General features: G+C 37.7%; 3 protein-coding genes across 8 annotated transcripts; 1 reads left to right on the forward strand and 2 right to left on the reverse strand.

The window, feature by feature from the left end:
• The first annotated feature begins 15038 nt into the window (after positions 1-15038).
• LOC136206709 (8-hydroxygeraniol oxidoreductase-like) lies at positions 15039-17542 on the forward strand. Its single transcript, XM_065997854.1, has 7 exons — positions 15039-15212; positions 15279-15421; positions 15519-15556; positions 16262-16664; positions 16737-16973; positions 17055-17207; positions 17294-17542. The coding sequence occupies exons 1-7, from the start codon at positions 15164-15166 to the stop codon at positions 17402-17404; spliced, it is 1134 nt and encodes a 377-aa protein (XP_065853926.1). The 5' UTR covers positions 15039-15163; the 3' UTR covers positions 17405-17542.
• A 135-nt stretch (positions 17543-17677) lies between these two features.
• On the reverse strand, positions 17678-22077 carry LOC136206710 (uncharacterized). Its single transcript, XM_065997855.1, has 5 exons — positions 21925-22077; positions 20686-20821; positions 18975-19068; positions 18183-18263; positions 17678-18061 (listed from the first exon to the last, which is right to left on the reverse strand). The coding sequence occupies exons 1-5, from the start codon at positions 21956-21958 to the stop codon at positions 17921-17923; spliced, it is 486 nt and encodes a 161-aa protein (XP_065853927.1). The 5' UTR covers positions 21959-22077; the 3' UTR covers positions 17678-17920.
• Positions 22078-30198: 8121 nt separating this feature from the next.
• On the reverse strand, positions 30199-43672 carry LOC136205813 (protein PARALOG OF AIPP2). Of its 6 annotated transcripts, XM_065996609.1 has the most exons (13): positions 42990-43670; positions 42722-42789; positions 40104-41081; positions 39513-39598; positions 39297-39391; positions 38896-39198; positions 37986-38495; positions 37098-37851; positions 36758-36988; positions 36521-36645; positions 33901-34187; positions 31114-31739; positions 30199-30490 (listed from the first exon to the last, which is right to left on the reverse strand). In XM_065996609.1, exons 1-13 carry the CDS (start codon positions 43021-43023, stop codon positions 30478-30480), a joined length of 4110 nt encoding a protein of 1369 aa, XP_065852681.1. In that variant the 5' UTR covers positions 43024-43670; the 3' UTR covers positions 30199-30477. The 6 variants fall into 6 exon arrangements, with proteins under 6 accessions (XP_065852681.1, XP_065852676.1, XP_065852678.1 ...); XM_065996604.1 differs by having other exon boundaries at positions 30199-31739; positions 42990-43669; XM_065996606.1 differs by having other exon boundaries at positions 30199-31739; positions 42722-42797; positions 42990-43669.
• Between the last annotated feature and the right edge of the window lie 28417 nt (positions 43673-72089).

Consider the following 72089-nt stretch of genomic DNA (forward strand, 5'->3'; position numbering starts at 1 on the left):
GTGCCATATGAAGCACTGCTCGAAGTTGGATTCGGAGGATTGGGAGTTGACCTTAGGGAATAAGAAATTTGTCAGGACATAGTGGGCCATTTTCTGAATTTGACCCATACAGGTGCTAGCAATTTCTCCTTTATGATCCTTCGGTTTACAGAACTCAACGGGGTAGTTAATTTTACCGGAATCGTTTGTGGTTCGGAGTTCGGTTCCTTCATTCTTCAGTTTGAGCAGTGTAGCGAGATAGGGAGGATTGACAAAGATTTTCTTTCCCTTGACCTTGGTCACCATGTAGTCACTGTCATCATCAGGAGCTTTTAGGTTAGCGTAGAATTCCCTTACCAACTCAGGATAGGTGGCTTCACGGATAGAAAATAGCTCGGTCCAGCCATTTTTGAAGATCCATTCACAAAAGGGTTGTTCAACTTCTACAAACCCCTTAGAAAACCAGCGAGAACGATTGATCTTCCAACCCCTTACGCTATTAAAGACTGGAGAATAGGTTCTTTCCCTTTGTTTCTTTTCCTTCTTTTTCTTCGCCTGTTTGGACGGTGTCGCTTGGTCAGCTTGGGTATATTGGCCGGAGGTACTGACCTTAGCCTGGTCATCCTGACCATGACCTTGAGACTTGGTGGGAGTCTCGACGTAATCCTGGCGAGCAGGAGATGGAGGGTTTTCGTCGGAGCGATTTTGGTCGTAATCGGCACCGGAGATGTTCTGAGAGTCCGACATGATTTTCTCAGGGATTTTTTTTGAGAGAATTTGAAGCTTTAGGGATTTAGAGAGAGAGAGAGAGAGATGGAAATCGATTGCCAGAGATTTCAGATGTAAAGAGATATGAGTGGGAATTCGTCCACTATTTATAGGGGTGTCAAGTTAATCTGAATGTTGGAGTAGTCATTTTACCTCGAGATGATCAAACGACAATAGTCTGGCATTTATGACATGTTCGGCGCATTTGTTTTCTAATTATTGTTCTTACGTCATCCTAGGTGGCTATTTAATGCGCGTGTGCTAGCATTTATTGTGCAATAGGATTTTACTCAGCATTTGGAATTCCGAACGTTTGAGATGCCGAGGACTTAGTTTTACGTAGAAGAAATTTTCATACATAGTAAATTAACCTATAGTAATCACACAGCATGTATGTCAAGTCAGCATAAGGTGATTCTATGTTTATTCGAGTTGGCTCAGTTTAAATAAGTTACTTAGCATGCAATAACTACTCAGCATATAGTATAATCACTCAATATTGATTTGGCAAACATTATTGAAGAGGATTACACATACCGATAGCTTCCCTTAGTATGCTGAATTGCTCATGAGCCAAAGGCTTAGTGAAGATATCCGCAAGCTGTTCATCTGTTGGTACGTAGGTCAGCTTGATGACAAGAAAGTAACAAGATGACAAGAAAGCTCGACCCTTGAGTGTTCAAGGGTCAAAATGATCTTCAACCACTTTTAGCAATTTTTAGATTTCTGAACTTTTGATTTTGTTTTGTAATATATTTTGTGCGGATACTTTTCTAGTACGTTTTTTTAGACTCTGACCTTTCCTTTAAATAGAGGTGGTAAGGAAGGAAAGGGGATTGCACTTTTTTAGAGAACTTTGCAAGAAACTTTTGTGGAAGAACAGAAGATAGTTTTTTGTAGATGGAGTTTAAGAGCTCTGAATTATCTGATTGCTCACTTGCCTGTATGAGTGAGTAATCCTTTTGAATGGGCTCGGCCAGTAGGGCCCGGTAATGTAAGTCTCTATCCTAGTAATGAACGAACGATGTTTATGCATGAAGTGTTTGTTGAGGTTATATATTTGATTGCGTATGCATGTATGCTTGTGTTAGATGAATGATAGGACACTGCTTTCATCTTCACTGAACTCTCTATCAAGCATCCAACCCCGAAGCAGAAATGTTAGGTGGTTTTATCAAGGGTTTTCTTTTTTGAAATGTTGCTTCAGTCTTAATGCAAGAAAGAACAAGCCTTTAGGACGCTATTGGTTTTAGTAAGTCTTAGAATCTTAAGAACACATGAGAGTTGACTTAAGTGAGAGTTAAAGCAGAAACCTTGGCTTCAGTTGCATTGTTCATGAATTATTAGGGTAGAGCTTACGGCAACCTGTTCCGCTGTACAAAGCCTGTTCACCTTGTTATCATCTTCAACTAATCATTTTTAACACGTAAAGTAATATGTTTAATCTCCAGTTTTCACGACTACCAACATCTGTCAATATAAAAGAATCACACACTACGAGCACCCTGTTCACAAAGTATTTCTCATAAACTTTGGTCATCAATCCCTGTGGATACGATACTTGACTTATCACTTTATTACTTGTATCTAGTGCACTTGCTAGAGTCCATTCAGGAGACAACATGTATCCAATGAGTGTGAAGTCATTTGAGGTTGGATACCACAATCCTGCATTAACTGAGCTCTGCAAATATCTAAAAATTCTTTTCACAGCTATAAGGTGTGATTCTCTGGGGCCAGCTTGATATCTAGCGCAATAGCATACTGAGTACTGAATATCAGGTCTACTAGCAGTAAGATAAAGTAGAGAGCCAATCATACCTCGATATAACTTGCTATCTACTGACTTACCTTTCTCATCCGTGCACAGGACAGTGTCAGTACCTATTGGGGTTGATATGGGCTTACAATCTTCCATATCGAATTTCTTTAACATTTCTTTGACGTACTTAGACTGACTAATGAAGATGTCGTTCTTCCCTTGCTTGATTTGAAGTCCAAGGAAGAAGTTGAGTTCGCCCATCATAGACATCTCGAACTCAGTTTGCATCTGTTTACTAAATTCTTTGCACATAGATTCATCAGTGGCACCAAAGATTATATCATCTACGTAAATTTGTGCCAACAGGGTATTTTTACCCCTTTTCTTAATGAACAAGGTTGTGTCAGCTTTACCTCTGACATAGTTCCTGATCAGCAAGAAATTGGTCAACCTCTTATACCAAGCACGTGGTGCTTGTTTCAGGCCGTATAGGGCCTTCTTGAGTTTATAAACGTGGTTTGGAAGTTTTGGATCTTCAAACCCAGGAGGCTGACTAACATATACCTCTTCGTTTATAAAGCCATTAAGAAATGCACTTTTAACATCCATTTGATATAGCTTGAAATTCATGAAACTAGCATATGCACATAATATACGTATAGCCTCTAACCTAACTACGGGTGCAAAGGTCTCACCATAGTCAATGCCCTCTTGCTGACTATAGCCTTGGGCTACAAGTCGAGCTTTGTTCCTGACTACATAGCCTTGCTCATCTAGTTTATTTCTAAAGACCCACTTAGTTCCTATGGTCTTTTGATTCCTAGGTTTTGGTACTAAATCTCATACCTCGTTTCTTTTGAACTGATCAAGCTCCTCTTGCATAGCATTGATCCAATGTTCGTCGTGCTCAGCTTCCGAGAAGTTCTTTGGTTCATGTACTAAAACGAATGCAACATTGCTGAGATATTTTCTAAGTTGATCTCTCGTCATCAGCTTGTTTTCAACAGCATCAAGAATGGACTTCTCCGAATGTCCTCTTGGAATTTTGATTTCTTTGGGCAATGTTGAGTTGTCTGGAATAGGTGTTTCTACAATATCTACAGGAGTAGATTGGTCAGCAAAGGTTATTTCGGTTTCGTGTTTACCTTTGGTTAGTCCTTGTACTGATGACTCAGTGGCTACATTTTGGTCAACGGAAGCTGAGCTTGGGTCATCTTCGGCGGACTGAGTTGTCTTTCCTGCAGGGTCAGTTTCATCGAACTCAATATGTACAGACTCTTCTACAACCCGAGTTCACTTATTGTACACCCTATATGCTTTACTATTAGTTGAGTACTCGAGAAAGATCGCTTCGTCAGCTTTAGCATCGAATTTAGCAAGGTTTTCTTTTGTATTGAGTATAAAGCATTTACACCCAAAGGCACGAAAGTAGCCAGTGTTGGGCTTTCGTCCTTTCCAAAGTTCATAGGGGGTTTTCTTAAGAATAGGTCTAACTAAAGCCCTATTAAGTATATAGCATGTTGTGTGGACAGCTTCACCCCAAAAATACTTTGGAAGCCTATTTTCGCTCAGCATTGTCCTAGCAATTTCAACTACTGTTCTATTCTTCCTTTCAACAACCCCATTTTGTTGAGGCGTTCTAGGTGCAGAAAAATTATGGTCAATGCCACTGACTTCACAGAATTCGTCAAACTGTTGGTTTTTTAATTCTCCGCCATTATCACTCCTTATATGAGCTACTCTTAGGTCTTTGTCATTTTCAAGCCTTTTAATCAATGTTGTGAACATCTCAAATGTTTCATCCTTGCTACTCAGCAAGATGATCCAAGTATACCGAGAGAAATCATCTACAATGACTAAGGAAAATTTCTTACCTCCCAAGCTGAGTGGCTGGACAGGTCCGAAAAGATCCAAATGTAGTAATTCCAATGGTCGCTTGGTTGAGACAATGTTTTTACTTTGAAAAGACTTTTTCGTTTGTTTACCTTGCTGACAAGCATTACATAGTTGATCTTTTTCAAATTTAAGTTTCGGCAATCCCTCAACTAATTGCTTTCTTGCTAATTTGGCAAGGAGGTCCATGCTTACATGACCAAGTCTCCTATGCCATAGCCAAGAGTTATCCTCCTTTGACACTAAGCATATATTTTTAGAAAACTGTTTTTCTAAACTCAACATGTATACATTATCAACACGAGGGGCAGTTAGAATTAAATCGTTTGTTTTTCCCTCGAGTATCCGACACTGAGTGGCATCAAATACAACCTTTCTACCGCTGTCACACAGCTGAGCTACGCTCAATAGGTTATATTTGAGACCTTTAACTAGGGAGACTGACTCAATAGTAGGGTTACCTCCGATAGTACCTGATCCAACTATCTTACCCTTTTTATTGTCTCCAAAGCTTACATTACCACCTTGTTTAAGCTCAAGTGTGATGAACTGAGTTTCATCACCAGTCATATGCCTCGAGCACGCGCTGTCAATATACCAAAGCTTTGACTTCTCCACGCACCTCAGGCTCACCTGCATTTTGAATCATTCATCTTTAGGTACCCAATTCTTTTTGGGTCCTCGTTGGTTAGCATAGACAGGTGCTACATCATGTTTTAATTTGTGACGGCATATATTTATGGTGTGGCCTTGTTTACCATAGAAGTCACAATGAGTTACTCTTTTAGGGTGACTTTGTCTTTGGTCAGCACCATTGTGCTGAGCATGCCAACATACCTTAGTGGTATGACCTTTCTTTCCGCAGAAGTCACATTGGACAATCCGCCGATTATACCAACACACATCTATTATGTGTCCTCTTTTCCCACAACAGTCACACTGAGTGGACCGTTTATGCTGAGTGTACTGTTTATGCTGATCAGTACCTTGAAACTCAGCATTGGGATAGAACCCTTTCTTTGCCGATTTACTCAGCTGGTTCTGTATAGTTGTGATGTCCTTCCTAAGCTTCTTTGACTCAGTTTGGACTTCTGAGACAAAACCATGCATGATTTTCAGATTTTCATCTTGCCTGGTGTTGTCTTGGAGAAGATATCGGAGATCACTTAGTTTGATCTCCTCGATCTCATCACATCGCCTGCTGAGTGCCTTTATTTTCTTGTTACACTTTTTAGTCAGCGTATATAGATCACTCAGGGCGTTAACCATTTCATTTCTAAGCAAGAGTAGAGATGTTACCTCATTGGAATGTTCCTCTTGGTCAGAACCGTCAGAGAGGTCAGCTTGCTCAGATTGACTTTGGTCAGCAGTGTCGTCGGCCATGAAGCATATATTTGCTGTCTCATTTGCATCAGCTTCTGATGAGGTTGACTCATCACTGTCACTCCATGTGGCCACCATTGCCTTTTTTCTCCCCCTCTTTTCTTTCTTTAAGTTAGGGCAGCTTGACTTAATGTGCCCAGTTTGATTGCATTCAAAGCACGTGACAGGCTTGGAGCTGTCCTTTTTATATTTGTCACTAGACTCAGCTTTGTACCTATCGCCTCTTTTGTATGGCCTCTTGATGTTCTTATCATTCTTTCTGAACAGCTTCTTCATCTTTCTTGTGAACATGGCCATCTCCTCATCATCTGATGAGTCAGCTTTCATGACAAGTGATTTCTGCTTCTTGTCTTCTGACCTTTCTTTAGCTTCAAAGTTTTTCATATAGATATCATGGGTCAGCAGAGATCCGATCAGCTCGTCGTATTTGTATGTTGTCAAGTCCTGAGCTTCCTCCACAGCTGTCTTCTTAGCTTGCCAGCTCTTAGGGAGACTTCTTAGGATTTTCTTCACATGCTCCTCTTCTGTGAAGATCTTTCCAAGTCTCTTAAGTTCATTTATAATATTGGTGAACCTTGAGTTCATCTCCGAGATGTCTTCATTTTCATTCATCTCGAACAGTTCGTATAATCTCATGTGTTGGTTCACTTTGGACTCCTTGACCTTGCTTGTGCCTTCATAGGTCACTTCGAGCTTCTTCCATATTTCATGTGCTGACTCGCAACCTGAAATCTTATTGTATTCTGCAGCATCTAGCGCACAATGAAGCATATTGATAGCTGAAGCATTGTTTTGTAATTTTTTAAGGTCATCTTCTGACCACTCAGTTTCACTCTTGACAACCTTTTCGTTGTCAACAGTTTTGTAAGGCACATATGGGCCTTGAACTATTGCAAGCCACGCACTCATGTTTGTAGCTTGAATAAAGTTCTTCATCCTGTTTTTCCAAAATGTATAATTTGATCCGAAAAACAAGGGAGGCCGACTAATTGATAATCCCTCAGGGAGTATCTGTGTTGTTTGATTTCCTAGAAGGAAACGAGTGCTGTTCTCAGCCATTTATCAGGATCAGCTCAAGATAGTTATATCTTTGAGTAGTGAGCTACTTTGCTCTGATACCACTTGTTGGTCCCGTGTGATTAGTTCCAAAGGGGGGGGGGTTAGGAACTAATGTAACTTTTTCGCTTAATTATGCTGACTTAATAAATTCCTTAAGTTATTTAACTTTGTTTTGGTCAGCTACTTTAGTCAGATGCTGACTAATACTGTTTTACTTATGAGTTGGGAATTGACACTTGAGGTCAGCTTCCAACTCAGCACCACAATTACTCAGTATCAGCTTTTACAGTTTATATCCTGAGTGATTTAATCAAGCAACACATATATGGATATATTGAGAGAGAGTTAGAAATTACTCAGCACGACTTATCCTGGTTCGGCCTCTCCGCCTACGTCCAGTCCCCAGAGTCCCTCCGGGCTTTTTCAATCCAATACTGAGCTCTTTAAAGGTAGAGCACAAACCGTTTACAAGGCAGTTGAATATGCAAGAGTACCGTCCTCTATTCGTCTACTCAACTCCACTAAGCGCTACAACCCAGCACTTAGATTTTCTCTACCACTGAGTACTTAAAAACCGAGTACTCAGCACCACCCTCTCAATTTTACAATCGATAACAATTTGTTCTTTTCTCAGACAAAGAACATTTTAGATGATTACAAAATCAATCTAGGTTTTACACAGAAATGGAAATTTGGTGTAAGATCTCTTTCTTGTTTTGATGTGCTTTTGTATGTATGTTGTTTTTCTCTTGCCATTTCGGCAAAAGATCCAAGAATGGACTTGTCCTTTTATAGTTGAAATCTGAAGACTAAATTATTTGAATCTGGATCTATCCGTTGGATTCAAACGGCTCTTCATGCGACATTGTTCTGGTCAGCTTCAGATTTGTAGGCCAATCATGTCGTCTGAATTTGGCAGGCGTCAGGCTTATCTTCTTCCCGTAGGTTCGTCTTCTAGCGCCAGTTTCGTCTTTTAGCTCGAGGACAGTTGACCCATGCGTCTCAAAACTATATCCTTGCATGATTCCAAAGCTTCTGAATTGGTGCAGATTACTGTCGGATTTTGTCTTTTAGCAAACGGATCATTGGTGCTGTCCTGAAGAGCACTCAGCTTTACTTTGATAGCCGTTGTCTTTGATCGTTGCTATTTACGATACTGAGTCGCTTTTTACTCAGCTTCTATGGTCCGCTTCGTTGTGCAAGATATTGTTTCAAAGAAGACTTTTCTGAGTTAAGTTCTTCTCACTTTCTGTGGTCAGCTTCATCTGCAAGTTTCAGTTCTGAAGAAGACTTTCCTTCTTTCATACTGAGTTATACTTTACTCAGCTCGTGCTATGTTATCATGCTGACTACGTTCTGTCTTACTTTGATTCTTGTTCTTATATGTATATATTTTTATTCTCAACATTGAACAAACGCATTAGTACAATTAAATCAAAGCACATAAATTTAATTGTCTTAATCATGGATTAACTTAAATAATTTTGTCAAATCAAAATCATGTGGAAAGGTGTTTCAACAGGGTTTCCTCCGATAGTACCTGAACCGACTATCTTACCCTTTTTATTGTCTCCGAAGCTTACACTTCCACCTCGTTTACGCTCAAGTGTGATGAACTGAGTTTCATCACCAGTCATATGCCTCGAGCATGCGCTGTCAATATACCAAAGCTTTGACTTCTCCGCGCACCTCAGGCTCACCTGCATTTTAAACTATTCATCTTTAGGTACCCAATTCTTTTTGGGTCCTCGTTGGTTAGCATGAACAGGTGAAGCATCATATTTTATTTTGTGACGGCATACATTTATGGTGTGGCCATCTTTACCACAGAAGTCACAAAAAATTACCCTTTGAGGGTATTTCCTCTTTTGGTCAGCACGATGGTGCTGAGCATACCAACACACCTTTATAGTGTGTCCTCTTTTTCCACAACAGTCACACTGACTGTTCTGCTGAGTGTACCGGCTATGCTGACCAGTACCTTGATACTCAGCATTAGGATAGAACCTTTTCTTAGCCGATGTACTCAGCTGGTTCTGTATAGTTGTGACGTCCTTTCTCAGCTTCTTAGAGTCTGATTGGACTTCAGAGACAAATCTATGCATTATTTTTAAATTTTCATCTTGCCTAGTGTTGTCCTAAAGCAGATGTCGGAGATCATTTAGTTTGACCTCCTCAATCTCATCACATCATCTGCTGAGTGCCTTTATTTTCTTGTTACACTTTTTGGTCAGTGTATATAGATCACTCAGGGCGTTAACCATTTCATTTCTAAGCAAGAGAAGAGATGTTACCTCATTAGAGTGTTCCTCTTGGTCAGATTCATCTGAGAGGTCAGCTTGCTCAAATCGGCATTGGTCAGCAGATTCATCAGCAATAAAACATATGTTTGCTGACTCTGTGGCATCAGCTTCTGATGAGGTTGACTCATTATTGTCACTCCATGTTGCCACCATTGCTTTTCTGCTGCCTTTTTTTTCTTTCTTCAAAGTGGGACAACTTGATTTAATATGCCCAGTTTGATGACATTCAAAGCATGTGACAGGCTTTGAGCTGTCCTTTTTGTATCTGCTGTCGCTGGGCTCATCGTTGTATTTATCGCTTCTTCTAAATGACCTTTTGCTGTTCTTGTCGTTCTTTCTGAATAGCTTCTTCATCTTTCTTGTGAACATGGCCATCTCCTCATCATCTGATGAGTCAGCTTCTGTTGAGTCAGTTTTCATGACAAGAGATTTTTGCTTCTTGCCCTCTGACTTTTCCTTAGCTTCAAAGTTCTTCATTGATATTTCGTGGGTCAGCAGAGATCCGATCAGCTCATCGTATTTGTATGTGGTCAAGTCCTGAGCCTCTTCCACAGCTGTCTTCTTAGCTTGCCAACTCTTGGGTAGACTTCTCAAGATTTTCTCCACCTGCTCTTCTTTTGTGAAGTTCTTGCCGAGTCTTTTCAGCTCATTTATGATGTTGGTGAATCTTGCGTTCATTTCAGAGATGTCTTCATTGTCATTCATCTCGAACAGCTCGTATAGTCTCATGTGTTGGTTCACCTTTGACTCCTTGACCTTGCTGGTACCTTCATAGGTCACTTCCAGCTTCTTCCATATTTCCTGTGCTGACTCACGACCTGAAATTTTGTTGTACTCTGCAGCATCTAACGCACAGTGAAGCATATTGATAGCCGAAGCATTATTTTGCAGTTTTCTAAGGTCATCCTCTGACCACTCAGTTTCACTCTTAACAATTTTCTCGTTGTCTACCGTTTTGTAAGGCACATATGGGCCTTGAACTATTGTAAGCCACGCACTCATGTTTGTAGCCTGAATAAAGTTTTTCATCCTGTTCTTCCAAAATGTATAATTTGATCCGAAGAACAAGGGAGGCCGACTAATAGATAATCCCTCAGGGAGTATCTGTGTTGTTTGATTTCCAGGAAGGAAACGAGTGCTGTTCTCAGCCATTTACAGGGATCAGCTCAAGATAGTTTTATCTTTGAGTAGTGAGCTACTGAGCTCTGATACCACTTGTTGGTCCCGTGTAATTAGTTCCAAAGAGGGGGTTAGGAACTAATGTAACTTTTTCGCTTAATTATGCTGACTTAATTTAATTCTTTGAATAACTTTACTCAGTTTTGGTCAGCAAGGCTGAGCAGGATGTAAGACAGCTTTAGTCAGAGGCTGACTAGAACCGTTTTACATGTGAGTTGGGAATTAACACTTAAGGTCAGCTTCCAACTCAGCACTCTGATTACTCAGTGTCAGCTCAAACAATTTATATCCTGAGTAATTTAAGCAAGCAACACATACATATATATATTGAGAGAAAGAGTTAGAAATTACTCAGCAGACTTATCCTGGTTCGGCCTCATTGCCTACGTCCAGTCCCCAGATTCCTTCCGGGCTTTTTCAATCCACTACTGAGCTCTTTAAAGGTAGAGCACAAACCGTTTACAAGCAATTGAGTATGCAAGAGTACCGTCCTCTATTCGTCTACTCAACCCCACTGAGCGCTATAACCAAACACTCAGATTTTCTCTACCACTGAGTACTAAAAACCGAGTACTCAGCACCACTCTCTCAATCTTTACAATTGATACAAATTTGTTCTTTCTAGATGAAGAACACTTTAGATGAATACAAATTCACTCTAGACTTTTACACAGAAATAGGATTTGGGTGTAAGTATTTGCTTTTTCTTGTTTGTATGTGCTTGTATGTATGTTTTTCTCTTTTGTACTTCGGCAAAGGATCCAAGAGATGAACTTGTCCTTTTATAGTGAAATCTGATGCCTCAATCATTTGAATTCGGATCTATCCGTTGAATTCAAACGGTCTTCTTGCGTCATTCACTGGTCAGTATACAGTTTTACAGGCCAATCCTGTCATCTGAATTTAGCAGGCGTCAGGCTTGTCCTCTTCCGCCAGGTTCGTCTTCTAGCGCCAGTTTCGTCTTTTAGCTAAATGCCAGTTGACCCATGCATCTCGAAACTGTCTCCTTGCATAATTCCAAAGCTTTTGAATTGGCGCAGATCTCTGTCGGGTCTTGTCTTTTAGTCAACGGATCATTGGCGCCATCCTGATGAACACTCAACTTGACTCAATAGACGTTGCCTTCGATTTTCATCTTTGGCGAGACTTAGTCATGTTCTACTCAGCTTCTTCGGTCAGCTTCGTCTTTAAGCGTTTGTTCTGAAGAAGATTTTTCTTCTATTATGCTGAGTCGTGTTCTACTCAGCTTATTCGGTCAGCTTCATCTGCAAGCATTAGCTCTGAAGAAAACTTTTCTTCTATTATACTGAGTTGTGTTCTACTCAGCTTCTCTGGCTCATGTTGACTTCGTTCTGTCTTACTTTTTATATTTATACTCAACATTGAACAAACACATTAGTACAATTAAATCAAAGCACTTAAATTTAATTGTCTTAATCATGAGATTAGCTTAGATAATTTTGTCAAATCAAAATCATGTGGAAAGGTGTTTCAACAGGCTCCTTTAAAGAGCCGATGAAAATGCTTCAACCATTTGCATCAGCCGACGGCCGATGCAAATGCATTTGCGTTGAGAGATTTTGCATCGCCTAAAAACCGATGCAAATGGTCTTTTTTCCACTAGTGTAATGGAATAGAGGTCATGAACTGTTTGGTTAACTCATTGGCCATTTGTCAAAGGACCTAATGGATCTGAGGAGCAGTTGCTCATATCAATATGATGCCACCTCTCAGAATAGTTGGGAAGAGATGACACCTGGCCGCATTAGTAGGATTGGTAGTTTCTAGAGCTCTTAAGCAATACTTAACATGAGTTGTAAGGTCACTGGCTCATCCTATTTCTCTAGATATGGCTTTTTGATTCTTTGAAGAAGTATCGCCTTCTAGAGGCATGTATAGAGTGGGGGAAGTAGTGTCTGTCACCTCCATCATCAAAGAACCTAGTGTCAAACCTCATAAAGTGTTATATATGTCTCTTTGGATGAGCTTCGGCATGGGTTCCTTTTCTTTGGGCTCTATGCTACTTATGGATGCCCTTCGGGGTTATGCATGTCGATCATTATGGCATATGGGAGATGATATTTTCTTTTCCTAGCTAGGTCGTTCAATGGAATCATATCTTTTCATTAGAGTTTTTACGGTGGTGAAGAGATTCTGAGTCACTCGAAGTCCTTCAGATCATGCGCTTGCACTCCAACGCAACAGGAGAAGGAGATAGTTCCTCGCGCTTTCCATCCGGATGAAGGGTTTTGCGTATTCTCCTCTTTTCCCATGCAAATGGTAGGAGGGTGATCATCCCCGAAGGGTTCCTTCTAGCTTCTCTCACCGTATGAATATGAGAATGACAAATATCGTTTTCTTTGGGATTTTGGAGTAGGTGGGCATGCATTTTTCGATCTCCCTCTCACACCACCCCTAACATACTTCAGAGATATATTTCTTCTTAGTAGGTGGCCAAGGTCCGTGTTCTTTCTAGTAGAATAAGCGGTGGAGTTCTGGCTTTTTCGTAGTCAGATGGGCTCTTCGATCGCAGCCAGTTTGTCCTTCAGCTCAACCATCGTATGGCTTGCTCATTGGTGGCTCGCTACACAGTGCCTATAATGTAGAAGAGTTGCTTGGTGATTCTGTCCATAACATCTGCAGGTTCAAGAGAACCTAAGGCAGTATCGATTCACCAATTGATCCCTGTTGTGATTTGGATGAAAGGCATGGGATCGTTGTTGGCCTCACGATGGAATTGTTTTATTGTTGTTGAGAAATGGTTGTTTTGTATTTCAATCCACGCTCATCACACCAATTTGATATCAAAGATTTTTTGAAGTAATACTTCGGTGATCGATGTGATCTTTCGGATGTCTGATATAAGATGGAAAGATATTGAGAGAGAGGTTGTTGAATGACAACCCCACTCTTATGTCTAAGGTAGTGATGTATAGACTGAAGTATTAAACAATTTGAGAGTAATTGTAGAGAATGTGAGTATGTACTTTGACTATGTGATATTTAGGCATATTAATAGGGAATTACCATCCTAGGAGTCATCGAAAGATAATTTAGACAAGTTGGATCTGAAGATCTTCCTATTGATTCACGTATGAGAGGAAAAGTGGGATCCCTATTGGCTCAGATGCTAAAGGAAATGGGTATACAATAGATGATCCTAACTCCTATATGAGGTAGTTGAGATCTTGCATGGTCTTGCTCACCATCGTAATAGAGGTAATGAACTGTTAGGTTAACTCATTGGCCATTTGTCAAATGACCTAATGGATCCGAGGAGTAGTTGCTCATATCAATATGATGCCACCTCTTTTAGAATAATTGGAAAGAGATGACACATGATTGCATCAGTAGCATTGGTAGTTTCTAGAGCTCTTAAGTAATTCTTAACATGGGTTGTGGGGTCACTGGCTTATCGTATTTCTCTAGATAGGGGTATTTGATTCCTTGAAGAAGTATCATCTTCTGGAGGCATGTACAAAGTGGAGGAGATAGTGTCTGTCACCTCCACCATTAAAGAACCTAGTGTCAAACCTCCTAAAGTGTTCTATATGTCTCTTCGAATGAGCTCTGATATGGATTCATTTTCTTTGGGCTCTATGCTACTAAAGGATGCCCTTCTGGGTTTTGTATGTCGATCATTATGGGATCTGGGAGTTGATATTTTCTTTCCCGACTAGGTCGTTCAATGGAATCAAATCTTTCCATTGGAGTTTTTACGATGGTGAAGAGATTCAAAGTCACTCAAAGTCCTTCAGAATTTTGGAGTAGGAGGGCATGTATTTTTGGGCCTCCCTCTCAATCCATCCCTAACATAATTTGGAGATATATTTCTTCTTACTGGGCGGCAAGGGTCTGTGTTCTTCTGGTAGAACAAGTGGTGGAGTTCTGGTTTTTTGGTAGTCAGATGGGCTCTTTGATCGCGGCCAGTTTGTCCTTCAGCTCAACCATCGGTGTGGCTTGCTTATTGGTGGCTTGCTACACAATGCCTATAGCGTAGAAGAGTTGCTTGGTGATTCTGTCCATAAAATCCGCAGGTTCAAGAGAACCTAGTGCAGTACCCTGGTGTGATTTGGATGAAAGGCGTGGGATCGTTTCTGGCCTCACGAAAAGGGTCAAGTTGTTGGGAGGAATAGTGATGGAATTGCTTTATTGCTGTTGAGAAATGGTTATTTTGTATTTCAATCCATGCTCACCGCACCAATTAGATATCAAAGATTCTTTGAAGTAATACTTTGTTGATCGATGTGATCTTTCGGATGCGTGATATAAGATAGATGTGATCTTTCGAATGCTTGATATAAGATAGAAAGATAGTTAGAGAGAGGTTGTTGGATGACAACCTAACTCCGATGTCTATGTTAGTGATGTATAGGATGAAGTATTAAACAATTGAGAGTAATTGCAGAGAATGTGAATATATACCTTAACTGTGTGATATTTAGACATATTTATACTACCGTCATATGAGTCATCGAAAGACAGTTTAGACAAGTTGGATCTGACCCATATTGAACTTCCTTGATTTTAGGTGAATCTGGTGGGATATAGTCTGGATAGGATGTGAAGATATTTCTATTGATTCACGTATGAGAGGAAAAGCGGTATCCCTGTTGGATCAGATGCTAAAGGAAATGGGTATAACAGATGATCCAAACTATTTGTCAAAATTATAAATTTACTGTAACATTGTGGTATTGTAGAAAATGTGTTGATAAGCAAACAGAAAAAAGGATGATAGGTAGGTAGCTATTGTCGTATACTTGTTTATAGATATAAACATGTGACTAGTAGAATCCAATGAATCAATCATCATAGTGAAGCTCTCTCCTCGGCCATGGAAAAGGAAAACAGCAGCAGCTCACAACAAGTCATAACATGCAAAGGTAAAATTTCTTAATATTTGTTGAGAAATTGAGTGAAATTTTACTAATAAATTAGGGATGTTGAAGGTGCTGTGGTTTGGGGAATTGGGGAGGCATTGAAGATTGAAGAGATACAAGTAGATCCACCTAAATCTGGTGAAGTTAGAGTGAAGATGCTATATGCTAGTATTTGTCACACTGATATCACACGTGTCAATGGATTTCCATTTGTGGGTCATAATTCCATCATTTTAATTACTTCCTTTTTTTTTTTTTTTAATGTTCCCTTGTTTCTAATCTGTTCTTTTTTTTTTGGTTTGTCATCAGCCAATATTTCCTCGAGTTATGGGACATGAAGGGGTCGGGTAAGCTCTCTCTTTCGTTGAAAAAGAGGTCCTTATCCTCACATCCCACCTTCTGGAAAAATACAAGACATTCATCATTGCTCACAAATACTGATTTTTTCTCATTTCCAATCCTACTCTCTCGCTCTTCTTTTCTTTCTTTTCTTAAAATTTTAGGTAAAATATATTTTAACTCCATCCCTCATGTTCAAACTTGTTCTATTAGTCCCTTCAATTTTACAATTAAACTATAAAGAAAATTTCTCATAAAAGAATATTGTAGAAATAAGAGACTAAGTGAATTTTAATTATTTATAAGTAGAAGAATGTAATATTTTTTTTATTGAGAAAGAAACCATGTATTTTATATTGTCAACAATAGAAGAAATTGGACTAACATCGTTTAAAATCGGCCTTCTTAAATGTAGATTCTTGGCTCCACTATTGCTAACATCATTAGTTGAATTTCCTATTTTACTAGTGGTATAAAACACAAGATTTATTTGGCAACAAAAAAAAATATTATATGCTTCTAGTTTTTTTTTTTTTTTTTTTTTTTTTTTTTTTTTTTTTTTTTTTTTTTTTTTTTTTTTTTTATATGCTTCTACTTATAAATGCATCAAACCACGTTTTTTTAGCTAAAATATATTAAGCCTTTTAACCCAATACATGTGCATCATAATTGAGAAATCACATAAAGAAAAATGTATTAATGTGCAAGTGAAGATTGGTGGAGAGCATTGGGGAGAAAGTAAAAGGAGTAAAAGAAGGAGATATCGTAATACCAACGTTTATAGCAGAATGTGAAGAATGTGAGAATTGCTTATCATCAGAGACCAATTTGTGCCTAAATCATCCCATAAATCGCAATGGTCTAATGCCAGATGGTACTTCAAGAATGTCAATTAAAGGGCAGAAATTGTACCACTTGTTTACTTGCTCAACATGGTGTGAGTACATGGTTATTCATTCCAATTATGTTGTCAAAGTTGACCCATCAATACCTCTTCCACATGCAAGTTTTATTTCTTGTGGCTTTACTACTGGGTTCGGTGCTGCTTGGAAGGAAGCTAAGGTTAAACAAGGCTCAACTGTGGCTGTTTTTGGCCTTGGTGCTGTTGGACTAGGGGTAGGCATGTCTGGTTTCATTTCATTTATAACCAATCTGTTTGGGTTGTTGTGTGATAAAATATAGTTGCAGGTTATAGAAGGAGCTCGAATGCAAGGAGCAGCTAAAATAATTGGTGTGGATATTAATGGAAGCAAGGAGGAAAAAGGAGCAATTTTTGGAATGAATAACTTTGTAAACCCAAATGAATTTGATAAACCCATTTCAGAGGTGGTCAAAGACTTGACTAATGGAATTGGAGTAGATTATAGCTTCGAGTGTTGTGGTGCTGCCCACTTACTCAATCAAGCTCTCCAAGCCACAAAGCTGGTATCCTTATCTTTTTCTATTCATCTTCAACTAGCAGTTAAAGCTATATAGATGCTGATGGCTGATGTTATGTTGTTGCAGGGTACAGGCAAAGTAATTGCGATAGGTTCAGGAAGAGAGCGCGTAATAGAAACTTTCCATTTATTGGCAGGCAGAAGTTTAAAGGGGTCTATTTTTGGAGGACTCAAAATTAAATCTGATCTTCCTATCATTCTGGAAAAATGCAAGAATAAGGTGATGCATAATATCTACCGATCCCACTGGTTACCTATTTTTTATGAATAAAACTAAATGTTTAGCAATGCTGTACCTTTGCACAGGAACTCCACCTGGATGATCTTTTGACACATGAAGTTGCATTCCAAGACATGGACAAGGCTTTTGAGCTATTGAAGCAACCTGATTGTGTCAAGGTGCTTATCAAGATTTGACCTCCAACTGCATTCCTGCCCTGGAGCTTATAAACAGAACGAGTCTATACTTTCCAATATTGTTAGCAAAATAAAGTTTGAATTCCAGGAGTCAAATTAACCCTTCATCCTTTTTTTTTCCATCTTCATCCTTCAAGTACCTGGAAGAAAAGACCTTTAAAAAGACTTGTACAGTGCATTTCTCTGGCAAATAACTTGGCTGCGCCTTATCAAATCCAAGTACTTTCTACATGAATTCGCAGATTTAAAATGCACGTTTGGCACAAAAGAACATATCGCCTTCACAATCCGATTAAAAGTACAATCCAATAACATTCAAGGAACCAGGGTATATAAACAATTTATAAAAGAAATTTGCCATTGGAGGAAACGAATCCATCCCAGTATACAATCTCAGATGCTGCGGTAAACAAGTAAAGTGTTGATTGCTGTGATTATATTAACCAATACATTTGTAATGTTCTGTGGTTTAAAACATAAAAAACGAAACCTCCAACTAGCAATCCTGTTCAAAGATTATATGGTGGCTTCCACCTCAGGATCAGTTTCAACAGGCACTGTGGGTGGTGAATTATTCCCACCTCTCAAACGTGAAGATACCTTGTCAATAGCATTGTTCAGTTGGCTGATTTTTGCATTTAGTGTCTGCCTTGTCTTCTGTTTTTCAGGAAAGTAAACAATCAAAAAAAAAAAAAAAAATTTGAACCTCTGTCACAGTTAATTCTACTAGCCAGCAAAAAATGTATCAAATGTAAATCGAAACAAAATTATGTACTACCTCTAAACCTTCATCATAATATATCGGTCGCTTTGCCCTGCGGAATCCGTATTCATCTTCATTAAGCAGGGATCTTCTGATCTGAAACAATTCATAACAAACAAATAAAATCAGCCTTTGCTGCACAACACAGCCTCTGTAGGGTTGCAGAAGATAGATAAACAATATAAACAAAGAAAAATATCAACGCGCAATGATACTACAAACAGGCATTCCGATTATTTATACATGAAAGAAGCTTTAGCTCATATGATAATGGCATTAAGATAATGCTTGTGCTCATCTGGAAATACAGGGGAAATATGTTGTGCATTGCAGGAATACATAGGATTCATAGTAAAGATATAGATTAATCACTCTAATCATGGCCAATGAAAGCCAGTTTATTTTTACCATAGTCAAAATGAAAATAACAAAAATTTTAAGGGTTGTCTAAAATGGATAATGATGCTATCAAACAACATTTCAGCATCAAGAAAATTTCATAGCAGTAAGATATTATAAGAGGCATCCAGTGCTTCATTCTGCACGATTCAGACACGTTTAAAGAATCACCGACATCAATTTGCACGATTCAGACATGCAAGGCTAGACGTGATGTGTTGGAGATAGTTGCTCTGTAAGTCAGTGTTGGAAGAGCTATTCTTTTAGAATGGCATTTAAATGAAGCTATTCTCTGCTTCAAACATCTAATTGGCTGTCAAGACATTTTGATTGTTTGACAGGACATTGAAGTAATAATTGACAAAAAGAAAATACATTTATATGGTTACAGAAAGATATCTAGATCACCTGCGGAGCAAATATATAAGCCAAAGTGCCACACACAGCGCCTCCTAAAAGAAAACCAGCAACAAAATCACCGCCGCCACCCCTACTGCCGTCACTGCATAAAACAGAGGATACGATAAGAAAAACCTCTAGAAACTAAACAAAAGAGGGCATACTTAGGGAGCAGAAATCAGTTTTCTTTCAAACTTCAAAACAACAAAACTTAGATGACAGAACCCTTTCAGAATCACTAAGGAACAGAGGAGCCCTTACAAATCAATATGGGTGACCCGCATGAATAATACACACAGTAAAACGTCAAAAAAGGTTCATCTGATGGCTGGAAACACAGGAACCAAGCAATAATAGAAATCACATGTCCTCACTGATGGCTGGAAAGACAACCTTTTATGCCATTAAAGGGCATCTCTAAAATTCAACTTAAAAGGTTCAAATGTAATATTATTCATTTCTCAATAATTGTTACCTATTATAAAAAGCAACCTTCCTGACCACAGATGTCCTAAACTCTTCCCTATCCTTGACCAATGTCACCATCAGCGAGTAAATTTGGCCAGCAACAGCCTTAGTCGAACACTGATCAAAACCTAGTTGTTTGCAATATTTACAAATTTAAAAGGGAGAAAAAAACAGATGATGCTATCAAAAAAGAGGAACAAGGAAGCATAAGATGGACTAGGAACATTAAGCTGCTTATTTCTTTTTCTCAATCATATGTGCAACTAAATATAAATTACAACTTGGTAAAAATTAACAAGCTTTGCGTCTATGTTTCTGTGCCTCTCAAAAGACAAATCTCATACAACTTTTCTCGAAAGATCCAATTCTTTTTTTTATTGAATTTCTTAATTTAATTGGAAATAATTAAAATGAAAGAATTGATTTTAAACTATACACATATTTGACGGATGTCAATTCAATTTGAATAACCATTATGAAATTCCAAAACACCAACTCTCTTTTTCTCCCTCATCATGATGCCCTTGGCAAAATCTTTTACACAATTCAATATACAAGACTCACATCAGATAATTCAGATGATGCAAATTTACCCATGAAGACGCGGATTAGGAGTTAGGACTTAACTTCAGGTTAGCATTAAGACCACCATCTAACATGAAAGGCAGTTTAAAACAGTATATCCTGGCTCTAACTCTAAGAAGACAAAAAAAGCATTTACGAATGAGAAATGAGAAAGCTTCCTTTTTTTGTTTAGATTATTGAAAGGGAATTATGGATACTGGTTTAAGAAAGATGGGAAGAGAGTTAGAAGAAAACTATTCCATATGGGTGGGTGAATAGAATTTGATGGCACAAAATTGAATGGGTACTATTCTGGCATATAATGGCTAAAAAAATGTGATATTGTTGCTTTATAAGATAGCTAACCTAAGCAAATAAACAGTTGATGGTTTACTTCTACGACCTTGCTTATATGTAAAAGACTTTCTTAGCTTACAAAAACAAGATACTATTTAGCATCAATGAACATCAAGGGTAGAAAATAACATATCTACCGTATATGCCTTCATGATTTATGTAAACCATCAAATAGAATTGAATTCTTTCATTTTGAAATATATTGCGAACAAAATAATTCAACAATTAAATAAAATATTACTGGAAATAAGTTCATTCTTGGTTATAATTTATTCCAAACAAAGGATATAGTTGTTTTATTTGTACTTCAAACCAAAAAAACGTATGATACCTATAATCTGCACGAACCAACAAATTGCGGTTGGTTCCCACCTTTGTTGACCTCCTTTGCACTGCCAGTTGTGGAGACTTTCGAAATGAATTGGACTTCGGGGACCAAAGATCATGTGTCTTCAAATTGGATCCACCTACAACCATAGACAAAAATTACTATACTCAATCAAAAAAATAAAAAAAACACTCAATGGTAGATTTCAAACTCAATTGTCTAAACCACACAAATACTAAGAGTAGAAGTGATTTTCAGCTCCAAAGACAAGAAACATGCACCAATGGCAATGTGTCCATGCTAACATCTAAGTAAAGCGTTTAAATAAAATGTCGACAAAACAGCAACTCCAACTGGTAGACATTTATCATTCAAAACCTTCAAATGTTCCTAGTGTCACACTCTTCAGCAATATTGCTGATAAGCCAAAAAGAAAAAGAAGAGAGGAGCAATATTCCAATATGTTATACAATTCGTAATTTTTATAACACCAGTGCCAAGCTACTTTCATCACCAATACGCAGAAATTAGACAAAAATAACATATGGTAATCCAAATTCTGAAGCTTCCACGACAATCACCAACTTTCATTTTGAAAAACAACATGCTTTCCTTTGTTCATAATTAGTCAACTAGAGCAAAGTATTAAATCAAATGATTATAAAATAGATAAGAAAAAATTATATATTAATTTTCTAAGTTGAGGTGCAAGGGGTCAAATTTCAAGATCAAATTTGGTTGAAGATGTTGATAAATCGAATTTCAAGAATCCATTTCAAGTCAATAAATCGAACAGGTCCAACATCAGTAGTTGTTAATCTCATTGAAGAAGTTCAAGTATTAGCTTTAAATAAGGAAGAGAGTAAATGCAACTACGATCATTTCCATTTTGAACAATTTAAACTCATCAAATCCTAGGACATCAATTATAAAGGGAAAATCATAAGAAACTACAAAAAGCAATTCAACACCAATTGTACAATCACAGTGCCCAACGGTGAACCCTAAAAGAGAAACCAATATCTAAAAAAATAAAGTTAAATTACACAATAGCATTGAAGAACAGATGTAGGAAAAAAAACAGTGAGTATTAATCAGGGGGTGAAGAACCACAGTTCCCCCGCAAGTAATTGAAAAAACCCTGTAATATATTATTGTGGAGTTCATGAGAAGGCAAAGGAATAGAAACAGAATTGGATGGAAAAGGAAGCATAAGGAGAAGGTAGATGATACTTATTATACCTGATATGGATACGGGAGCAAAAGTGGCGGCCATGATAGAACAGGAAAAGATCGATGTAGAACAAACTTAGTGAACTGAGTTTTAGAGAGGGAGAGAATTAACTAATTGTGTCAAAAATGGGGAAGATATTCATACTTGCTCTCCGTTTTCTGAATTTCCAATTGTACCCTTTCCTTTGGAAGCAATAACAGGAGGGTTACAGCCAATCATAATTTTCTGTACACGGTTAATTTCTTTTAAAGAAATGATAACTTAGCAAAAAAATTAAAAGGAAAAAATCTGCAGATTATTATATAAAAAATGGTAAAAAGTATACTTCATTAAACTAAATTAAATATGAAAGTGGTGTTTGTTTCAGTTTTTTGAAAGAGCGTTTAGTCGCTCCAAACAGCAGGAAATATAGTGTTTGGTTAGGTTTATATAATTGCAGCGTTTAATATTTTCTCTAAAGACTGCAACATTTTGTAACTTTTCACGAAAAGCTCACTTTTAGAGCTTTTAATAAACAGTTGTTTGTCATTACTTGATAATGATAAAATTATCATTCTTTTTTTTTGAATCAATAAAATTATCATTCTTATTTCCGTAAAATACGTTCCTTTCTTAACATTATGTCTATTTTTAAAACATAATTATCGAAAGAACAAGGTTTTGTTGCATTCAATAAACTTCTTTTAATTTTTATTTAAATTATTTTTATTAATTTGTATACTATATTTTTTATTTTATAATTTATTTGTTGATTAATTTAAAACATGTCCATATTAGACATTTTAAATACCAACGGCAATAGTTCAATATAATTTTACTAAACACTAATAATTAAACCGTGAACAGCAACAGCAAGCAAACGGCATACTGCAACCGCAAACGGCTAACAGCAACAGTTATTAGCTAACTATTGAACCAAATAGACCCAAAATGTTTAAATAAAATAAATTTGAACATCAGAAGTACCAAAATAATATTTGAATATGTAAAATTTGGAGAATATGCAACTCCCTATTTAAATACTTATTTTTCTGCCAAATAAGAAAATATTAATTTAAATATAGAGTAGCAAAAAACTGAGCATCATCCGTATGCGGTTAAATCATTTATAAAGTAATTTCAAAAAACATGAATAATAATTAGTCCGTTAATAACGAGGAATAGTAAAGGGGAAGAGGGGGTAGTATAGTAAAAGAACATTAAAAATGGCATAACGACGGAGTTGCAGTTAAGGCCGAAGCAATCATCGAGGCAGGCATAGGTTGATCCGCCCGCCAGGCCTTCATTTCTGTATAAAGAAAACAAAACCTCAATTTTATACGAGCTGATATCTTATGAATATACATTCCTCATGTGATACTTACGAAATCCAAACTAATATTTTAAAAAAAATATGGTGTTACCGTAATAAAATCGATTAATATGATTCTGTATGGGAGACCTCAATTCAAAAAGTCTCAAAAACCCCGATATAAAATCCACCAGTTACAGCAATCACGACTAATCCTGTAAATCACAGATCTAGTGGGTTTAAATGATATCAGACGTTAATATTCGGTAAAAACCTGCAAACCTAATATTGTGCATCATTGAACAGTAACACATCGATAGGCACCGTAAAGCTCAGGATTCCTTATCAGAATCTCCAACCTAGCCAAAATTCACTAAAGAATTAAAAACCTCCCCATGAGTAAATAGAAAACATGCATCATGATATTACAATAACATTTTGCACCATTACAAAGCTAGACTTGTACTTGTACACTTCGAATAACAAAGAAACCATTACAAAGATGAGTCAACAAAGGCTTCAATCTAACACGTGATCCAGATTTGGAATCACATCATCATCCATCAACTGTTGATACATGTCTTTCTAATCTTTTCACTCATTTGTATTATGTCCATTTTGATCATGGTACAAACAAGCATTCCCTTCATGAGTGATCGGATGATAATAATCAGGTGGAATATATTGAACCCCTGATGATAGAACTCTTTAAAAACTATGTTGTGTCGTCTCTCCGGATTGGCAAACATCGGTCCGTGAGGATCGCTAGGATAAGCATGATGACCGCTATGACACCCACTCAGCTTCACACCCACTGGGATCTTTGTTATCAAGGACTCCTCATCTCGAAGAAGCTTCTTCACCCAAGTTGGATACGACTACGATAAACCCCCAACACAGAGATCCAAAACATTTGTTCCTACTTGCAAAGCACTACATGACCCAGAATCCTTCTCCGTCGTGGACCAGCCACTGGGAACTGCCTCACAAGAATCAGTACAAAAGCCACCACCACATGCAGAAGCACGCGGTCCACGAATGACATGATTCTTCAGGCCATCGGGCAATCTAAATCCAAAACAATGTCTCTCGCCAACCCAATCCATTTCCTGCCTCTTCTGAGAGCCAATGATCTGGTATACATAAGGATGCGACATCTCGGAGATTGCTTTCTGCACCTTGATCACCTTGTCGATTCAATTATGCCCCTCAACAACATCCTAACCAGTCTAGATCATGTCTATTTTTCAAAACCAACAAGTTCCCTCAAAAAATATGCTAAGTTACCAGGCCAGGCAACTTAGTTTTATACTAAAAAGGCGACCAATAAAATCAAACAACAGTCTCATCCAACCTCCCCCATAAGTATGGCAGAGCCATATAAACATCATTACCCTCGAAGAACTCAAAGATCTTACACAAAGAATATAATCAAAAGATTCAAATGTCAAATCACATGCTTTTGATTCTCAAAAAACAGGCAAATACATATACAGCAATAGACTAAAATCTCAAATTACAGCTCAACTATAGAATCAATTTTTTCCTATTGAGAGCTAGCCACAGAGAAAGCAGAAAAGACAAACGTACAAATTCAAGGCAGACTCTTTACGAACTCCACGACCTTGCTCTAGGCCTCGACATCATAAATATCTATACTTAGTACCTCCTACTTTGGCATTGGAAAACCTACATTGTGCGTTGCTTTCATCATAAGAGCATGGTCTACCCACAATAACTTCATCTCCCGATCAGTGGCAAACGCCTTTAGATAATATCTGGATGTTATCATGACTTATGCCCTCAACCTCGTTCCAATCAACAACCATAGTAACCTTTAGCGTCGCGCAAAAGCTTTCCAACTCCAGCACACGTTCACAAAAGCAAGTAGATAGGCGTACTTTGGTGAAGAAAAATGAGGACACTTTGCAGATAGAATATAACTAGAAATTTTCTCCAAAAGTTTATACAACTTCAAAAATGGCACCTATTTATAGGAGCCAAGAGACAAGTCAAACGGTAACAAGACTGAACGGCCACAAGCTTGACATTTGTCCATAACATGGCCCCCAAACCATCCAAATGCAATAAATGCTTATTAGGTCATCGTTGCGTTAAGGCTCGATAAGTAACCTCTGAGCTTCCAAGCAGTTGGCATCCACTAATCGAAACATTCCGCTGAACTCTTTTAAAATTTCTTCAGCACTCCTCATCCACCTCACCTAGTCTGCTCCCTGACAACCTCACATGCAATGGTTCAGAACACTCAACCGAATGGGGGGAACTAATTGATGAGGCACATAGGCCAAACCAACTAATAGGGAACAAGACCCTACTAATAGAGGTCTGGCCTCTCTCTCTCTCTCTCTCTCTCTCTCTCTCTCTCTCTCTCTCTCTCTCTCTCTATTTATCTCTCTCTCTCTCTCTCTAGCTGCATTCTCTTTTATTTCGCCTGTCTAACTTGGGCGTCAGAGTGTTCTAATGGACCGTTCTCAGTACAGAAGGAGTCTTCAACAAGAAAGCAACCTCGGAAATCTCACATCTCCATTAAGTAATAACCATTAAAGAGAAATGCAAGAGATGAATTTGCACAAATGAATGTGGTTTTCAAAAGCCAACTCAAGTTTCTTACTATCTGGGCATTTCAATCTATAAAAACTAGCAAAAAAATTAGTTAACGTTGTTTACATACTACACAATGGTATATATCTAAATATAATAAACATCACATCACTTTAATTAACGAAGCAATATACCAATATATATCCACTTCTCTCACATTATCAGGATCAATAATCCCCAAAACCAACAAAAACCAACTATCTATATCATGTCAAAGTTACTGAATCGTGTAAAATTGAATGAGATTTGGTGAAATTGATGAGAAAAATACTAAAAAAAATCAATATATAAGGAGTTTGATATTGTTAAATGAAGAAAAAATATTAGAAGAGTGTAACTTTTTTTTAAGAACAGAAGAGTGTAATTTGAAATATGCATCTTGTGTTTTCAGCAAATTTTAACCAGTTTCAACCAATTTTTATCAACTTTACATGAGATTAAATTTGTATGAAATTAGTGTAAAACTGCATTTAAATATGTTAGAAACTCAAAATGTAATTTTAGAAAATATTGGAATTAATATTTTAGAATAATTTCAATCAATTGCAACCATTAATCACTTATAATTCTTAAAAATATAATATTATGTTTATATTAAACTGATTAGTATTTGATCAATCATCACTTATAATTATTGTGGAACTCAAATATATGTAATGCTAAAAAAAATTTACTAATTAATTAAAAAAGTGTTATGTTGATGTAGTAATTAATTATGTCTTATTAGTTGAATACTGATGGCTCCTGCCTTAGCAATGGCAGAATTGCTGCTGGAGGAGTTCTTCGGGATGCTGGTGGCAATTGGATGGCGGGGTTTACCCATAACTTGGGGACGGGCTCCTCCTTTTCTGCGGAGCTCTGGGGTATCTTGTCAGGTATTAAACTCGCCATTCGCATGGGTGTTAAAAAGCTCTCGGTGGAATCTGATAATCTGGAGGCTATTAACAGGATTTCAGATAGCCAGGCTGTTTGTCTGAAGAGCCAGAATCTCATCAAAGCTATTTTGAGGCTTCGTCCTGCCTTTGAGTATCTTAATTTCTCCCATATTTTTAGGGAGCAAAACCGCGTGGCGGATCGCTTAGCAGCTGCTGGGCATGGGAGAATGTTAGGTGTTTCTACCCTATCTGTTCCTCCTTCTTTTCTTTTGCCTTCTCTCCTAGAGGATAGGATTGGAGTCAGCCTTCCTAGACTGATCCCGGTGTAGGTTTTTTTGTTGGTTTTGTTTTTTTCCTTTCCTTTCTTACCAAAAAAAAAAAAAAAATTAATTATGTCTTATTAATTTTTTTTAGCTCACTCAATTAAATGTTTTTCTAAAACATAAACTATTTAGCCACTTTCATTTAATTCAATTAATTTCATGTAATTTGAGTCAATTTTATATACTTTCGTTCAGTTTTCACATAATATATTACATTTTTTTTTGGTAGGAAAATGAAAGAAAAAGACAAACAAAAACAAAAAACCTAACCCGGGATTAGCCTAGGGAAGCTAACCCCCACCACATCATCCAAAAGGAGAGAAGACAGGAATTCAGGAGGAGAAGAGAAAGTTGAAACTCCCAACATCCTCTCATGGCCCTCAGCCGCAAGATGGTCCGCCACCCGGTTCTGTTCTCTGAAAATATGGCTGAAAAGGATGGAGTCAAAGGACGAACAAACTCTTCTAATACCTTTGTTACGGCGAATTTCATTCAATTTCACCCAATTTAAATCAATTATTGTCCAATTTGTCCAATTTGAATCAATTTCACCCAAATCCTATCAACTTCAATCACTTTTAATACGATACTAGAAAATACCCCTTGCTTCGCTTTGGGAGAAAATAATTATATATTTTATTTGATTGATATGTTCTATGTTTGAGATATTTACTTTGAGAAAGAAAATTATTTCATGTAAGTGAGTAAGGTCATATATAGTAATAGGATGAGAATATGTTTCATGGTATTTATAAAGGTTACACAAATAAATGATAACCGTTAAGTATACAAGATAGTAAAACATATATTTTGTTATATGATAAAGCGATGTAATTGTAAAGGCCGCACACATCATTAATTATACATGATAATGTTGAGCATGGAAGATAATAAAACGTGGATATTTTTGTACAGTACGGTGTAGATCGGTGAGTGGTGGTGTTTTTTTTCCCGGTTGTTAGAGCTGTAGAAAAAAGAGAAAAGATTTGAATTGTGATGTAGTGGACAAACGATGTTGATTAACGTTTTTCGGTAATCAGTGGGTGCCAAAACCCCAAAAACTCTCGTGATCCTGTCCCTGAACACACGCTAATTCGAATCTTTTTTTTTAAAGTCACCAAGAACCTCTTAGCTCTTCATATTTTGATCCAATTTCTAATTTCACTGATTTACATCTGAAGTAATTGAGATTGATTTGGACAATTTCTAAACAAATTAGCAAATAGAAGGACTAATAAAGGAAAAGTCATTAAAAGGTGGGGGAAGTTAAACGATGCCGTTTTTGTATAAGTGGGTATAGAAAATGATAGAGAGAAATAAGTAGAATATGATAGGACAAAATGGGAAAGTTTTGATATACATTTATAAGGGTAAAACTGGAAATAATTGGACCATTTGTTATTAGGTAGGTAGAGGCATTTAAAATAATTGGAGGGCAAAAGTGTAAAGATATTTGAAAGGGTAACATTGGAAAACATTGAACCAAAAATTGAAATTGGCACGGTTCCTTGTTTTTCAGTTTTATATGTATATATAATATGTATGGATGCCTAATTAGTCTAAAAATGCATTTAAACCTAAACCATTCTTTCCTAACAGAAAATGCTCATTTTTACATCATCACCTAATATGTTTCTATTCTGTAGAATATTATATTCAGATTCTTGTAATTTATTTTCTCTAGTTCATGAAGGATTCTTCTGTTCTGCATGATGCTAATGACCTATTTTCCCTATCTATCTTCACAGCTCTTGCATAGACATGACCTATGTTCTCTATATTCACATGTTTGAATGTTTCATCCATGTATTCATCAACAAAGAAAGTTTATAGAAAAGCGGATGTTTAAATTGAGAGAAAAGAGGCATTCAGAGTAAAAGCAGCAGAGAAATATAGAATTTCTTGTAAATTACATCCATGTACATTGCAATTTACTCATTTTCGGTTTTACCACTAAACCTTAAAATTTAACATAAAAATTACTCAATTTTACACTTTCTAATATTATGACCACTAAACTTTAATTACCGCTTCAAAATAACCGTTGATGGCCTCAAAATATAAATGTCCAAGAATTAAATATAAAACAACATTTTTTATTTTCCAAAATCATAAGTTCTAAAGCTTTATTTTCTAAATATTAATTTTCTTTCTCCTAAACAAACAACACCTTGAAGAATTAAAGTTGTTTAGTATATAATCAATTCTTTAAATTTTCTATTTTGAGTTCATCAATGATCATTTTAAGACATTAATTGAAGTTTAATATTACGTTTTGAAGTTTAATGGTCATACCGTGAAAATGAGTAAAATTCAATGGCCATAGATATAATTTACCCGACCTCTCAAATCAAATTTGACAAAATCGATTTTCTTCCCAAGAACCAGTTCACATAGTCACAATCAGTTCCAACTAGGGGTGCACATGGTCAGTTAACCAGTCCATTATAAAAAAAAATATTAATCAGTCCATTTAATCCGATTAACCATATTTCGATTAATCTATTATTTCGGTCGGTTAACTTATATTTTGATCGGCTAACCATTAGTGACATTTCATAAAAAAAAAAAAAAAAAAATTACTTTAAAATAAATATATATTTATTTAAATATTAAATAAAAATATTAAAATTTAAATTCAATTAACAAAATCACTTAAGCAAATAAATCTTTAAGTTATTTTAATTTTTTAACTTAAAAATGAAATATAAATATATAATATTTATAATTAAAGTTGCATATATATTTATTATCTTTTTGGTTTCGGTTAACTATCAGTTTTTTAAATAAAAACCCATAATCTAGTCCATCGATTTCGATTAACCTATTTTTCGGTTCGGTTTCAAAAATCAATTTTCTTACTTTCTGGTTAGTTTCATGCAGCCCTAGATCCCACCCCCCAAGACAAATTTACCGAACAAATCAAGTACCAATCCTCATAATTACCTCTCGGAGTTTCTGAACAACTCGTTCCCCAACTGGTAAATGTAGTTTCATCCATCTATTCATCAAGAAATAAAGTTGAGAGGAAGAGTTTAAATTCTTTTTTGTTATGTAACTGGCATAATTAGCCAATTTCACTTTATTCTTATGGAGTATTCTTAAGAAAGGAAATGGTTATGAATTTTAGAATTATCATGAAAAGTAAAAGATAGAATTAAACCCTTAGAGTGAAAAACAAAGAAAAAAGAAATTTATATTATACTTTTCTCCACTGGGAAATGGAGGCAACAAAATTCATAGGCCACAGGTGAGGGGAAAGGTTTGCCAGGCTATTCCAATACATGAGTTTACTAACATTTCTCATCTATAGTTTCAAGTACCAATGCCTCAATCAGGAAAAATAGTTTCTTCTGTTCCGTAGTAAATCCTGCTTCCTTGCTACACAAATTTGAATTCCGATACTGATAAGGGTACAGCAGAATTTCCCAAATCACATGCACCATCTTTTTAATACTGTTTCCTGGCAATCAACAGTTCAAAGCGATGACACAATGGACAACAATTATGAAATGTTAAAAAAAAGAAAAAAAAAGGAAGGTGATCTGCAAATATCTCATGGCATTTTTAAACGGCTTTAATTCTCTTTATATACAAACAGCCGTGACTATGCACTCAGAAATCAATAAAAGGAAAAATTATTAGTAAATTCTGTATGGGTTATGAACAGATGGAAATTGAGTTCCCCTATGACCAGCATTTACCACATCACAATAATATGCAAACTGTGAGGCCTATTTATCTGGGAAGCCCCCGAAAAGGAGCAGTGAAGTATTCACATGACGCCTTTCAGGCAGGAGCTGCTCCTTTTTCGAAACAGCTTTCACTTTCTGTTCCTTGTCTTCAAATGGGAATGAAAGAGAAAGGGAAAGAGAAGCCTCCTCTTCCTTCTCTGTCACCTTATCTCCACTCTTGTTCTCCCTATTGTTATTTTTCTCTACCATTCCAACAAACAAAGGTGGTGGGGGTTTTGTCTCAGCCCCTAAAGCAAGCTCAAGATTTGGGACCCCATCATGGAATTTATCCTCATCTTTCGATGAGTATTCTTTCCAGGGCACACGACGCGAATCCACAGGAAAGAAGTACCTTTCAGAAGCTCCCACATCCTCCAGAATAACTTTCTCTTCAGCATCTTTCTCACAGATTCTTCTCTCGATCGAGGAACTGGAACCCAAATCACATAATTGTGGACCCAAATCATCGTTGAAAGAATTCCCCCCTATTGAATTGCCACTCCCATATTGTTCACAAGAACCACTCTTCAGCTTCTTATTAACACTTTCACCATCAACTAATTTATCATTTCCAGCATTCCATGGAGTTCTTTTACTAGCAATATCACATGTGTCAACTGCTTTTTCCTCCAGATCCAGAAGAGGCCGCTTCCTGTTATTCGACTGCCAGCTACTGATCTGTTTGATGCCCAGGTCTTTTCCAGAGGAAGTCTCCATATCCAAGCTTATAGAATCATCATTCAGGTTCCTTTCAACTACAGCCTCATCTTTATCCACTTCCATTCCATCCACCATTTTCTCCTCCCTGGCACCTTTATCATGATCAGTAGTGTGAGCCTTGATAGAGGACGAATCTTCATCAACACATCTAGCATCCATATCCATTTGTCTACAATTGGAGCCAATATTGGTTTCAGTTGCCTGAATAAATGGCTGATTTTTCATATCTATTCTGTTATCTGGGAGAGCTACTTCTTTCTGTAACAAGAACAATGTGATTGTTAAAAAGGTGACGTGAAAATACACACAAGAAGCTTTACCAGTTCAAATGACTGAACATAATGAGCAGAACCCAGGTGCAAGAGAGAAAAAGAGAGAGAACAAGAAATGCAGAAGAGAAAAAAACTCTAATCTATTCAAATAAATTTTGGACCATCTCCAAGAGATATTATTGACCAGTAATAATCAATTATATGGCATTACCATAAATAATTATAAATATTTTGAGAATCAAGAAAAAAAGATCAGATCATGAGGATGAAGGCAAGATGAACAATAGTAACATTCCCATTAGGGCCGGGCGCAGATCTTGGAGAAACTGGATTGGACCGAATATCCAAGTAAAAATATCCAGAATTGGACCGAACTGTTGACTTTTTTCACCGAACTGGACCGAAATTATCCAGAACTAGACCGACAACCGAATTGGATTGGACCGAACTGGATTGAAAGAACTGAAGATTTATCATATTAAATTTATATTTTATATGAAGTTTTATTTTTTCCTATTTAGTGAAGTGGTGGGACCCCTCCCCGGACCCTCGTTCAGCGGGGACGCGTAGTGCGACCGGGCCGCCCCTTTAGTGAAGTGTTGTATTTTTTCCTAGAGGGCGAGCCTTGGCGCAACGGTAAACGTTGTTGTCGTGTGACCAAGAGGTCACGGGTTCAAGTCTTAGGAGCGGCCTCTTGCCAAATAAATTGGCAGGGGAAGGCTTGCCCCTAGTACACCCTTGTGACGCGTAGTGCGACCGGGCCGCCCTTTTTTTTAGTGAAGTGTTGTATTTCCTATTTTTATTTAAGGTAGGTCGTATTTCCTATTTTTATTTAAGGTAGGTTGTATTTCCTATTTTTATTTAAGGTAGGTTAGAATTATTAGGGTGATTTAAGGTAGGTTATATTTCCTATTCTTATTTAAGGCATGTTAGAATTATTAGGGCGATGATTTGTTAGGCCAAATGTACTTTCCTTGTCCCTACTGATTGATTGTGCAGTTGATTAATGAAATATTTGGACTTATAATATGAATCTAGATATAGACTCGATATGGACTAAGATGGAGCATAGCATAAGGGAAGTAGCGAAGGAAGTTCTAGGGGAATCTAAAGGTAGCATGCCACCGGGTAAGGACACATCTTGGTGGACAGAAGAAGTACGACAAGCAGTAAAGAGTAAGCGAGAATCCTATAAAATATTGGAGAAATGCAGGAGTGATGAGAACTACGAAAAGTACAAAGAGACTAAAAGAGAAGTAAAGAAGGTCATACAAGAGGCTAGAGCAAAGGTGAATCAGGATCTATATACAAGGTTGGATACGAAGGAAGGGGAAAGAGAGGCTAGAGCAATTTCAATTTCAGGTATTGTTTCTCCAGCTATTTATTTTGGTTGTTGGTAAAATCCTAAAATTTGTGTAGATATGACAATCAAAATAGATCAATTAATTTGGTAGTGTTTGACTTTAGTCAAATTTTGATTTCTGTTATTGAATTTTAACTCGTTAGAATCTGGTCAAGTTTTTTCTGCTATTGTACTTTAATTTGTTGCTGTTTAGCTTAAGTTGTGCGTTTCTTAAGATTTGCATGTGTTAAGATATTAAAATTGTTAATCTTGAAACTAAGTTACCCATTTGTTCTTTAGCAATTTGGTTCACCAATTACTTTATTTATGTTGAAATTAATATTTGGTATTGTAAACACATGTTATTTATTTTTTATTAAGAGTTTTATATATTTATTATCTTGTAAATTATATTTTTAATTTATTTTTGGTAAAAGTATAGGTATTTTATTATTTAACTCCTCAAATAACTGTACTGGATTGGACCGGAACCGAATCTCCGAATTGGACCGGACCGAAATTTTCAATCCAATCCTGGAGATTCTTGAATCCCCGAACTGGACCGAACTGTGCCCAGCCCTCCCATCACATGACAAGAACATAAAAGAAAGAACTAGTTAATGCAAGACTCGCTGATTAATTTTAAAAAAATGAATTTCTTCGTTTTTAGTGTAGGGTTTGGATGTGGCTGGGTATGTTCATGCATATGAAGCAATCTGCCGAAGCATCACAACATAAGCACACGAACAGACCCAAGCAGTAACTGTTTCACCAATCTAGGAAATAATTAAAAAAAGGTTGATACCTGTGAAGTACCAGTGCATCTAATATCTGAGGAAAAAAGTGCATCAACTGTCGCACTCTTTGACAATGGTCTGGAGTCAAGTCTGCCATCTTGATGCTCTGAGTTCATTTCAAAACTAGATACTTTGCTATCAACATCACCAATTAATGTAGTATCTGTCTTGTCAGAAGTATTCATGTCCAAAGGCATCAAGTTGGAACTGGGAATGACTGAAGTTTTTATGGGATCTTTACAATTGGATCTCGTTCCCCTGAACACACCCCACAGAAAAAATAGCATGTTCCAACCTGCCGATTACAGATCATATATTTTAGAAATTATCACATTTTCAGGTAAAAGAACACAGAACTGAGTTGATACATGTCACAAAGGAGGGTCATGAATGACATAACAGGAAGTGGAACAACATAAGAGAAATGCATACCAAGACACGCACACATCAAAAGAAAAAATCCAGCTAATACATGGTTAGATTTTACTAAGAATTACTAAGAGCAATTCTAATTAAGCTAGAGTTCAAGACATTAATATCAAATTATGATGAATATAACCTCGGGTAAATAAACAAATTACTACATTGTACCACAACCATGCTATAATTCTTCTGTGTTTGGAAGCAATTATACAAATGATGTAAACTACATTTCTACCATAGTTATTAAAGGCACACGCCGCACTAAGGCGCAAGGGTGTCCTGGAGCCATGCCGCGCGCCAAAGCAACACAAGGCGCATAAACAAAAACAAAATTTATAAAACTATAAAGGATCATATTTAAACTATAAGAAATTATAAAGTCTAAATCAAAATGTTATAAAGACTAAATCATGACAATATTCTGTTAGTACACATGCATAACATAGCCGTTAAAATGTTTGTTTAAGTGTTTATTACTGTTCGTACATGTGCATTAGCATAATAATAGTACACATGCATAACATAGTTGTTAATGTTTGTTTAAGTGTTTGTTACTGTTCATACATGTGCATTAGCATAATAATTGTACTCATAGGCGCACACAATTCTGTTTTTGTAAACATAGTACAAACATAGCATAAGAAGAACAGACATTGTGGAATCAATCAAATATCAATTCTCAATTCTGTTTGTACACGTGCATAATAATTGAATGAAAACACAATTCTATTTGTACAAAAATAGTACAAAACACAAACACAATGGAACAAATGAAATATCAATTTAGAATCCGAGCACGGAGACTAGAACTAAACAGTAGACAGAAACCAGAGTTTATTAGATCATTGTGTTGTCAGTTGTGCGGCTCTGACTCTTCCGATTCAAAGAGTATCTTTTGTTTTCTTTCTTTGTTATTTGTTTATTTTGGACCCTTAGATGTGTCTAATCCAAGGGTGAACATAACCCTACAATAAAACACTTTAAAAAACCCTAAATACATACATATGCCACCGAGGCGCGCCTCTGATCTGTGTGCCTTGGCGGCGCCATGTTGGGTGGTGAGGCGCTAGGCCTGGAGCCTTGTGCGCGCCATTAATAACTATGATTTCCACACGATTCTTCGAAAGGTTTATTGTTCGCAAATGAATCATATAGTAAAAAAAAAAAATCAATTTTGATTTTTGTAACCATATCTTTATTTCTCAACTTCATCAACACAAACACCCAGCTTTCCACCACAATGTTCACTTCTTATTCAAATGTCAATGCATTCATAATGATATTATGAAGGTAACAGGTAAAAGACACCCATGGCCCCTCAACTTAGGCCTTGCTCTCTTTATGGTCCCTCACTCACCTTCAAATCCAGACATAGAAGTCCCTGAACTTTCCCCTTTACTAACATAAAGTCCCTTATGAAAGTAATCAACCTCAAAAACCGTTGAGGGCCTCAAAATGGAAAAATCCAAGAATTCAAGTTGTTTAGAACCACATTTCCCATGAAACCACGTTTTAGATTTTCCAAAATCACCAGTTTTGGAGCACTCTCTAAACAGCCATCTTCTCTCTCCGAACCAAACAACACCCAAATAATCTAAAACCAAAAGGTTCAAGAATTAAAATTGCTTAGAATATCATATCCATTGGAGTGATTGAAGGTTAAAGGACATTTATGTTAGTAAACAGCCTCAGGAATTTTACGACCGGTTTTGAAGGTGAGAGGCCATAAAGAAAGTAGGCCTTGGTTGAGGGGCCATTGGGTGTAATTTACCCTAAAGGTAATTATCAAACATTTTACCATTAGTACTCTTTAACATAATATGGCTCAAGATCCATAAATAGCAGCTTTTAAGCACAATGGTTGAGCACTAGTCTACAACGCAAGAAGTAAAAAATGTCTGAATATTAGTCTATCACTATCAACTCTTTTACCACCAATAATACAAGTCTTGCTGATATTGGTACTCTAGAGCTAGAAAGAAATTAGAGAGAACAAAGGAGAGAACACAGAATATTTTACCCCACCCAATATTGTACATTTTTGCCATTTTAGTAGAAATGGCTTAGTCACATCTTTCAATTAACATCATAAGCTTCAAATTCACATTCATGTTGGTTTCTAGAATAGAAGTAACTAGAATAAATTTGACAGAATACATTTGCTAGAACCTGCTAAATAATAGAAATATGATGACTAAATCTTACGTTGGGAGTTCTCTGGAAGCTGAGCAGAAGAAAATATCAAAAAATCAACACCATCAAAAGATCCTTTGAGTGCCAGATCCCTTTTAATCATATTGTCCGACAAGTTCTTGTAACTTTTTTCATAACTGTATCACAAGTTGTGCAGAACATTAAACAAGTTAAGGGACGATAAAGGTGATGAAACATAAAAAAGGCCACCATTGATAACAAAAGAGCAAAGTGCATAGACATATTTACCTCTCAAGGTCCTTAGCAAAGAAATAAAGAGCAATATTATATTCCTTGGGACCATTGTCATGAAACTGTTTAGGCCATGTGCTTAAACGAGGTACCTCATCCAAGCTTATTTTATGGGGAAACTGGCTCACCACTTCAAGAACTCTAGGGGAAGCACAGGTTGATAGATGTGCTTGCACTCCACCATATAAGTCAAAAACTTTTCCACCTCTTCGTACTTCAATAGCCCCCCTGCATATATGTAACAAATGTCAAACTTTTTAACTGAGTGAAGTACAAATGGAGTGAAGAGATACAGGAAAATATAATGTTTAAGATAAGCAAAGAAAAAGAAACTCACTGCCAAATACACTCATGCTCTGGTATGGTTAAAATCTTTGAGAAGAGGGGTGCAGCTGCCAAAGCATGACTAGACTTAACCATGGAACCTGGGTCTCCAGCTTTTGAAGGAAGAATAGCTTCACGAGTATGAACATTAATCAGTTTCATGTCATTACTATTTATCTGTTTGCAATTCTCCAAGGAACAAGTACCAAGGTCCGTTTGCCCTTCATCTGCTCCTTCATCAGAAACCAAGTTCCTTGACCTATTTGAAGATGAAAACTGATCATTAGAAGCCATTTCAGAGATTGCATCCATGGTCGATGAGGACAATCCATCAGATTGATCACTTTCCTTCTTCTTTCTAAAAATCCCTGGCTTCTTAAGCATAGCAGCTTCAATTGCAGCTTTCAACTTACTTCCTTTGCTCATTTCTTCCCTAACACTTCTTGAACCAGAAATATCTGAAGCTCGAGCACTAGTGCATAATTCTGCAGCATGCCCAGTTTCTTTGCACTTTAGACAAGTAAGATGTTTTAGCCCAGCAGCAACAATTGGCTTTGAGCGATTATCAGAACTTTCCCTAGTTTTCTCAATCTGACTTGATGATTCCCGTAACCGAGATAAGCCATCTTGCTGATTTTCATCTAAAGTATTGGATGTACGCTCAGCAGTCCAAGAAGAACTTGAAGAAGGTTCATCCTTTGGGGTAACTTGGTTGAACTTTTGTTCAACAGATGCAGTGCTCATTCCATTGATAGATAAAGATCGAACTACGATAGAACAATAGATGGTCATTAAATTTTCATGCCAAACCCAAGAACAGAGAACTTAATAAGTGCAAAAAAACGACAAGATAAGATAAGGTAACATTTTATTGAAGTCCCACAATAAGTTCGGATCATACCAGAAGTAACAGGATTTTCTGGACCCTTGCGAGCTATAATGCTGTTTGATCTCAATAAGCTGCCTGGTTTAATATCAGATTGTGAAGCCTTTGACTCTTTGTTGTTGCTTGTAGACGATGTCATGGCACTTTCACCACGAGGTGTGAGCTTTTGATTGACCTTAGGCACAGAGACACTAGAACTAGTGGTCAATGAACTACCTAGTAGCGGACGATCCAACTTGGACACACTTTTACTTTCAAACACATTCCGCTCTTTCACTTGTTTTAATCCTTTTATTTCTTGAGATTGAGAAAATTTTGGTGTAAGCATTTTAACTTTTGAGTCGGTAGCACTAGAACGGGCCGGATTCACAGATCTAAATGACATAGATTTGCTTATCATCCTAGCAGATCCCTCCTTCATATCAAGATCTCTGCTGCTTTTTAGCTTTTGAGGAACCTCATCCACAAGTTTCACTTTTGGTTTGGAATTGGGAGTGCTGAACGAATTGGACTTCAATAGAGTACCTAAACATAGGATATCAACGAATCAGTGCTTGAAATGATAATATCAACTAATTGAACATCAAGATGAGAAAATCAAACCATTCATAGGACTGATCTACATCAAGTTCAACTCAAGCCACATGCAAACCAGCCTTATGACTTTGACAAAACCACCTAACCTAATAGTGGATGCAGTCTTTTACCCGAATAAATTCAAACATTTCAAGAGGATATAAATATACTCTGATGCCATAAAATGTGTCTTCAATTGATACTGGATGGATATAGTATTTAAACATATTATACAGATAGGGATTAAATGTTGCTAATTTTGGCATATAACTAACAAATGTCAATCAACTGCCTTTTAACACTCCAAATTACACCATAAGTAAATGAAAAACAAAGGTATTTCTCTTACCCTTGGATGATTGAAGTCGTGAAGCAATTAACGAAGCACGTACAGTCTCTGAACTCAAACCAGTGTGATTGGTAAAGGATGTTTGATGAGCTAGCTTCACTTTCCCTTTATCCAAGCTCTTGAATGAACTATCTCGAGACAAGGAAGGTGATCTTGTGGGGCTGGATGACTTTGGCGAGCTAGCTTTACCAAAACTTGTTTCAATAGCCTGCCTTTTTGAAGCTGGAGTCATGTCTACAGTTTCAATAAGTCTCTTGATGGAGCTTTGTGTCCTTGCTTTGTTCGTTCTTTCAGCATCTGAGCCTTCAAAATCAATTTCATGAAGAGTTAAAAATACAAATAATTGTGTCCAAATCATTGCAATTATTTTCCGTAGAATTTTAACTTCAATTTCATAGTACCTTGCTTCTGGTTTTCTGCTTCCTCAGATAATTTACATTCTTCACAAAGCCAATCACCTTCAGGAACTTTCTGAAGCATTTCCCGCATGCAATAGCTGATTAATTGCAACATTCATGTCAGATTTCTAGTGTTTAAGATATTTGATATAATAGAACAAATAAACAATTCAAGTTCGCAATAGAAGAAACTATAGATGAAAAGATATATATGCTTACGTGTGTTCTGCACCATCACTGCACTTGCTACATATGGCAAGCAAATCCTCCCGACCAGCATCCCCACAAATATCACATACTTTTACCTGTTTCAAGCAAACCAAAACTTCAGCAAAGAGAGAAAGCAAGGCAAGCAAGGGACCCCAACTAGCCCAGCTCATACAAAAACCCTTACTAACATACTGTATATATGCCAATTCCAAGAAAAATGGACATAAGAAGAAGAAGAAAGAACACTCAACACATCCATACACCCTACATGCTCTGCATATTTTACAATTCCATTTGTTTTGTGTTAATTCAAGAACTCATATTTCATTATTAATGTGTTTCACCACATCAAAGTACGTGAATGGGAACACAGTTTCCGGCCTTCGTTCCTCACCAAATGTATATGCCTTACCAGGACAGCCCAGCAAAATGCTTAAATAAGCAAAACATAAATACCAAAACAAAAAGGTCCTATTCAAAAACCACAAGTTTTGCAAATAGTCACCCTTAAGTAATTATAATTACACAGGCAATAGGATAAAAGCTTCAGAAACCTAGAATTTATATACTTAAAAGACGACTATGGCATGAATTACTCACATCATGTTCTACGATTTCTGACTCATCACTATCATCCCCAGATACAGATTGCAAAGCAGGCTCCAGCGTTTCAGGTAATTCAACCGACACCTTGGACTTCTGATCTTTTTCAACTTGGTTAGAACATTTAAAACCTCCATCCGGTTGGTGGTGGGCATCTTTTCTGGCCTCTGATTCCAACTTTGAGTAATGTTGGCTTGAATCCTTACAGGCATCTAATTTTGTATCTTCTTCTGAATGTTGACTGTTTGTGGGGGAGGATAGGCACCTGCTCTGAAACTTTGGTGATCTACTGCTAGCATCTGTATTATTTGAAAGAATCTCTAACGACTCTGACTTGGGGGAAAGTAGTGCCTTTCCAGATCCTTCCAGTCCTAAACTACTAACTAAAGCTGAACCAAATGACAAATTCTTCCTGTCTACATTCTTGTCATAATGACTTACTGCTGTACTCACATCATTAGCTCTACTAACACATGAAATGTTATCGTCATGGCCTTCTACTATTTTAGCATGCTCATGTTTATTTGAGAGATTTTTTTGATCCAAAATACCCTGCGCTGCAGAAAGCTGATCGACTGCAATATTTCCACCAAAAGGTGATTTTAAGAGCATTTTGGACTCAGCTGAGCCATCAGCTACATCGGAACGCCTTATGTTTGCTTTACTATCCACATTCTCGGATAAGGAATCATGATTTGAATTGACGCTGAGAAGATTACTTGCTTCACTGGTGTGCTGCAAGCTATCATATGCCCCACTGCTAAAAGGCAAAGCATCGTCTTCGTTGACAGAGTTCTGACTTGTTGCAGCTACACGACAGTTTTCATCTGAAAATTCATCACCCTTCGACCCCATACAAGACAACTTGAGGTGCATACAAGATGAACAAGGAGCAGAACACACGTTGCAAGTCCCAGACTGTACTCTGGTGTGGACCTTTCTTCTCATGGGAGGCTCGCTTAATCTCTTCTCAGACTGAAATTGCACCCACAACAAAGAAAACGGGAATAAACATTAACAACAGAACAGGTTCCAGGAAGTATAGCTATAAATCTTTCAATAAGCAACAATTTCTATTGTTGCATATTTAATTTTCTATGTACAAATTATTACTGGTGCAGAAAGGAAAAAATAAGACAGAAAGAGAGGGAACAACAAAACAAAAAATCAAATATATATGAGAAATAGTCATAGATATTAAAAAAAGAACAAACAAAACAGGTTGACACATGACTTTTCTATAAGAAAGCAAACTTGCAAGCACAACACAAGATACGACTTAGTATGTTATATTGATAGAGTAAGAAGCCTTTTTGCAGTCAGTGCTTTGTGCATGGATGCATATAGAAGATATTCACCCAACAAATGTTTCCAAAATGATTGTAGTTGAGAAGTCTTTGCCAAACCCAGTCCACCCATAACATATAGGACATATTCGGAAAATTATTTGCATAAAAGGTAGTCTGGCCCATATTGATATAATTTCATATATACCTGCAATTTTAATTAATTTCAACCAACACTTAAAACAGAAAGCAGAAAGGTTGCTAAGCTGCAACTCTGGAAAGCTTCAGCAAAGTAGGACAACCCTCAAAGTTACTAATGCCCCAAAACACGTTGCCGAAACTTATATATTTTTCTCAAACTAGCTATGTAGAAATCTCCAGGATATAATTTTCTGATACGGTTAAGGAATTGATATTCCAAAGAGCACGAGGAGAATGTGTCATCTTAAGGTATAGGTTTCAATAGCCAAGGAGTACTGGTATTTCCAACATCTTTGAAAGTCAGCTAGAAGATAAGTAGACCCCAGTTATTAGGCCATAAAAATACATCATTGCAATGCGATCTCCAAATCAATGATCACAAAATTGTCCTCCATTCATAGTTATTAAAGGCGCATGGGGCGCATGGCGCACTAAGGTGCTAGGGGTCCTGGAGCCTTGGCGCATGGCGATGGCGCATGCCATAGCGAGACAAGGCGCACTTACAAAAACAAAAATTATAAAACTATAAAACTAACATAAAAATGCAATAAATACTAAATCATGACAATATTAAGCATAAATAAGTTTTAAAAATGCAAAATAAACTCCATGTTAAAAAGCTAAAGTTGAATACTAAATCCTAAGTTCTACTCGTCATCAAAACTCTCCAAATTAATCACTCATGTTGAATTTGAATTCCCTTGGCTGCTTTGTTTCTGTTTTAATTTGTTTCCTGTGTTTTGTTCTACTAAACTTCTTCCTCTTATGATAAGACTTTGTCATTGCCTCTTCTAATTAATTCCAATGTATAATCTCTGTAAAAAAAACCATAAAACTGCCCCTAACTCACCAAGGAGCACCTTGGTGCGCCTATGGCAACTGCCCCTTGGCACAAAATGGCGCACCATGGCGGTTGCGCCACGCCATGGGGGTGTCAAGGGAAATCGTTAATTCTAAAAGCTTAAAATTCATCCACATACTCAATAGAAACTGCTAAGGAAATAAATTTGACATGAAATGATAAACATATCATAGAACGAGCAGATCATTTAAAGTAGAAGCTTAGGAGAGGACTGAATAGTACAAGGATAAAGAACAACAGAATGTAAATTACCCTTTTATTCTCACCATATTCTTCTTAATATCTTGTTCAATCTCCTCTGGTGGTCCTTGCATGTGATAACTTCCACTCAAAACTAATGATCTAAAAAGCACATCAAAATCACATCAATACTTATTCAATTCCTGTTAAAAAATACAAATAAAAATAAAACATACAAACATCAATTTCCAGTCCAATTATCAAATGCTGAAAAACAATCGTACCAAACCTGCAATTCCGAAACTGGAAAATTCCATTATAATAACTAAAAAGAACGAAACCCTAATTACATGCCTTTGGTACCGCAATCAACTCCGTCGCATTGCATTACTCATCCATGCCCCGTTCCCATCGACCGGCTGCCATCTCTGCCACCGACTCAATCCGCCGCAATCCGGAAACATCAAGTCCAAAATATAACAATCGCCACAAATTCCTTCCTCTTGTTGGGAAAAATCACCTCTGCCCCCAAATTTAAACGATACTCCTCAAATTAAACAAGAGATACGCACATATATATATCCCTCAAATTCTCTCCCCCTATCTAGGTTTTCCCCTTCTCCAATTATACAAACCATAAAATCAAGAATCTATCTATCGATATCTCTGCTACTGCCAAGAGGATCTGATGCACAAATACAGATACGAACATACACCCACTTTATATATCTATATGTTATATATATAAAATATACTACTTATTATTCTTATTATTACTATTTATTATATTTTTATATCTCTATAATACTTCTTCCGTCTCTCTTCTAAATCTATGATCTGAAGAGAAATCCTGAAATGCTCAGTTTAAGAGGGTACGATAGGAGATCCTCCTCTTGCTTCTCAGCATAGAATTGCCTCTTTCTCTTTATCTCAGATATAGCAGCGTGCCTATTTTCTCTCTCTAGATTTTTTTAGAGTGAGGGGAAGTCTTTTCTCTCTCTCTATAACTACACGAAATCTTTTGTAACGTTCTTTTCTCTCTTCACATTATTTTCCTGGAAAATGAGTTAAAATTCTGATGAATATCATTTTTAATTGAGAGTCTTCTCCCTTGGGTTGGGTCAGAATAAATCGAACTTTTTTTTTTTTTTTTTTGGTAAGAAGGGAAGAAAAAAAAACAAACAAACAAAAACCTAACCCGGGATCAGTCTAGGAAGACTGGCCCCAATCCTATCCTCAAGAAGAGAAGGTAACAGAAAAGAATGAGGAACGGAAAGGGTAGAAACACCTAACATCCCCCATGCCCAGCAGCTGCCAAGCGATCCGCCACGCGGGTTTGCTCCCTATAAATATGGGAGAAGGTAAGAGAATCGAAGGCAGGACGAAGCCTCAAGATGGCTTTAATGAGATTCTGACTCTTAAGACAAACAGTCTGTCTATCCGAAATCCTGTTGATAGCCTCCAAATTGTCAGACTCCACCGAAAGTCTTTTAACACCCATGCGAATGGCGAGTTTAATGCCAGACAAGATCCCCCAGAGCTCTGCAGTAAAGGAGGAGCCCGTACCTAAGTTATGGGTAAACCCAGCCAGCCAGGCGCCACCAGCATCCCGAAGAACTCCACCAGCAGCAATTCTGCCATTACTAAGGCAGGAGTCATCCGTATTCAACTTGACAACCCCTTCTCTGGGCTTCCTCCAACCAACTAACTGGACCTCTTTAACCGGGGAGGGGTGAACCAGGGGCTCTCCTTCAAAACTCTTTGTAATAACAGAGAGTTTTTTCGAGAAGTAAAACCGGAGGTCAGGAATAAAGACAGTCTTCTCAGCAAATAACTCTTCATTCCTCCATTTCCACATTTGGTGACAAATAATAGCGAAGAGAATAGCCCCGTGCTCCATACTGGCCAACAAATTCCCATTAACGCCTTCAGAGAACCAGTCAATATCAGAGAACCCCATAAAGGAAGGAAGGATGTGGTGAGGAAGGACCCCTTCCCAAACCTTTCTACTATTCGGGCAATCCCTCAAAGCATGGCACAAGGTTTCCACATGGCCGCTGCATCTGCTACAGGCACCAGATACAGCCAAGTGCCTTCTGTGTCTATCTGCATTCGTGAGGAGCCTGTCTTTGACTCCCAGCCATAGGAAACTCCTAATGCGGTAGGGGACTTTGAGGGCCCAAATGGACTTCCAAATTTCCAAAGGAGGATCAGCCCTATTAGGGGTAAAAGCTTCATATGCCGATTTGCAAGAATAAGAACCATTATTAGTCAAGGCCCAGCAGTGTCTGTCCTTATCCTCCTCCTGATTACTAATCTTCACACCTCTAATATTAAGGAGGGTCTCCAGGCTAAGAAAGGAGTCGAACTTAGACCAGATCCAGTCTCCCTCCGAGTCCACCACATCAGCAATTCTCCAGGAGAGGAGATCATTCGGTGGAGGGGCGATGCACACCTCAATCAACGGTTTGTCACCAATCCAGGTGTCATACCAGAAACTAATGGATCTCCCATTACCCACCTCCAAGCCAATCCCCGTACAGAACTCAGCAAAAACAGCACTAAGCCCTTTCCAGAGGAAGGAACAGCTGACAACCCTCTCCTTCGGACCACCAAAGATTCTATCTTTTCTATACTTGCCGCACAGAAGACGAACCCAAAGGGAGGAGGGGGATTGCCACATTCTCCAAAGAAGCTTCATTAACAGGACTTTATTATTGTCCTTAGCTTGCCTTATACCAAGACCCCCCTGCTCTTAGGCTGGCAGGCTTCCTTCCAAGGGACCAGGTGAATCTTCCTCCCATCCCCAGACTCTCCCCACAGAAAACGCCGATTAATTTTATCAAGGTCGTTGAGGACCGGCTCAGGGAGCTTACAGGCTTGCATGATGTGATTTGGAGCAGCGCAGTTGATAGACTGGATTAAAGTAAGGCGACCTGCAAGGGAAAGAGAATTAGCTTTCCAGCTAGCACACAAACCGTTAGATTTGTCCAAAATGTCTTTAAAAGAGGCTTTGGACACCCTGTCACTATGAAGAGGGACACCAAGGTATTTCCCAAACGATTGAGTCAGGGGAATGCCAGACATCTCACTCAGTCTTCTACACAAGCTATTATCCATATTCTTGGAACAAAGCATACGGGATTTATGGATGTTAATCTTCTGGCCAGAAGCCTCACAAAAGCAGTCGAGGATATCCATCACAGCCTTAATTTGTTCCTCATTACCCTCCACAAAAAGCATGACATCATCAGCAAAGAGTAAATGGGTAACAGGGGGGCAATGTCTGTTGATGGAAACAGGGTGGAGAGTCCCTTTGCTCACCGCCTCTTGGATCAGGTGAGACAATCTTTCCATGGCAATAACAAAAAGGAAGGGGCTCATAGGATCCCCTTGACGAATACCCCTGGATGGAGAGAACTCATCCGACATATCCCCATTGATCATAACCTGGAAAACAGGAGAGGAGATACACTTTCCAATCAAATTCCTCCAGTTCTCCGGGATACCAGCTTTGGCTAAACTATCCAGAAGAAAGCTCCAGTTCAACCTATCATAGGCTTTCTCCAGATCCAGCTTGAGAGCCACGATCCCTTTCTTGCCTTTCTTAATCTTCATAGAATGGACAACCTCCTGGGCAATAACAACGTTATCCATCAATTGTCTTCCAGGAACAAAGCTCCCTTGATTTTGGCTGATAATATCCGGAAGGATCTTCCGGATTCTATTAGCCACAATCTTAGTAATAGCTTTATACAAGACATTACAAAGACTGATGGGTCTCATCTGGAGAAAGGAAGAAGGCTTGGCAACCTTAGGAATCAAGACAATGAGGGTTTTATTAACCAAACTGATATCGTTCGAACCACCAAAGACACCTAACACAAAGCTGTATATACCCTCTTTAACAGTGTCCCAGTGTTTATGATAGAAACTAGCGGGGATACCATCAATACCAGGAGCCTTAGTGGAACCGATGCTGGAGAAGGCCAGATCAATCTCTTTAAGCTCAATGGGATGGAAAGCATTATTAATAGCATCCTCCCCCAAACGAGGAAAGGAAATGCCAGAGTGGGCACTCTCTAGGTCCACAGCTTCCTCTCTGAACAGGTCCTTGTAGAAATCAAGGGCAAGGCGCCGAATGTCCTCCTCCTCAAAAATCCACTCACCACTGGCGTCTTTAATAGCCTCGATCCTATTTCGCTGTCTCCTAATGATCGTTGAGAGGTGGAAAAACCTGGTATTCCGATCCCCGTCTTGAATCCAAGCCTTCCTAGATTTCTGGAACCACAGAAGCTCTTCCTGTCTAAGCACAACTTCCAACTCGTTCTGAAGAGCTCTTAGGTGACCATTCAGGCTATGATCAAAACGAACCTCCAAGCAACGCTGAACACCTTCCATTCTCCTCAAGAGTTTGTTCTTCCTCCTGATAATATGACCAAAAGTATTTTTATTCCAAACAGCCACATTCCTCCTGAATTCCTCAGTAGCGAGGAGAACATCAGAGTGGGGATGCCAATTGCTTTTAACGAAATCCTTAAACTCGGGGTGAGACTCCCAAGCCACCAGATACCTAAAAGGTCTATTACCTTTCAGCCGATTTCCTTTGACCAAATTAATGAGGATAGGGCAATGGTCTGAGTGACGGAAAGGGAGATTAAGTACCTTGACCTCAGAAAACCTATAAATCGCTGCAACATTAGCGTACACCTTATCCAACCTAACAAACACACTATTCCTTTTCCAGGTAAATTTGTGGCCAGCAGCACCCAGGTCCGAAAGCCCGCACATATCCATACTTTGCTTATGATTAAGACACCGGTTCACATAATGATTACCCCCTCCTCTCTGATCACTCAAGAGGGCAATGTCATTAAAATCCCCGGCAACCAACCACGCCTCCACCATGTTAGAGCTAAAAGAATGAAGGATCTCCCACAGCCTTCTTCGGTTAGTCGAAACAGGATCAGCATAGACGAAGGTAATAAAGAAGGGTTTATTACCCGGGTAACACACCTTACTATGGATGAATTGACTGTCCATAGTAACAATATCAATATTGACTTGACCTGGCTTCCAAAAGAGCCAAATCCCCCCTGCCCGGCCAGTAGCCTCCGACCTGACGCAATTCCAATTCTTAAACTTTCTAACCACCTCATCTGCTTTGGCTCCACTAACCTTGGTCTCAAGAAGGACAAAGCAGGAAGGGTTAAACTGTTTAATGAGATCATTGACATGAATGCGGGTAGCCTTGCTCGCCGCACCTCTAACATTCCAAACGAAGAAGTCCATCAGAGGGGGAGACTACAGACGCAGGCCCAAACCCTAGATCAGGTATTTGTTTGGGGCTCCGGAGAGCCTAGAGGCGGTCCCAGAAGGACCCCTTTTATCCAAAGAATTCAAACCATGAAGGTTCTTTTTAGGTTTCCCTTTGGGATTCTTCATGTTTAACTTACTCACTCCTATAGTCTTACCAATAGGAGCATCAACAGGAGGATGTAGAGTACTCGCCTCCCTACTCAAACCCTTCCTAGCTGACAGGATAGACTGGGGAATCTCTTTGCCTTTAGCAGAAGCATTAGAGACAAAGAGAGGATTAATAGAATTACCCAGACTAGAGGCATGCTCTACCGACTCCAGACCAGGCATGCTTAAATCAATCTGCTTATCAGAAGGATCCGAGTCTTGATCTTCCTCCATAGACAAAACACCAAACCTTGACCCGGAACCCGAAACTGAGTCCACTCCAGTCTCAATCCCCTTCTTAATATCCGGGGGTCTGACCTTGATCTCAGGAGCAATCTGGAGAGTAGTCATCTTCGTACTGATATTTGGTGAATGATTAGCATTAACATTAGCCCGTGGCTTCCTTCTCACTGGCCTCTTGGCAAGCATCCATGGGCCAAAGCTCCTTACTTCCCCTTGACTCTTCTCAGCTTCGCCTATGATAGGTTGCACCAACTCCTCCACGTCCTTCCTCCTCTTAGGACAACCCTCAAGGGTATGGCCAAACATACCACATTCATAGCAGATGTTGTGTATACCTTCATATTCAATATGATAGACCTTGTTTTGAGTACAGAACTGAGAAAGAAGAGGCTTAGCGAGATCAATATCGATACAGACCCTGACAAACTTGCCTCTCACTGCCCCAATGGTAGTCTTATCAACATGGTGGACTTTCCCAACAAGGCTACCAATCTTGTTCAGGAACCTATCACTGTAGTATTCAAGAGGTAGGCCCGGGAACCTAACCCAAGTAAGGATCCTGTTAACAGAGCAATCATGGGGATCAAAATTTGGGACCCAAGGTCTCAGAGCCAACACATGATTGGAGATAATATACGGACCACCATTCACAACAACATTGAAATCCTCAGCCCTTGTGAATTTAATGACATAATAGTCATTTTCAAGGTCTGTGATAGTAACCTTTCCTTTCTTTGCCCATTGAGCCTGGATCCTCTGGGCAAAATAATTGAAACTGATCCTTTTCCCCAACACAGTGACGATTAACGCCAATTTCCACTTCGATCTCATGACCCGCTTGTCATCTGAGGACAGCCGGATCCTAGGACACAGCGGGTTATCAGGCTCTCCATCCTCAGAATCGGAATCAGAGAGAAAATCCCCGGAATCATTCTCAAAAGCATCCACCTCCATCATGGGATCCTCCTCTGACACCCCTAGCAACTTATCCCTCCAAGAGGGGCCTCCCAAATCCACGGAAACTTCCGCTTGAGCGGCTTGCGTAGTCTGTGCGGCTTGCGCAGCTTGCGCGGCCTGTGCGGCCAACGAAAGTCGCACGGCATGCTCATCCTGCTGGGGAGAGACGGCCGGTACTCCCTGTGGCCCAAGCACCAGAAGCGGCCCTCTAACTCCAAAATCATACGCGCGTCCCTCCGCGAAAAACGAGTCCAAGGCCGCGGCACCAACACCTTCCAGCCCCCGATCGGCCGCCGCATCCCTAGAAGCCCCCAACGGCACCGACGCACCCCTAGCACCCCCCGTCGAAACCGCCGAATCTGCCTCCCCACCATCCACCCACTCCGATCTACTCCTATCCCTCGACCGATCCCTCCGCCTCCTCCCCCGAGGAGATCCCTCGGATCTCCCATCATCCACCGCCGCCCACGCCTCATCGATCCCGGAGCCATTGCCCCGCCCGCGCCCCGCCACCACCAGATCCGACACAGGCCAGCCGCCTGCCTTCACCGACCCATCCCCCTTAACCTTCACGATCGCCTTGGTCATCCCATCGAACTTCTAATTTCTGAGGTTTTATTTATTTCATTTTAATTATTGTTTTTCTTTATTATTATTTTTGGGGTTTAAAACTTCGAATGCTGCGGACAGCAACCAATCACGGCAGAGTATTTTGGCATGTGCTACCGTAGGATATATTGCTTTGGCACGTGTGATTTGTAACACGTGCAAATGTATTGACTAGGCGTGTGGGCATGGTTGGACCTGCCTTGTAACACTTGTTAGAGGCCATTCTTTATCTTGTCGACTGGAGCGTGTTATACTAAGGGGTGTTTGGTAGCTGCTTTTCGACTTCCTGTTTGCCTTTTCACTTTGAAAATGAGAGTTTAAGGTGTTTGGTTAGAGACCTCCTGTTTGCCTTTTGTAGCTGAAAAGTAGCTTTTTATAAAAGCAGAGAATCTCTGCTTTTTGGAACAGCAGCCTTTTCAAACAGCAAACAGCAAATCGTAACAGGAAACAGCAAACAGCAACAGCAAACAGCAGGTAAAACAAACGGACCCTAAGATTTATTAGGACTTCTTTACCTTAAATACTTATTAAGATAAGCTTCATTTTTGGGATAACCAAAATAGGTTCTAAGGTTTTTGGGAAAATACTAATTTAAGTTCAACGTTCAAAATTGCACCAATATAAACTTAACATTTACAACATAATATCAATTTAGGCTTAACGTTTACAATATAGCATCAATTTAGGCCTCACGTACAAAATAACACCAATATAGGCTTAACGTTTATAAAATAATACGAATTTAACCTTAACATTTATAAAATATATCCAATTTAAGCTAAACGTCACAATTAATTATAATACGAATTTAACCTTAACTTTATATGTTATCTTTCTATTTAGTTCCATTTTCTTATTTATTATAATACAATTAATTAGTATTCTTGCCAATTAAAACCTTATATTTGATTTTCATCAACCATTCCATTACTCCTAAATTTCATGGCCCGTGTAATATATGCAAACTAAAAGTATTGATACATGTCAGTGTTCGAAATATTGTGGATATTCAATTAGTTTTAGTTTGCATATTTTACATGAGCAATGAAATTTAGTAGTCATGGAATTATTGATGAAAAACAAATATAAAATTTTAATGGGCAATAATACTAATTAATTGTATTATAATAAATAAGAATATAGAACTAAATAAAAAGATAACATATAAAGTTAATAGGGAACAAATATAATATGATTAATTTAATTATGACGTTTAGCTTAAATTGTATATTTTGTAAACGTTATGCTTAAATTCGTATTATTTTGTAAACGTTAAGCTTATATTGGTGCTATTTTGTATGTGAGGCCTAAATTGATGCTATATTGTAAACGTTAAGCCTATATTGGTGTTATTTTGAACGTTGAGCCTAAATTGGTACTTCTCCAAAAACTTTAAACCTATTTTGATACCTTATCCCTTCATTTTTCCCCCGTAGGATTTTATCTTTCAAAAAAACTAAAGGATTTTATATAAATACCGAAGAAACAATTTGGTTCCATAATGTTTGCCGTTTAAAAAAATTTACACAAATTAAGAATTATAATTAATGTTAATATTTTGTAGAAAATTCAAAAATTTACCCTCATTTAATGTTTTAGGATCAAAACTTCCGGCAGTAAATTACTCCTCATTAAATGGGCGGTATATTTAGTAAAAGGGTAAATTACAAAAATGGGTCAAATGGGAGGTCCATTTACATATTTAACTCATTTACTCAATCTACTACATATCTAGACTGTTTTTGTGTGACTTTCCCATAATACCCTCAATATTTACGTGCGTCTGTCTCCCTCCCGTCTGACTTCGCAGATTCGATCTTATGCGAAGCCTGCGAAGCTAATATTTTGGGGTTACTTGATGAATTTAATTAGCACATGCGAAGCCTGTGAAGCTAATGTTTGGTTTAGTTGATGAATTTAACTAGCATATGCGAAGCCTGGATGTGTTTTTAAGCTAATTCGCGAAGTGGTATATAACAAAAAATGTCAAACCACAACGGATTCTAACATTAAAATCATAACATTATCAAAATTTACAACAAGATTGCCACAATAAACTCCTAACAAATCACTTCATAATACATAGGCTCCTATTCACTACCGATGGATGGATGTGTCTCACGGTACAGAACAAGATTGCCATAATAAACTCCTAGCAAATCACTTCATTATACATAGGCTCTTATTCACCAACGATGGATGGATGTTTCACGATACATAGGCTCTTATTAACCACTGAGGGATGGACGTGTCCCACGGTGTAGACTCCTATTCACCACTGATGGTTGGAAGTCCAGGCCTTTTGGAATGGATGTCTCTCATGACACCCTAACACACCGGCTTCCAGGAATGAATATTATGTATTCAACCACCTTCAGAAAAATTTAATCGTGTTAGTGAGAAAAAAGGAAGATTTGGCTTCACGAAACGATGATTCGCTAAGTATGCGAACATAAATGTGCAAGGAAGAGGGTGATTTTACTTAGCGAAACAATGATTTTGCGACGTCTGCGAGGAGGAATGTGACGCTCTGACTCCACGAAACAATGATTTCGCGGAGTCTGTGAGAGAAATTTATCGAATTACCTCGCAAACTTCGCGTAATCATCGTTTCGCGAAGTGAAATCGATAAATTTCTCCCCACAAACTTCACGAAAACCGCATATGCTAAGTGGATTTATGGGAAAAACGCAGAAAAAACAGTATATACTTACATTTTTCGATGAACCCAATATGATAAACTGGGGAAAACGATGAAAATAACGTAGAATCACCATTTCTCTGATGGTCACAAGAAGAAAGAAACCAAGAAACGAGTAGGAAATGGAAGATGAAGAACCATGGCTTCGTTTTCTAGGATTAGGAAGTTGCAAAATCAAGAGATGAATAGAGAAAAAAGAGAAATACATTGTGATTTGGAGAAATGGTGCAGATTTCGTGCAATTTAAAGAAAGAGAGGAAGATCAAAAGTCTTGGAATCATTAATGGAGGAGCCAACAGCCGTTTCGCGCACCCAAGGAGAAGAGGGGAGAGAACGTTCGCGTAAGGGGAAGTGGGAAGGTTAGGGTTATTATGGGAAAGTCACACAAAATCAGTCTAGATATGTAGTAGGTTGAGTAAATGGGTTAAATATGTAAACGGACCTCCCATTTGACCTAGTTTTGTAATTTTCCCTTAGTAAAATGGGACATATTCTTATTTACATTAAGAGTAATGAATAGTAATTAATGTTAATAAAAAAAAACTTTAGTAAGCATACTCTTTACTAAAATGGGTAACATATTTGGAAGTAATATTCCAAAGGTCACTTGGAAACATTCCAGTGCATTACTCAAATTTTTGGTGGAAATTTTTTTTCTTGCATTGGTTATTTTTGCAACTAATTATGAAAGGAAAAAAATCATAAAAAAGAAGTTTTGGATTTAAGAATGTCTTTCTGAGAGATTGATTTAAATATCTCATATAATGGTGTTAGAAGTTGTCAAGAATCTGAATATTTGGAAACACGAATGCTTTTATCATAATTTAAATTGAACGTGTCGTATAATCATGTTATAGATTTAAGAGAATCACAAGTTCAAGAGAAGTCTACTATCAATTTGTTTGACCTCAATGAAAAGCCAAATTCTCCAATAAACTTGAACAATTAAGCTAATTTTAACGATGACGTTGTGTTTGAATTGGCATTGCAAACTGATGAAGAATTCGGTATGCTCTATATTTCTTCTTTTTGTTGTTTCTATAATATTAATTCTCTACATATGCTATCAAACATCAATTAAAATGTATAATCCCATTTTTTATAAATGTGAAATTCATGTAAAAGACATAAACTAGATCTGTAATACTCACTTTAGAAAACAAAAAATACTAAACATAAAGCATCAATTAGATGGAATTAAGAAGGTGTTCTATTAGTTCTAGAATATTCTAACCTTTATGATTTGTAGTCAGGAGGCCTTTCAACCTATTTTCCGAAAAGAGATTGACCAAGCTATCTCCAGCATTGGGGCTTCTAAAGCTCCTGGGATTGATGGTCTTCCGGCGGGCTTTTACCATAAGCATTGGGATGTCGTGAAGGAAGGCATCTATAATTTTGTCTTGGGGGTGTTCAGTGGTTCGAAGGATATTGAGCTGGTTAATAGAACCCTCCTGGTTCTGATTCCTAAGATTGATAAGCCTTCTTCCTTTTTGCATATGAGACCTATCAGTCTTTGTAATGTTCTTTACAAAACTATTACAAAGATTGTGGCTAATAGAATCCGTGGCATTCTTCCTGCGATCATTTGTCAGAATCAGGGTAGCTTTGTGCCTGGTAGACAAATGATGGATAATGTGGTGATCGCCCAAGAGATGGTCCACACGATGAAGATTAGGAAAGGGAGGAAAGGCATTGTGGCTCTGAAGCTAGATTTAGAGAAGGCCTATGATCGAATTAATTGGGATTTCTTGATGGATAGCCTTGAGAGAGCTAGAATCCCGGACAGCTGGAGAAGTTTAATTAAGGTATGTATTTCTTCTCCAGTGTTTCAAGTTATGGTCAATGGGGATATGTCGGAGGAATCCGTCAGGGGGATCCTATGAGCCCTTTCCTTTTTGTTATTGCTATGGAGAGGATCTCTCACCTGATTTAGGATGCGATTGATAATGGGAGTTTCCACCTTGTGGCGATCAACAGCTTCTGTCCCCAGGTGACTCACTTATTCTTTGCAGATGATGTCTTTATCTTTCTTGAGGGTAATGAGGAGCAGTTGAGAGTCATTATGGATATTCTGGATTGTTTTTGTTCGGCCTCTGGGCAGAAGCTTAATATCCAGAAATCTAGGATGATGTGCTCTAAGAATATGAATCAGAGAGTCTGTAAGAGATTAAGTGATCTCTCAGGTATTCCTCTTACTGATTCTCTTGGGAAGTATCTGGGCGTTCCCCTCCACAGTGAGCATGTGTCTAAAGGCTCCTTCAAAGAGACTTTGGATAAAGCTAATTCGAAGTGTGCCACTTGGAAAGCCAAGACTCTGTCTCTCGCCGGCCGCCTCACGTTAATTTAATCTGTTTATTGTGCTGCTCCCAATCACATCATGCAGGCTTGTAAGCTTCCGGATCCTGTGCTTAATGATCTTGACAAGATTAACCGTAGGTTCCTGTGGGGGGAAGCTGCGGAGGGCAGGAAGATCCATCTTGTGCCTTGGAGTGAGGTTTGCCAGCCTAAAGATTCTGGGGGTCTGGGTATTAGGAAAGCAAAGGACAATAATAAAGTTTTATTAATGAAACTCCTTTGGTGTATGTGGCAAAACCCCTCCTCTCTTTGGGTTTGCCTCCTTTGTGGTAAGTATCGGAAAGACAAAATCTTCGGGGGCCCGAAAGAGAGAGTTGTTAATTGTTCCTTCCTCTGGAAAGGACTTAGTGCTGTGTTTGATGAGTTCTACTCGGGAGTTGGCCTGGAGGTGGGGAATGGTAAGTCCATTAGTTTCTGGTTTGATAAATGGATTGGGGATAAACCGTTAATTGAGGTGTGTTCTTCCCCCCCCCCCCCCCCCGCCTAGTGATATACGGAACTGGAGGATTGCCGATGTGGTTAACTCGGAAGTCCTCTGGTGGCAGTTTGATACTTTCTTTAGCCTTGAGACTCTCCTTAGAATGCGGGGAGTGAAGGTGAGTAATCAAGAGGAAGACTTGGATAGGCACTGCTGGGCGCTGACTAACAATGGAGTTTATTCTTGCAAATCGCCTTTGAAGCTTTCTCTCTCTTTAGATCTGATCCTCCCTCGGATGTGTGGAAGTCGATTTGGACCCTTAAAGTTCCTTTCCGTATTAGGAGTTTCCTGTGGCTGGGCATTAAGGACAGGCTTCTTACTAATTCGGATAGGCACAGAAGGCACTTGGCTGATTCTGGAGCTTGCAGTAGATGCAGAGGCCATGTTGAGACTTTGTGCCATGCTCTTAGAGATTGCTCTAATAATAAAGAGGTTTGGAGGAAAATTCTCCCACACTATATTTTCTCTTCCTTCATGGCACATTCTGAGGTCGACTGGTTCTCTGATGGTGTTAGAGGAAAGTTGCTTCCATACATGGAGTATGGTGACATTTTCTTTGCTATTATCTGTCACCAAGTTTGGAAATGGAGAAACGAGGAGATTTTTGGAGATAAAACTGTTTTTATGACAAACTTAGCTGATTTCTTCTCGAAAAAACTTTTCTCTATTATCGATAGTTTTAAAGGAGAGTCCCTTGCCAGAGCCTCTCAGTGTTGTGATGTCCATCTCGTGGGATGGAGCAGGCCAAGAGAGGGGGTTGTGAAGCTAAATACTGATGGTTCCTGCCTCAGTAACGGTAAGATTGTGGCTGGAGGTGTGCTTAGAGATGCAGGGGGCGCCTGGCTTTCTGGGTTCTCCCAGAATTTAGGGTTGGGTTCTTCCTTTTCTGCGGAGCTCTGGGCTATTCTTACTGGAATCAATCTTGCTAAAAGGCTGGGTGTTAAGAGGCTCTCTGTGGAGTCTGATAATTTGGAAGCAATCAAAATGATTTCTGAGAATCATTCTATGGGTCTTAACAGTCGTAACCTCATCAAAGCTATTAAAAGGCTTTGCTCCTCCTTTGAGTTCGTAGAGTTCAGACACATTTTTAGAGAGCAGAATCGTGTTGCTGATCGCTTGGCGGCGGCGGGCCATAAAGGGACGTTAGGCGTTACTACCCTTCCTGTTTCCCCTAGTTTCATCTCTCCTCTTCTCTTAGAAGATAGGATTGGGGTTAGCTTCCCTAGGCTAATTCCTGGGTAGTTTGTTGTTGTTCGTTTTTCTTTTCCTTTTCTACAAAAAAAAAAGGTATGATTTGAATATTTATCCCATTAGAGCATCTCCAATAGGGTGACATGACTTTCTAAATTGTCAAATTTGGCTAGCCATTTGGAAGGGGAGCACTCCAACAAGATGACATGGCTCTCTAAAATAAATAGCTAGCTATTTTTACTAGCTAAATTTGGCTAGTCCCTTTGGCTAGCTATTTCTATTTTTTATTAATTCTTTCTTTTTCTTCTTTTTTTTTTGATAAAAATGTCATATTTCATTCTATAGAATCACAAATTACAAATACAGCACGATAACTTTCCACTCATACAAGCTATAGCCAGTATAAGAACCACAAAGGGAAGAAAATAGACTACAAAGAGCAAGAAAAAGACTACAAAGAGCAGTAAAAAGACTACAAAGAGCAGTAAAAAAACCATAAAGGGTACAAATACAACAAAATAGAAATCATATACTCCTCGGAAGTTGAATCCCATTGAAAAACAGCTGTAATCCATTCTTCATCATCTAGCCTTTTCCGGACATTCGGATCTGAGTCCTTTCTTTTTTGCAACCACGCAGATCTATAGATCTGCGGACAAGATGAACCTTTTCCGCTCTTGCTAAGACCGAAAAAAGAATAAACGATAAAAGTATAGCCAACAGGTGTAGATCTGGTGGAAAAGAGATTCGAGAAAGTATATAGACTTTAAACTAGGAAGAAAACATAAAACTGAAGCTAAAAAAACAAAGGCTAAAACATAAATAGGAGGAGGAAGAAGGAAGATAAGCTTCATTCTTCCTCCTCTAAGAGAACCTGAACAAAAAGAAGGAAGCGAGACGGTGACGGTGGTGGAAAGCTGGAGAAGAAGAGCAAAGGGGGAAGAAGAAAGTGTAGAGAGATGGAGGAGCCTCTCTCTCAAAGGAGTCACAAAATTAAATAATTTTTACTACAAGATCTCTTTCTCTTTCTTCTTTGTTTCTTTTTACTTCTTTTTCTTTTTTTTATTTAAATTTATTCACTTTTAATGATAAAATAATCAAATAGAGAGTCAAATAGCTAGTATGGTTGGAGTAAGACATGAATTTGGCTAGCTAAATTTGGCTAAACTAATATTTTATATTATTTTAGAGAGTGAAATGGCTAGTTAGTGTTGGAGGTGCTCTTATGATTTTGATAACTATAAAAACTTCTTTAGCTGGAATACCTTCCCTGTGAGGTATCATTGGGATCGGTGGGGGACACTCCGATACCAAAGTTAGTATAATATTTGAGAATAATAAGAGTAATCTCAAGAATGTTTTTAGAACTAGTAAGTGTACCTTTGGCTTATTCTATTGGAGTATTTATATAGGTGTTCGTAACCTTTTGTCATTAAGGAAGAAGGAGTTGAACATTTGTGCCTTTAATGTTCATTTAATGCCTTTCAATAGTTATGTAACCATCCTCATTTATAGAAGACGTTTATTCAGTTACGTCATCAAGTATTATTGTAACCGCCATAAGATATGATGGCAGATCATGGATCACCTAAGTGAAGTAGCTGGATTGGGCATATCATCTTTTGTGAATCTTGGCGTATCTCTACATTATTACATGTGGCTGGTTATAATGATGGCAACTCCTTTTTTATTTGTACTAGTCGAAAACCCGTGCTATGCACGGGATATGGAACTATTATATAATTTAGATAAATAAATAAATTGATATATTTAGTTTTAAGTAATTTTATATTATATTATAATTTTTTTATATTATGTATATTTGAAATTAATATATATTTGTTATTGATAATTTAAATTAATTTTGAAAATAATTCATTAATTTTTTTATAGAATTTTAATTAAAGGTGCATGATTTATTTATTTTTACAAAATTCAATGATTTGTACTTTTTAGTAATTTTAATATATTTTTAATTTTTTTTTATAATTAGAATTCTGTGAAACAATAATAATAAAATATGAGATTAGTTAAGAAATATATTAGAATATAATGAAAAACCAAAAATTGAATTAAACTACAATTAAAATTAAATATTATATTTACGATACAAAAGAATTACAATCTATGTTAAACAAAAATTGAATTAAACTACAATTAAAATTAAATATTAAATATATGATATAAATGAATTACAATCTATGTTAAAATGGAAGCAACATCAATATATTATGATGTAAACTATTACAATCAATACTTTTCTAATGTTGCACATGAATAAACTTTATCAATTCAATATGTTACATATAAAAAAAATTCATAAAAATTAGTCACAAATTCATCCTGATGATAATCATTTTGCTTGATGGAATTTCATGATCACTAAGTATTCGAATTCAATTATTCATTCTGCTACAATAACCCAATATATCCAATTGAATCAGCTTAAGGTGATGATTTTATTTTCATCTCGTAATATCTCATCAAGACATTCAATCAATTTCTGAAAGATAAACTATAACAACTATTATTTAATAAAAATAAAACAACAATACAATTGAGAATCAAAATAACTACAACATATGGAAAAAAATTGAATAATTACCTTGAGAAACATAAGAATTTCTTGTTATTTTTGACACTTTCGTGTTTCTCGATTTTAGTTGTTTATGCATCTTCTATTTCTATCGGATTTCTTCAATTGGAGATATCAGTTTGAAAAAAAACAAATAAAAAAGAAAACATGGATAAGGTAGCGAGAGGTATAGAACGTGGGTAACGGCAGAAATGGATCTGAAAGATGAAACTATAACAACTATTGTTTAATAAAAAATACAACAACGACACAATTAAGAACAAAATAACTACAACATATGAAAAAAAATCGAATAATTACCTCCAGAAATATAATACTATCTATCATGGTCAATGAATATAATTGTGGAATACTATCATGCTTTATATAGAAGTTTATTTGTGACTTTTGAATTTCCTTTGCTTTGTGTTTTTTCATCTTCCTGTAACCCCTACTTTGTTTTATTATTTTAATTAATGGGCTATTAATTGTTTAATATATTTATAATAAATCTGTTATTTTTAATTAATTAAATCTTTTTAATTTTGATTTTTTACTACGTTGACAACTCATCAAAAGGGTCTCTAAAACACTTCTCTTCATTTCTCTCTGCTTCCGCTATTATATAGTATAGATTATTATAATGTTACTCCTTGGATATCATTTCAGATGTTATCAAAAGCCCCCCTAAAAGGTCGAAAAAAACCCTTTAGGGTTGTTTGTCTTCTTAGCGTGTTGAGGGTGTTGAAACATAATTTCCACACTAGTTTTGATTATGACAAAAATACTAAAAAGAAATTAACAATCCCATACGTAGTGATACATTAAAATTAAATGATGATTTATTGGACTAATGTGTTTGTTAAGTGTATGTTTGAATTAAGTGTAATTAAAAAAGAAATAATCAAAGGTCTTAAGAATGGATCAAAGGCCCAAAGATCAACTTCAGTCCAATAGCTGAAGGATCCAGAAGCTAAAAGCCATGTCTAAATAAAGACTAATTCTGGAAGACAGAAGATCAAGGCATTAGAGACAATATCAAACGCTGACTCTGGACCATTGACAGTGTATCACCAAATAAAGAAAGAAGTAGAAGTTCCAAACAGCTTGTCCCCTAGTCAACTTGGAATCTTTGCCTCATTTGGTTAGACAGTCAGACTGCCTTTGTCAAGACTCAAAAGCGTGGCATCTCGAAGACAGAATGGAAAAGAGAAGAACAACTATTGGCTAAGTACACTGGCTACTGAGGATGAAAGCGATAGAAGAGTTGTTTCCTTCCGACGGTTATTTTGAATTTCAAAATAACCAACCTTAAAGTGTCACTATAAAAGCCCCATCAATTGCTTCATTTGGACTTGATCATAAACATTGAAATCAAGAGATAATCATTATTGAAGTTCCAAAAAGCAAAGCAAAAGTCTATACACACTTATTGTATTCATTCTTGTAATAGCTTTGAGTGTTTATTGTGTTTTGAGCAAGGTTATCAAACCCGGCCCGGCCGGTTCAACCGGGTTGAACCGGACCCGGTAGGTATTCCGGTCCGGAAGTAGCCATTTTATTACATCTTAGAAAACCGCTAAAAAACCGGTGACCCGGTCGGTTGAACCAACGACCCGGAAACCCGGTCACGGTTTTTACGATCCAAACGGTTCAATGTTTGTACTGTAACTTTTTAAAAAATAAATAAAAAATTTAACTTTCAATTAAAATTAACTAATCCAATTAAGAAAAAATTAACTTGAATTTCATTTAAAAATAATAATTTTCCAATTAGTATTAACGTAGTACTGAAATATTTGTTAATGGTGTGATATTCATGCTTTCATTTGATTATCAATAAGTTTCTGTTGATGATTGATTTTTTGTTTGTTCACAAAGAATAAACCATTAAATTAAATCATGTTTGATGGATATGTAGTAAGAAAATATTAATAATATATGTACCGAAATCAAGTTATATTACTATTTAATTTCATATTATATATCATAATATAAAATTTATAATCAATCAAGTTAAGTTTTTGTTACATTCAGAATATGCAAGTTATAATTCGTCATGATAATTAAGTTATATATTAGGATATAAAATTTAACATTCTTATTATGTTTGAAGGTGTAAATAAAATTAAAATTATTATTTTTTAGGATTATTTGAATCTCGGTTCAACCCCGGTTTAACCCTGGTTAAACCTTAAACCCTTCACCCTTTAGCTCTTCTGGTTCTTTGACCGGTCCGGTTTTGATAACCATGGTTTTGAGTAAGAACAAATTATCAATAGCTCATAAAAGTTTAGAAGCTCTTATGTTTGCTTCGGTTATAAGTGAATAGCAAGAGAGATAGATAGATAGTTGAGTGTTGAGTGTAAAGGAAGATACTTTACAGAGCCTCCATATCTATTATAAGGGTTTATGGTCTACCTATTGGAAAGAGTTCACTAGTGGATTAAAACCTAGAAGAAGGTATTATGGGGACTGGATGTAGGCAAGAGGCTGAACCAGTATAAATCACTACATAACAATTTCTCTAACCCTTTCCTTCTGTTATATTTATACCGCTTGCTTCCGTGCTTCAAAATATATAACTTGTGCTTCTAACTATTATACTCAATAGTGTGTTTAACGAAGCCACACAGAGGTTGCTCCAGTTAAGTGGTCTGGTGTCAACGTTCAGAAGCAGAATCAAACTTTATTCATGTTCCACAAAGCAAACAAAGTTTGCTTCCAACTTTGAGCAGCCTTGTGCTATTGAATTAATTGTGAAATTTTTTTTATTAAGTTAAATTTATCAATAGTTCCATTCACCCCCTTTTGGAACTATATTCTATCTCACAAGGGACCAACAAGTGGTATCAGAGCCTAAAGCACGGTTTATTAAGATATAACTATCTTGAGTCAGACCCCTAATGGCAATAAATAACACAAGTTTTCTTCCGGGAAATGAGACAACTCAAATCCTCCCAGAAGGATTGTCAATAACCAGACCCCCAGTGTTCTTTGGATCAAGTTATACATTCTGGAGAAATAGAATGAATAACTTTATCCAAGCTCATAACATGAGTGCCTGACTGGAAATAGTGAAAGGCCCCTTTGAACCTTATGAAACAGTTGAAGGAGTTAAGACTCTAAAAACTGAAGATAAGTGGTCAGAGGATGACTTGAAGAAGCTCTAGAATAACGCTTCAACTATCAATATGATTCATTATGCTCTAGATGCTGCATAGTACAATAAAAACTCGGGATGCGAATCAGCAAAGGAAATATGAGACAAGCTGGAAGTCACCTATGAAGGTACCAGCAAGGTTAAATAGTCAAATGCCAATCAGAATATAAGACTCTATGAACTCTTTGAGATGAAGGAAGGTGAAGGCATCTCTGACATGAATGCTAGATTCACCAACATCATAAATGAGCTCAAAAGAATTGGAAAATTCTTCTTAGAGGAGGAGCAAGTCAAAAAGATTCTCAAAAGCCTTACGAAGGGTTGGTAGGCAAAGAAGACAGCCATTGAAGAAGCTCAAGACTTAACGAGATATAAGTATGATGAGGTGATTGGATCCCTTCTAATTTCGAAGCCAAAGAGAAGTCAGAAGATAAGAAGCAGAAGCCAATAGTCCTTAAAACTGATTCTTCAAAAGATAGCACTACTCACGATGAAGAGATGGCAATGTTCACTTGAAAAATGAAACGGATGTTTCGGAAGAGTGATCAATACAAGAAGCCATATAGAAGGTTTGAGAGACCAAGAAGAGAACAAGGTGAAAGCAAATCTCGGAAGGACTCTTCCAAACCCATCACCTGTTTTGAATGCCATCAACCTGGACACATCAAGTCAAATTATCCAGTGCTAAAGAAGGATAAGAAGTCTCAAAAGAAGGCTATGGTAGCCACGTGGAGTGATAGCGATGAGTCTTCCTCTTCAGAAGCTGATGATGCTGAGATAGCACGCGTTTACTTCATGGCTAATGAGACAGAAGAGAAGAGTGTAGATGAAGCAGAACCATCAATTGCCTCTGAGAATGAAACTCAGAATCTTAAGGTAACATCTCTTCCTATCTTTAGAAAGGAAATGATAAATGCCATTTGTGATGTCTATACACTTGTTAAAAAGTGTAATAAGAAAATCAGGGCACTTAATAGAAGATGTGATGAGATTGAGGAAGTCAAACTTTTTGACATCTGACATCTCCTTCAGGACAACACTAGGTAAGATGAGAATTTAAAAATCATGCATAAGTTTGTCTTTGAAGTTTAGAAACAATCTAAAAGCCTTCGGAATGATGTCACATCGATTCAGAGTCACTTGACTCCGAATCATTATAGCCACCATCGCCAATACTATGGAAGTAATTCTTCTAGTAGGAAAGGATGGAAATCACAGAAGAATGTCCAATGTGAATTCTATGGAAAATATGACCACATCACTAAGGATTGTTGGCATAGAAATGGCTATACAAAACATGAAGATATCAAACCTGTCAGAACTTACCCTAGAGGACCCAAAAATACTTGGGTACCTAAGAAGATATAGGTTGTCCTAAGATGTGCACAGTAGTCGAAAATGTGGTATATTGACAGCACATGCTCAAAGTATATGGCTGGTAATGAAACTCAATTCATCACACTTTAACATAAAATAGGTGGTACTGTAAGTTTTGGAGATGAAAAGAAAGGAAGGACATTAAGCTTTAGATCCATTGGAACCAACCCTGTTATTGATGAAGTCTCCCTAGTCAGAGGCCTGAAGTTCAACCTACTGAGCGTGGCTCAGCTTTGTTACAAAGACAGAAGGTTTACTTTCGATGCCTCTGACTGTCAAATCATAGACAGTAAGACTAATTATCTAATCCTTACTGCTCCTAGGATAGATAATATTTTCATGCTGAACTTAGAAAACAAGTTTTCAAAAGAAATCTATCTTATCTCAAAGGAAGAAAATTCCAAACTGTTGAAACACCTTTCCACAAGATTTTGATTTGACAAAATCATCCATGATTAAGGGATAACTAAATTTAAGTGCTTTGATTTTATTATACTAATCTGTTTGTTCAATATTGAGTACAAATATATATATAAAGATAAGGACAGGACAATGTCAGCATGAGATGAACAGAATAAGCTAAGTGAAATGAAGGTCAGCATGGAAGCCTAAAATATCAAGCTGAGTGAAATTAACCTTAGCACCAAAAGACCAAGTCATAACAACCCAACACAAAGAGAATAAAGCTCAGCATAAGAAGCCGCGTTAACGTTCGTCTAACAAAGCTGAGTGTATCTTCAGGACAGCATGAAAGAGTCGTTTGCTAAAGGACAATGATTACCACCCCTCTGTACCAATAATTGAAATCTTGGAAATATACAAAAGACAGATTCCGAGATGTATGGGTCAATGGATTATTGGTAAAAGACAACTGGCACAAAAAGACAAGTCTGACGCAAGAAGACAAAGCCTGACGCCTGAAGAAAACAGAGGAAGGGAATGGCTTGAACAGTCTGAAGTTGATCAGAAGATGTTCCCTAAAAGAGCCGTTTTGGTGTTAACGGCTAAAACAATTCAAATGATCCATCTGCAGATTTCCATCTATAAAAGGACAATCAAGAACCTTGGATCATTGCCGATCAACAAAAAGAAAAATACAAGAGAGAAAGAAACAATTTTAAAGCACTCAAATACAAGAAAGATCTTACACCAAACTTTCTATTTTGTAAATGCTAGAATGATTCTTTGTAATCTTCTAAAGTGTTCTTTACTGAAAAGAGAACAAGTGTTTATCAATTGTAATATTGAGAGTATCGTGCTGAGTGCTTGGTTGTAAGCATTCAGTGGTAGAGAAATCTAGGTGCTGGGTTGTAGCAGTTAGTAGGAGTTGAGTAGACGAATAGAGGAAGGTACTCTTGCATATTCAACTGCCTTGTAATCGGTTTGTGCTCTACCGTTAAAGAGCTCAGTATTAGATTCAAAAAGCCCGGAGGACTCTGGGGACTAGACGTAGGCAGAGAGGCCGAACCAGGATAAGTGATACTGAGTAATCTCTAAACTCTCTCTTAATATATTTATAAATTGCTTGTGTTGTTTGTTTTATTTACTCAACATATAAATTGCCTAAGCTGACCCTGAGTAAATAAGTGGTGCTGAGTTAGAAGCTGACCTCCAAGAGTGTCAATTCCTAACTTACAAGAAAACAACCTTAGTCAACATCTGACTAAAGTTGTCTTGAAACATATCTCACCAAGCTGACCAAAAGCTGAGTTCACCAACTCATAAAAATTTATAAGTCAGCTTATCAAATTAAACATCAAAAGTTACATTAGTTCCTAACCCCCCCTTGGAACTAATCACGCGGGACCAACAAGTGGTATCAGAGCCTAAGCTCACTACTCAAAGATCTAACAATCTTGAGCTGATCCCAAAAATGGGTGAGAATAGCACTCGTTTCCTTCCCGAGAACCAAACAACACAGATACTCCCTGAGGGATTATCAATCACTAGACCTCCCCTATTCTTTGGGTCAAATTATACATTCTGGAAGAATAGGATGAGGAACTTTATTCAAGCCACAAACATGAGTGCATGGCTTGCAATTGTTCAAGGTCCACATGTGCCATACAAAACTGTTAACAATGAGAAAATTGTTAAAAGTGAAGCTGAGTGGACAGAGGATGACCTCAGAAAATTACAAAATAATGCTTCGGCTATAAATATGCTTCACTGTGCTCTAGATGCTGCAGAATACAATAAGATTTCAGGTTGTGAGTCAGCTCGGGAGATTTGGAAGAAGCTTGAAGTAACCTATGAAGGCACAAGCAAAGTTAAAGAGTCTAAAGTCAATCAGCATATGAGACTCTACGAGCTGTTTGAGATGAATGAGAATGAAGACATCTCAGAAATGAACGCAAGGTTCACAAACATTATAAACGAGCTCAAAAGGCTTGGAAAGAACTTCACTGAAGAGGAACAGGTGAAGAAAATCCTGAGAAGTCTGCCTAAGAGCTGGCAAGCAAAGAAAACAGTTGTAGAAGAAGCTCAAGACTTGACTACCTACAAATATGATGAGTTGATCGGATCCCTGCTGACCCATGAAATTTCTATGAAAAACTTTGAAGCTAAAGAGAAAGAAAATTCAGAAGACAAGAAACAAAAGTCACTTGTCATGAAAGCTGACTCGACTGAAGCTGAGTCAACTGATGATGAGGAAATGGCTATGTTCACTAGAAAGATGAAGAAGCTGTTCAGAAGAAATGACAGAAACGGCAAAAGGTCATTAAGAAGAAGTGACAGATACAAGAAGGACAGCTCCAAGTCTGTCACATGTTTTGAGTGCCATCAAACTGGGCACATCAAGTCAAGCTGTCCCAACCTTAAGAAGGAGAAAAAGGGAAGCAAAAAGGCTATGGTAGCAACATGGAGCGATAGTGATGAGTCAACCTCATCTGAAGCTGATGCAAATGAAACAGCCAACATATGCTTCATGGCTGACGATGCTGACCACTCCCAATCTGAGCATAATGACCTCTCTGATGAAACTGACCAGGAGGTACACACTAATGAGGTAACACCCTTACTTTTGTTTAGAAATGAGATGGTAAATGCCCTGAGTGATTTATATAAGCTAACTAAAAAATGCAATAACAAAATAAAATCACTCAGCAGGCGATGTGACGAGATTGAAGAGGTCAAGCTGAGTGACCTCCGATATCTCCTCCAGGACAACTCAGATTTACATGCCAACATGCAAATCATGCATAAGTTTGTCACGGAGGTCCAATCTGAGTTAAAGAAACTTAGAAAGGATGTCACAACCTTACAGAGTCAAGTGAAAGGCTCAAGTAGAAATAAACCCCATGCTGAGTACGCAAGTACTAGTCAGCATAAGTAATTCACTCAATGTGAGTGTTGTGGAAAAAGGGGGCACACAAAAGATGTGTGTTGGCATAACAAGCGGATTGTCTAATGTGACTTCTGCGGAAGAAAAGAGCATTCCACAAAAGTATGCTGGCATGCTCAACACAACAATGCTGACTATACTCAGTACAACCCTCAAAGGGTACCTTTTTGTGACTTCTGTGGTAAGCCTGGCCACACTATAAAAGTATGTCGTCACAAGTTGAAATATGACTTTGCACCTGTTTACACTAACAAGAAAGGACCCAAAAAGAATTGGGTACCTAAAAACGAATAGTTTAAAATGCAGGTCAGCTTGACATGCGTGGAGAAATCAAAACTTTGGTACATAGACAGCGCATGCTCAAGGCACATGACAGGTGATGAAACACAGTTCATCACACTAGAACTCAAACGAGGTGGAAGTGTAAGCTTTAGAGACAACAAGAAGGGTAAGATAGTCGGCTCAGGTACTATCGGTGGTAACCCAACCATTGAGTCAGTCTCCTTAGTTAAAGGTCTCAAATACAATCTACTAAGTGTAGCTCAGCTCTGCAAGAGCGGTAGAAAGGTTGTATTTGATGATACTAAGTGTCAAATACTCGAGGGGAACACAAATGAATTGGTTTTAACTGCCCCTCGTGTAGAAAATGCATACATGCTAAATTTAGAAAAATAGTTTTCCAAGAAGACTTGGGCATGTCAGCATGGACCTTCTCGCCAAATTAGCTAGAAAGCAATTAGTTGAGGGATTACCCAATTTAAAATTTGAAAAAGATCAATTGTGTAAAGCTTGTCAGCAAGGCAAACAAACTAAAAAGTCACTTCAGAGCAAAAATATTGTCTCAACCAAGAGACCATTGGAATTACTACACTTGGATCTTTTCGGACCTATCCAGCCACTCAGCTTGGGAGGTAAGAAATTTTCCTTGGTCATTGTAGATGATTTCTCTCGGTATACTTGGATCATCCTGCTGAGTAGCAAAGATGAAACATTTGAGATGTTTACCACATTGATTAAAAAGCTTGAAAATGACAAAGACCTAAGAGTAGCTCACATTAGGAGCGACAATGGTGGAGAATTTAAAAACCAACAATTTGACGAATTTTGTGAAACCTATGGTATTGACCACAATTTCTCTGCTCCTAGAACACCTCAACAAAATGGAGTTGTTGAAAGGAAAAATAGAACTATTGTCGAAATAGCTAGGACAATGTTGAGTGAAAATAGGCTTCCAAAGTACTTCTGGGGAGAAGCTGTTCACACATCATGTTACATACTGAATAGGGCTCTAGTTAGACCTATACTTAAGAAAAACCCATATGAGCTTTGGAAAGGACGAAAGCCCAACATTGGATACTTTCGTGCCTTTGGGTGTAAATGCTTTATACTCAATACAAAAGACAATCTTGGTAAATTTGATGCTAAAGCTGACGAAGCGATCTTTTTGGGGTACTCAATAAACAGTAAAGCATATAGAGTATTTAATAAAAGAACTCAGGTTGTAGAAGAGTCTGTACATGTTGAGTTCGATGAAACTGACCCTACAGGTAAGTCAGTTCAGCTCGAAGAAGATGAACCAAGCTCAGCTTCCGCTGATCAACCAGAAGCCTCTGTGTCATCTATACAAGGGCTGACCCAAGGTAAGCAAGAAACTGAAATATCATTTGCTGACCAATCTATTCCTGTAGAGATTGAAGAAACACCTCTTCCAAACAACTCAACATTGCCCAAGGAAATAAAGATTCCAAGAGGACACACAGAAAAGTCCATCCTTGATGTTGCTAACAACAAATTGATGACCAGAGATCAGCTTAGGAAATACCTCGGCAATGTTGCCTTCGTCTCAATGCATGAACCAAAGAACTTTGCTGATGCTGAGCAAGATGAGTATTGGATCAATGCCATGCAAGAAGAACTTGACCAATTCACCAGAAATGAGGTATGGGATCTAGTACCTAAACCTAGGAATCAAAAGCCCATAGGAACCAAGTGGGTCTTTAGAAATAAACTAGATGAGCATGGAAATGTAATTAGAAACAAAGCTCGACTTGTAGCCCAAGGCTATAGTCAGCAAGAGGGTATAGACTATGGAGAAACGTTTGCACCAGTTGCTAGGCTAGAAGCTATACGTATATTGTGTGCCTATACTAGTTTTATGAATTTTAAATTATACCAAATGGATGTAAAAAGTGCATTTCTTAATGGTTTCATAAACGAGGAGGTATATGTTAATCAACCTCCTGGGTTTGAAGATTCAAAGTTTCCAAACCACGTTTATAAACTCAAAAAGGCCATGTACGGCCTAAAGCAAGCTCCAAGAGCTTGGTATGAGAGGTTGACCAATTTCCTGCTGACCAGGAACTATATCAGGGGAAAAGCTGACACAACCTTGTTTATTAAGAAAAAGGGTAAACATACCCTACTTGCACAGATATATGTAGATGATATAATATTTGGTGCCACTGACGAATCTTTGTGCAAAGAATTTAGCCAACAGATGCAAACTGAGTTTGAAATGTCGATGATGGGTGAACTCAACTTCTTCCTTGGACTTCAAATTAAGCAAGGTAAGAATGGCATCTTTATAAGTCAGTCTAAGTACACCAAAGAAATGTTAAAGAAATTCAGCATGGTAGATTGCAAACCCATATCAACCCCCATGGGTACTGATACTTGTCGGTCCCTGGTAATTAGTTCCAAGGGGGGGTTAGGAACTAATTTAACTTTTTCGCGTTTTAATTAAGCTGACTGGAAGTTATTTTGAGAGTTTATTAACTCAGCTTATGGTCAGCTTGGTGAGATATGTTTGAAGACGGCTTTAGTCAGATGTTGACTAAAGTTGTTTTCTTGTGAGTTGAGAATTGACACTCTTGGAGGTCAGCTTCTAACTCAGCACCACTTACTTACTCAAGATCAGCTTAGGCAATTTATATGCTGAGTAAATAAAGTAAACAACACATGCAATTATAAGAGAGAGTTTAGAGATTACTCAGTATCACTTATCCTGGTTCGGCCTCTCTACCTACGTCCAGTCCCCAGAGTCCTCCGGGATTTTTGAATCCAATACTGAGCTCTTTAAAGGTAGAGCACAAACCGATTACAAGGCAGTTGAATATGCAAGAGTACCTTCCTCTATTCGTCTACTCAACTCCTACTATGTGCTACAACCCAGCACCTAGATTTCTCTACCACTGAAATGCTTACAGCCAAACACTCAGCTTAACACTCTCAATATTCCTATTGATCACAGACTTGTTCTTTTTGAACTAAAGAACACTTTAGATGATTACAAATCAATCTAGCATTTACACATAGAATAGAAAAGTTGGTGTAAGATCTTTTTGTATTTGAGTGCTTTCTAAACTTTCTCTCTTGTATTTTTCTTTCAATGTTTCGGTAATGATCCAAGTTCATCGATTGTCCTTTTATAGAAAGAAATCTTTAGATTTGATCGTTTTGAAATGTCTTAGCCGTTAACACCAAAATGGCTCTTTTGGGGAACAATTTCTGGTTAGTCTTCAGACTGCTCTGCCATTCTCTTTCACTGTTTCCTTCAGACGTCAGGTTTGTCTTCTTGCGTCTGGCTTGTCTTTTTATGCCATTTGTCTGTTTCCAATAATCCAACGTCCCATGACTCTTGGAATTAGTTTTTTTAGGTGTCTTCGAGGTTCCAATTATTGGTGCAGAAGATTGGCAGACTTTGTCCTTTAGTGAACGGATTCTTCATGCTGTCCTGACTGTCACTCAGCTTCGTTTGTTCTCTTCGAATGTTCAACGTTCATGCTGAGTTCCTTCTAGGTCAGCTCCGTTCTATTTAACATCTCCTGAAGAAGTCTTCAACTTTAGTCAGCTTCGTTTTGCTTCTTAGTTTTGCTCCACTCAGCTTCCATTCTGTCATGCTGAGTTCCGTTCTACTCAGCTTTGCTTGTACTGACTTTTGTCCTGTCTTTACTTTATATATTTTTGCACTCAATATTCAACAAACATATTAGTACAATTAAATCAAAGCATCTAAATTTAATTGCCTCTTAATCATGGATGATTTTTTCAAATCAAAATCTTGTGGAAAGGTGTTTCAACAATACTGTCCTATGCAAAGATGAGAAGAGTAAGTCAATTGATAGTAAACTCTATCGAGGTATGATAGGTTCCTTACTTTATCTCACAGCTAGTAGACCTGATATTCAGTACTCAGTATGTTATTGTGCTAGATATCAAGCTGACCCCAGGGAATCTCATCTAACTACTGTAAAAAGAATTTTTAGATACTTGCAGAGCTCAGTTGATGCAGGTCTATGGTATCCAACTTCAAATGACTTCACACTTATTGGATATACTGATGCTGACTATGGACGAGATAAGCTAGAACGAAAGAGTACTTCGGGAGGATGTTATTTCCTCGGAAGCTGTCTAGTATCTTGGTTCAGCAAGAAGCAATCATCCGTAGCCCTGTTTACAACCGAAGCTGAGTACGTGGCTGCTGGAAGCTGTGTTGCACAAGTACTATGGATAAAGCAACAGCTTGAGGATTATGGATTTAAAACAAAGACAATAGAGATCAGATGTGACAACAAGAGTGCCATTGATCTATCTAAGAATCCAGTCCAACACAGCAGGATGAAACATGTTAGCATAAGACATCACTTCATCAGAGATCACGTACTAAAAGATGAGATCAAGCTGACCTATGTGCCAACAAATGAATAGCTTGCAGATATCTTTGTTGAAACACCTTTCCACATAATTTTGATTTGACAAAATTGTTTAAGTATAATTGAAATACATATTCTTAACACACTAAGTTTAAATGCTTTGATTTATTCTACTAATGTGTTTGTTCAATGTTGAGTTAAAATTGTTTATAAGTCACAAGAATCAAAAGGCCCAAGCCCAATACGAAAGTCAAGGCCCAAGTCAAACAGCTCAGTACAACTCGGCCCGCGTGTGTCAAGACGTTTCCGTTTTGAACAAAACGCAACTCAGCAAAAGGAAG

This window comes from Euphorbia lathyris, chromosome 9 (assembly GCF_963576675.1).
Source record: "Euphorbia lathyris chromosome 9, ddEupLath1.1, whole genome shotgun sequence".
NCBI classification, from domain to species: domain Eukaryota; kingdom Viridiplantae; phylum Streptophyta; class Magnoliopsida; order Malpighiales; family Euphorbiaceae; genus Euphorbia; species Euphorbia lathyris.

Coding starts and splice junctions, on each gene's coding strand:
- LOC136206709 (XM_065997854.1), top strand. CDS start 15,164: ATGGAAAAGGAAAACAGCAGCAGCTCACAACAAGTCATAACATGCAAA. Junction 15,213..15,278: donor ACAAGTCATAACATGCAAAG/GTAAAATTTCTT, acceptor GGGATGTTGAAG/GTGCTGTGGTTTGGGGAATT. Junction 16,974..17,054: donor CTCTCCAAGCCACAAAGCTG/GTATCCTTATCT, acceptor ATGTTGTTGCAG/GGTACAGGCAAAGTAATTGC.
- LOC136206710 (XM_065997855.1), bottom strand. CDS start 21,958: ATGGCCGCCACTTTTGCTCCCGTATCCATATCAG. Junction 19,069..20,685: donor TTGGTTCGTGCAGATTATAG/GTATCATACGTT, acceptor TGTTTTATGCAG/TGACGGCAGTAGGGGTGGCG. Junction 18,062..18,182: donor ATTATGATGAAGGTTTAGAG/GTAGTACATAAT, acceptor CCTGAAAAACAG/AAGACAAGGCAGACACTAAA.
- LOC136205813 (XM_065996604.1), bottom strand. CDS start 43,023: ATGCAATGCGACGGAGTTGATTGCGGTACCAAAG. Junction 39,599..40,103: donor CAGAAATCGTAGAACATGAT/GTGAGTAATTCA, acceptor TGCTTGAAACAG/GTAAAAGTATGTGATATTTG. Junction 37,852..37,985: donor AGAAAATCCTGTTACTTCTG/GTATGATCCGAA, acceptor GTTCTATCGTAG/TTCGATCTTTATCTATCAAT.